We start from the raw sequence: 72,089 nt of genomic DNA on the forward strand, positions 1-72,089 counted from the left end.
TTTGCTTTAATTAAAATTAATCATTATGAGTGTTTTATTAATTAGTGTCTCATTAATCTCTCATAATGAATAATTTATTAAATGTTCATCATTTAATGTCCTCTTAATTAATCTAATAAATATGTATTTTTACATTAATAAATAATTTTAATAAAAATTATATCAATAGAAATTAGTGGTTAGTAGTGGAAGAAATAGTAGCTGGTAGAAGCGGTGGTGGTGGAGGCGATAATATCAGTGGTGGTGGAAAAATAATGCCGAAGAGTGGTTTGATGGTGGTGATGTTGGTGAATATTCGTGAACATTATTAGTTTTGTATATTTAACACAGGCAACATTGTATATTGAAAGATGTAGTTGGTCATCAAGATTGATAAAAACATATATCATATTTTGTGAAAAAATGTGTTTTGGCTGCAAAAATTTGTGATTAGCTAGATTATGAAAATTTGGCTATCACAGGTCGTCGGGGTTTCAATCTATTCAAAACTTTTTGGTCTAGAAATGTGAGATTTTCTCAAGAACCAATTTTTCGTTCATATTTGTTTAGACTTAGTAGAAATAGAATTTCGATTTCATCTTGATTCAAAAACGGGTTAAAATAAAATTGATTGCAATACAACAGAGTATATAACAATAAAAAATATAATTGTATAAATTAATTAACAACCTAAGTTTGTTCAATCAAAACTTTACGCATGATTTGTGTGATTTAAAATTAGAGGTACGACAAACGGCCAACGGGAGGACGCGGCGGTTGTGGTGGAGAAATAAATGGTATTAGATGGTTTTGTAGTGGTGGCGGTGGTTGGTGAGTAGCAATAGGCTATGTTAATTTTGTGTTGCTACAAAATGAGTAACATTATAAATTAGAAGTTGTGGTTGATGGTCTTATTAATAAAATAATCTCGGTTAAAGTACGTGAAAGATCAAAAAAAATAAAATAAACCAGAAAATGTCATGTTATATATTTAATTTTTTTGCTAGGAAAAGAAAGATTTCATTACTAATGAGAAATTACAGCTTGAGGGAGAAAATAGGGGTAGTTATTAGCATCCCATTCTCCTGAAATTTTCATAATTCTACTGTGTTTAGCAGCTATGTCTGCTAAACTATTAAGATCTCTCTTGAGATGAATAAATCCCAGAGGAAGTGAATCTTTAAGAATGAAAAGACAATCATCTAAAACTGAGCAGGAAGTCCAACTAGTTTGGCCTTTGTTGTTATTCAAATAATCCATAATGTTTTTGGCATCACTTATAATATAAAAGTTCTGAAAGTTATTCTTCTTAATCCAACTTGCAGCCTCCAAAATTGCTACACTTTCAGCTCCTTCAGAACATGTGCTACTTCTTGAGACTAATTTGCAGCCCTTGAATTCACCTGAAGAATTTATAGCCACCATCCCAACACCAGAGTCATTAGAATTATGGTCAAAAGAAGCATCACAATAGATAAGAAGACAATTCTGTGAAATAGAGCTAAGAAAACTAGAATCATTAACAGTAGCCACATTGGTGATATTTGGTACAGGAGCAGGAGTAAGTGCACTAATAGTTTCACCCACAATTCTTAAGGCATTTATAGCTGTAATCTGAGGATTTAAGTGTTTGTTATCAAACACTTTTGAGCACTTGTCTTTCCATATACACCAGGCAGTAGTTAGGACAGTAACTGATTTATCTTGCAGTGTTTTGGTAACAAGCCACTTAGAAATCCAGTTCTTAATACTTATATTGGAATCAGAATCCTGCAAAACAGAGTGATTAACAGCAGGAATATTTGACCAGACATTTTTAGCAAAAGAACAGTGAAGCAGCGTATGTTCGATGGTTTCAGAAGCACCAGAGTTACAAGATTTGCACCTATCATCATGATTGTGATTGAATCTAGCTAATTTGTTACCTGTATGTAAAATTTTCTCAAAACATTTCCAAATGAATAATTGTGTTCTGGGAAAAAATTGAGATTTCCAAAGAGCCTTATGAGTATCAAAATCAGGGTTGGGACTAGAATTATGAGACAGTTCATTATCTAGCAGTTTATAAACAGATTTAAAAGTTAAGATAACATTTCTATTGTAAGGACAAACTAAAGTGTCACCACCAGAAATTGGAATTCTCATACTGCAAATTTTCAGACTGTTTTCACTAGTAAAGAAGGACTCTATTAGCTCTGTTTTCCAAGTTTTAGATTTATGATTGATAAACTCAGCAACTTTGTGGTTGGGGTTTGGGTAACTAACACATAGAGGTTGGGAAGGATTTTGAATCCATTTGTCTGAAAAGGCATTAACTGTGCTACCATCTCTGATGTCCCAATGAGCATGCTGTTTTAGAATATCGATACCATTACAAATGCTAGACCAAACCCAAGACATAGACCAAGGTTTCTTGTAGTGGAGAGGGTGACAGTTCTTAAAGTACTTACACCAAAGAATTTGGACCCACAGATCATTAGGATAATGTATAAGGAGCCATGTTGTTTTAGTAAGAAGGGCTAAGTTCATCTTTTTCAGATTCCTAAAACCTAGACCACCCTGCAGTTTATGAGTACACATTTTCTCCCATTTTCTAAAATAGTATCCCTTGTGACCATTTTCCCCCCACCAAAAGTCTCTTTGAGACTTTTCTATTTTGTTAATAATATTATTAGGGAGAAGGAAGGAGTTCATATGATAGTTAGAAGAAGATTTTAAAGTGTGTTGGACAAGTATAGATCTACCTGATTGGGCTAGTTGTTTACCTTTCCAATTAGTCACTCTAGAATCATGGTGAGTGTTTATATGGGACATACTCTCAGTCCTATTTTTGGTGATATAGAGAGGTATACCTAGATATTTCTCATTGATTTATATCTTCCTAACATTCATAAATCTAATAAGACATACACAATGGTCAGGCTGCACATTCTTGCTGAAAAAACAAGCAGATTTCTCAAAGTTTATCATCTGCCCTGAGATACTAATAAAATCTCTAATCAGAGCCATAAGATTACTAGAATCAGCATGGGTAGACTTAGTGAAAATCAGGCAATCATCTGCAAAGAGCAGATGGGATATGCTATGAGCTTCCTTGGTGACTTTCAAACCATGAATAAGATTGGAAAGTTCAGCATGTTTGAGATATCTATAAAATGATTCCATGCACAATATAAACAGATAAGGAGACAGAGGGTCTCCTTGTCTTAATCCTCTGGTGCAGGGGGAACCATTCAAAACAATAGAGATATTAGTAGTACTTATATATTGAGAGATAAGTTGGCACCAATGATCTGAAAAGCCAAATTTCTTAAGAATTGCAATAAGAAAGGGCCATTCTACTTTATCAAAGGCCTTAGACATATCAAGTTTAAGGCCCATGATACCACATCTATCCCTTTTTGTTTTCATAGAATGAACTAGCTCATGGGCAATCACTATATTGTTTTGAATATTTATACCAGGTACTTAAGCAGCCTGGTAAGGAGATATTATTTTGCCTAGCAGTGGTTTCATTCTACTAACAAGGATCTTTGAGATAATTTTATAATTAGAATTGCAGAGAGAGATAGGCCTAAAGTCAGCGGGAGTAGTAGGTTTATTCACCTTAGGAATCAAAGAAATAAATGTGTGATTCATTTCTTTTAGAATATGTTTAGAGTCAAAGAAACTTTTGACAGTGTTTAAAACATCTTTCTCAAGCAAATTAAGATTTTGTTTGTAAAATCCAGGGGGGAACCCATCTGGACCAGGAGCAGTCCAAGGGGCCATCTGCTTAATAGTATTCCTAATCTCATCAAGAGTAATGAGACTCAAAAGCTTATCATTGTCCTCATTAGTGATACATCTGTCTATGCAATTCAAAAAATCAACATTCAAAATAGGATTTGTGGTAGTAGAGATACTTTTAAAATGAGAAACAAGAAGGTCTTCAAGAGAATCTCTATCCTCAGACCAAAGCCCATTTGCAAGTTTTAAAACACTAATATGATTGAAATGTCTTCTTCTATTAACATAGGTATGATAATAAGAAGTATTTCTATCATAATTTTTTATAAAATCAATCCTAGATTTTTGAGCATAAAAGGATTCTTGAGCTTTTTGAGCTAACTCAAGATTCTGTTCAACTTCTCTTATGACCTCATTGTTCTGAATAGAATAAGCATTACTATTCAGAAGCTTGAGTTGATCAGTTAGAATTAAAACTTTTTGATCAATATTACCATAATGGGAAATATTCCATTTTTTAAGCTCATATTTGACATTTCTAAGACAGTTGACCATTTTAAAAGCATGAGAACCTCTAACATTAGTTGTATAAGCATCTCTGATTACTTGTTGGTAAGTAGGGTCTTTGAACCAACATTTAAAGTATCTATAGGGTTTTTTTTATTGGTGATCACTGCAATTAGTGACAAGAAGGATGGGTAAATGGTCATAGCCTATTGCATCAATATGAAAAAGTTTTGAATGATTATAGTGATGCAACCAATGACCATTTACTAAAGCCCTGTCAAGTCTAGCTTTAACATTGTCAGTCCCAGATTTCCTATTAGTCCAAGTAAATTGAGCACCTATATAACCTAAGTCACTTAAGTCAGATCTATCAATGACTTCTTTTATCATAGAAACCCAGTGGTAGTTGGCCTAGTGTTGGTGGATCTTTCATGGGCAAACATTGTAATATTTAGATCACCAATTAATACCTATGAAAGATTAATGTCAGCACCAATACTGTCAATATGGTTCCATTGTGCTATTTTCTCATCATGGTATGTAGAACCATAGAGAAAAGTGGCAAAGAACTCAGGCTTACTAGGGTCATAAGAGATGGTTGTGTGTATCATCTTATTAGTAGACTGAACTATGTTTAAAGTGAAACCACTCTTCCACAAAAGGGCAGTGCCACCTGAGAGACCCAAATAAGGAAATATCCAATTGTTAGGATAGTTGAATCTCTTAAGATACCGTCTCATTTTTGTGGAGTCATTTTTGGATTCACACAAGAATATAACATCTGGATTTTGACTTTTAATTTGGTTCCATAAACTATTTCTGGTGTCAGGATTGCCAAATCCTTGACAATTCCACGACATAATTCTCATGATCGATATAAATAGATATCTACCCAGAATTAGTATGGAACTTAGCTAGTCTGTCGACTAGAATGCACTTGAAAGTAACACACCAACAATGGTTAAAGACCAAGCTGAGGCTAATAAAGCGAACAAAAGGGAGACAATAACTAGCACAAGAAATCACAAGCAGATGATTAAAAGTAGCAGAACACAAGTTTGGGGAATAAGAACTCTGATCAAAATTGTTGGGGGATTGAGGGTTTTCAAGCACAATATCACTACCAATTAAGCCTAATTTGATTTTATTCAAGCAATAACACAAATAATTGATAAAATTGCACAAAATAGAGAAATTAGGGTTCCGGGAAAAAACCTGGTTATGAGGTGCAGTATTTCCATAGTGATTCTGTGCATAAGTTCCATTGAGTTCAGCTCCTACGCTATCAAATGCCATAGAGTGATTATCATCAGCAAGATTATGTTGGAATTCCATTCTATTTTCAACAGGGAGGTCACCATAATCATTTAGGTCTTCCACTCCATTACCAGTATGTTGGAAGATGGGATTGACATGGGTGTTGATTGAATTGGTATTGAAGGGAATGGCTTGATTTTGGACACCTTCATCTCCGATTCTTTTGTTCTTCATCACTTATGCGTCTTCAAGTTCAAGATCTATGTTGTTATCTGATTGTGAAGGAGTTATCGAAGAGATACTCATATTAGATACACCCTCAGATGTTTCCGCCCCACTTTCTTGAATGTTAACATCCGCACTTGTGATATAGGCAGCCAGGAATTGTTTTCCTTCTTCTGTTCGACTCCATGCAACATACAATGCCAAAACGTGGGTTTAAGCCATATCCTCATGATGCAATCTTTGCAGAAATAATAGCAGGAACAAGCACAGTAGCAGCATAAAAAATGAGTCCGCCTAGTACTTTATCTTGATCGACTCGGTAAAAAACTACAAACAATCAGGCACAAAGTAAAATCAATATACAAACAATTACTTATTATCGGAAGGTGTCGTTATGCTAAGGGATGTACCCTAGGTATGCATAATTTTCTTCCTATTTCTTTGTTGTATTATACAATGAAGCTTCGCTAAGTTAGGAAGATAAAGACCGGTCCTGATTTTTCCTTCCAATTGGTAAATTCACGGTTTCTGTCAATCCCATGAATATACGTTTATTTTGAGAAAAATTCATTACATATTCTTTTATTCCCATATCAAAAGTCAAAATCAAAATGGAAAAATTTGATCAACTGAAAATAACAAACCTGCCTTCCCATAAAATTGACCAATTGATTTGTCGCTCACATTCAGTAGGATGAATGGGTTAGAAAACTCCAATTCCTTACTTTAGAGAAAACGAAAATCAGAACTAAAGTTGGGAAAGGAGATAGATTGCGGAGAGGAAAAAACTAAAATCTAAGAGTATAGTTCCGCTCAATATTGTTTCAATTTTCTCTCAATCTTCGTCCACCAAAACGTACATATGTGACCTTAAACTACTCTGAGATAACAATCCTTTTATATATATATATATATATATATATATATTGTTTCATGTATGATTTTTTGGAATTTCTAGCATTTTCTTGAATATCGTTTGTTGTATTGTATATTTAGCTGAAGCATACATTTTCAAAGATAACCTTATTGATTACAATAACCTCATAGTTGAAGGGGTGCCTATATTTTGTGGTTAGTCAGGTTGTGAAAATTTGGCTATCACATGTCGTCGGGTTTCATTTATTCACAACTTTTTTCTCTAGGTTTATACATTAGGGGAAATATAATTTTAATTTCATCTTGATAGATAAACTTAGAGAGAAACTTATAAGGTTATTCAGATTACACGTTATAATTTGACAATAGATTGGTATTTACAAAATAATCTTACATGTATACAAAAGCCTCTGTTCTCCGGGCTTATGTTTCAAAGTACAAAATAATTTTGACTAGAAGTTATTTTCAATAAATAGTCTAACATGATTATACGTAATTTATATAACACCCTTGCTATTATGGAAAGATAAAGAGTGGCCAAGATTTGTTTTGGGAAAAGCTAAATCAATAGTTATGGTGGTTTACATCATAATTGTATATCAATAATTTGTCATAATAAATATTTTATTAATCCTACATTATAAATATCTTATGATTATCTTCATAAATAAACTTTCATTAATCTTACATTATGAATATGTTTTTACATCATAAATATCTTATAATTATCTTTATAAATTAACTTTCACTTAATATTTTATTAATTTTTCATTATAAATGTCTTATAATTTTTAAACAGATTTTCCTTTAGTGGGAAAGAGTACGATGGAGAGTGGAACATATTACAAGAAATTGGATGGGAGCCTTACAACAAAATGGGCTCCAACCTGTTTTTGAATGACAACTTTAAGTTCCTAACCTAGGGAAAAGAAAATCTCTCACTTTAACATTCGCAACATTAAATATTCATCATTAAATAAATATAGTTTCATTACTAAATTTTTTTTTTAATTTTTTGAATGTTTTATGATTATCTTAATAGATGATTTTATTAAATAAATAATAAATTCGTTAATAATCATATCAGTGGGGTAGTATTTGCGGGTGGTGGTCCATGGAAGCTGGTGATGATGGTGATGAGGTAGTGGTGGTGGAAGTGCAGGTGGTCAGTGTGGTAATCAGGTTGTGGAGAATTCTTATTCTATGTCGTTAGGACACAAGTAAACTATTATGGAAGTTGTGATTGTTTTTTTTAATGTGAAAATGGAAGTTGTGGTTGATTTTTTTAATGTGAAAATAAGCTGGTTCTAATACAGAAGAAACAATTGTACAGGCTGACCGCAATTTTTCCTATAAACAACCTTAGAAGAATTCAAGGATGATAGGGTAATAATCTACTATTTGGATAGTAAAGGTTTTCACTTGGTTCCACTACATGTTTCACTCGGTGGTTTCTTCGAGACAGCTATTACAGTCAACCTAGCAATTTCTCAAAAAAAAAACATCAAAAAATATTGTCACTATATATATCCAACAAAAAATATTACAACGGTGGTTTTCAGTTGGTCCCACTACATGTTTCACTCGGTGGTTTCTTCGAGAGAGCTATTACGGTCAACCTAGCAATTTCTCAAAAAAAAACATCAAAAAATATTGTCACTATATATATCCAACAACAAAAATTACAACGGTTAAATATTGTCACCAGATTTCAAAGTCATAATTTTTTCAGTATTGAAGGTTGACAACTGAGAAACATAAGAATGAATTGATACCCAGGGGAGAAAATTAAACTCAGATTCATTCTCTGACACATAAATAAGACGTGTCTTGGATTGAGGTTGCTTTGTAGACCAGTGCATAATCCTGGCATTATTCTTCTCAGGAAAAATACGGCGAGCATCAGCAACGTTCAGTCCTTGCAAGATACTACGAGGAATAGGTGCATAATTCTTGAAGTGTTCCCAAATCAAGGTCTGGAGAAACATTTTGTTGGCGTAGCATTCAATCTTCATAAAGCCATTTGAAACACTGGAGTCTATAACCAAGGAGTCTAGGTTAGAGTACAAAGAACCTAAGAATAGACTACCTATGAGAAGTTGTTTACCTTGAGCCATCTTAATGGCAAAAAGGAATTACAAATGGCTTTAACAAAGTTCCAATGTCTTCAAACACGTCCCTGGACATCCATAAACACAACCTTAGAAGAATTCAAGGATGATAGGGTAATAATCTACTATTTGGATAGTAAAGGTTTTCAGTTGGTCCCGCTACTTGTTTCACTCGGTGGTTTCTTCGAGACAGCTATTACGTTCAACCTAGCAATTTCTCAAAAAAAAAACATCAAAAAATATTGTCACTATATATATCCAACAAAAAAAATTACAACGGTTAAAAATGACATATTCTTCTTTTACTCATTATGAAGACCGTGTCGTACGGCACGGGTGAAGTTCTTGTTGGACAATAAAAGATAAGAATTATACTCATGTTCAAATTATGTCGACATCTGGAACTTTTCTAATTAGCAAATCTTAATTCCAAACTCACACAAAACCGTAAAGTAATATGTGAATATGAAGGATCGGTTTTTCTCTTGGGACCGGTTCTACCATGACTTCTAACATAGGTTAAGATCGATTTTACCAAGTTTCCAAATATAGGTAGGGATCGGTTTTACCATGGCTCCCAATAATAGCTAGGATCAGTTCTACCAAGACTCCCAATATAGGTAAGGATCGGTTCTACCATGATTCCCAACAATAGCTAGGATCAGTTCTACCATGTATCTCAAAATAGGTAAGGATCGGTTATACCAAGATTCCCAACATAAGTCAAGATTGTAGCTACCGCATATCCCAAACTAGGTAAAGATCAATTCTACCAAGCTCTCAACATAAGTCAAGATCGGTTCTAACAAAGTTATACCTAGGTTCGAATTCGTCATCCGGTAGATCTTCAATGAAAACCGGACCAGAACGCCTATTAATTTCCTTTCTATTATGAAACAAGTATCGTATATGAACTTCTTTTAAACATATGTAATTGATAAGCACTTAAATACTACATTTTGTACCTATATTTATATTAGTTAGGACTTGATATTTTGGCTAATGATACTATTTTAGTGCTTTTGTAGAAAGTACAAGTGAAATCGACCATGCGTGGAATAAATAGCTAAATGGGAGCTCAAATGACATTTGCGGCAACAATCACCAAATCACTCACGGCAAGAGAGATTCAATGTGGTTGGCCTGGTATGCTGATACATCAGCACCTGCTTAAGTCATCTCAAGCCAGGAGTAGCTAAACAAAGAATTATCTTTATAAAGCCAAGCACCTGAGCTGAACTCAAGGACAAAGATGGGAGACGTGGCCAACTCTTTACCACATTTCTGTGTGGTATTTATTCCTTGTAACAACAATGGAATCTTCCGTTTTTGTCAAAGCAAGGAGATCTCATTTCTCATTGGAGAAGCTACTGCCATCTTTTCACTTTGTAATGGGAGATTGGGACTTCGCAGAGGAGTACAATGAATAGCAAATGGAGATGTCATTCCACATAAGGACTCAGTCCACGAAGATTACAGTGATGGTATAATTTGGGGTCTGTTGATCAAGACATAATGAAGAGAGCACAGGCATGAGCTGTGGTGTTGAGTGACAAGTTGTGTTGGCTGTACTGGTTATAAGATGGGTTTTGAACAGAAACTTCATTCTACGCAACAACAACAAAGATGGTGTTTGGGGTTTATATACAGCCTGAGATTGGATTTAAAGTGAAACTGTGACCAGCATGGAACGAGATATGAACGTAGCTGAATGAGGTGATCGGTGCAGTGGCCTGAGAGGAAAGAAACGAAGGAAGCAAACATATGCACTGGACTGTAAGCTGTTGACTCGGTGGAGAATGCCGACGCCGTGCCTCTGAAGAAAGAGGAAGAGCAATTGAGAAATGCATTCAAACTGAAATGGGTCCGTTGCTGGTTGGCTCGATTTCAGGTTTGGTGATTCTCTCGAGTTCGTTACAGCAACAGTGATGGTATCCGTGGAGTTGGTTGCAGGCGATGATGATCGTATGGGTTTATGCCAAAGCTCTGGAGCTAGAATGATTAACAAGTGGAGTCTGGAGACTTTCTTTATGATTTAACGTTGAGAAGATGAAGCTGTGCTTTGGAGTTGGTATAAGGTCCTGGTTTGTGTCGATGGTTGATAAGGCCATGCAGGCATGACAGAAGATTGGTTTTGTCGTTGATTCTATGGAAGCAAACAAATTGTCTGAGATGATGTGGCTGTATACAGAAGTTGGTGCTAAGACAGGAATGGAGTTTGTTATTGTTGGTTGAATCATATATTGGTGTTTACCGGAAGTTCACGAGAGTGGTGGATTTGGTCTACCAGTATCTATGTGGGGCCGGCTGGAGTTTTGTGAGGCTTCACGCCGAACAGAAACCGGAGAAGATAAAAAGGAGGCGACGGCCTGTTTGAGAGCTCAACAACAAGGGAAGAAGACGACGCCATTGGTTTAACCTTTCCTCTTTTGTTATTGTTTTTGATGGGTTTAAGAAACCCATAATCATGTCTTGTTAGATTTTTATAACTAGGATTTATGTTGAAATCACATTAAGTATAGGTCAATCGAATTGAGTTATTTGACAAAGACTGTTTTGATTTGAATAAATTAATCCCATGATTTTATATATATTGATTTAATGATAAAAATGACTTGTTGCTTCACCGATTTTATATAACCTTTGTGTGTAATTGTTAGGTTGATAAATACATTTTTTGTCTCATTATTTGATAATTTCATGCTTGGGTTAATATCTTTGATGGGTTATGCTTAGAAGAGCCATAAATTATTTGTGAATCAATATTTTAATTTCGTATAAATTTCTCGCTGGTGCAATTTGATGGTTCATGCTTAGATTTAGTATTTTGATGGACCATGCTTAGGGTATACCAGTGATATTTGCGATGCTAATACATATAATAGGTGATGTTGATAGAACGAATAATAAAGAATTCATGGATTATGTTTCATTTCAGTAACTGAATAGAAGTTGTGGTGGATACTATAAACCCTGGTTACCAATATTTCCTTTGGATTCATTCAATTGGTTTAGTTTATTTTCTTCATTTTTATTATTTTCTAAAAATCCAAAAACATCTTTATTGGTTAGACGATTAGAGATATTGATTAGAGTATTTCCACCGCTCCTCGTGGGAACGACCCGTACTTGCCTCTGTCTACTAGTTGGACACCGTGTGATTGCGGTTATCACAAATAGGATTCTCCCAGAATCCTATCAGTAATCAAACATAGTTTCCTAGGATAAAATCACACCTATATCTAATACACAATCAAGTAACGAGTTACATAGATTATGTCGATGCCACGTTTACGAAGTTCAAAAGATAAAAGTTATACTTCGTAATCAAATATTCATCCTTGACACTTTGATAATACTAAAATGACCAAGTCTAATACTAGAGTAATAAATATAACCTCGCATGTTATGTTTTCAATCTTAAACGATTTGAGAGCAACGATAAGAAAGGAAACAAGTCAAGTCAGTATCACAATAACGCAAGTGGAATGATGATGTCTTCGTTGTAGTCGATACGTCTTCATGATCTTCAGGTCTTTAGAGTAATACTTGTATGTCTCAACATTCCTAGACTTTATAGTCTAACCTAAACGAATTTAGTCTCTAGTACATTTAATCAAGCGACTCTAATTGAGTTTTGATACTAAAATACTACTACCAAACTTGACATACAAACGCTTGGTGGGTTCAAACGAGCAATGCTCTAACAATATAATTTTATTAAATTATATTAATTTAATCAAAAATTGCTTAAAAATAAATTAATTATAGTTTAATTAACTTATCAATTTTAAAGTTCAGAAAATGGAACGTGTGCGTTGTAGGCCATAGGCCTGTCAATATATGTCCGATATTCGAAATCCGTTTCCGAGTATTCGGGATCCTATAGGATTTTATCCGTTTTATCAGATATCAGATACGGATATTTATCGGATATTTCTTACTTAACCTATCGGAATCGGATTAGGCTCTATCCGTTTGGTTAATATCCGATATCCGATAGAACATGAATTTATTTGTGATTTACCCTAACCATTTTGTGATTTATTAGTGATTTACCCTAATATCCGATATCCGATATGAAATGTTTGGAAAATTGAACTTAAATTTCAATATGAATATGTTTTAAAGAGTTTTTAACATTTTTTTCAGAACATGATATTATCGGTTAAATATCCGATAGCTTAGCCTATCATAATCAATATCTGATTTTGATATCGTATAGGATATTATCGGATATCGAATATCTGATAGTGCTTAACCTGTCGGATATCGGATTTCTAAATATCTGACAGATATTCTTCCATTGACAGGCCTAGTAGGCCACCACCTTTATATCAATATTTTCGTAATAACGTTGTTGTGTTTTCTGTGATTTACATTGTAAAACCGGCGTCGTGGACCACTCTTTCTCGGACTGAAGAGGGTAGAGCTTGATAAAATGGACTTAAAATTTTTTGTATCCACCTCTTATTCTATAATATGCAAACCGTTCTTGATGCCCCGATAAATAACCTGGAATTAAATCTGGACCAACAACTACATTCGACGAAGTAAACTCTGCATCACGATTATGAGTAAATCGATATTTATAGCGGGTGTTGATATTCTTTTTCCCCTTATGCTATTTATGACGGCATTCACTGTGTTCAATTTCTTTTTACTAAGAATTGTAAACAAAAGTAGAATATTTTTTTTTTGAAAAATTAGGAAGAAGAGAGTGGAGTGGTGTGAGTGAAAACAGTTGAAAATAGAGGTATTTATAGTGAGTTAGAGTTGTAACCGTTGAGAATAAAAACGTTGGGTTTTTACCCGTTGGCTGTTCTTGTCATGCCACCAGTGGTTTACCATTTAACGCCCGCGGCTTACCCAAATTCGTCAGCGGCACAAATAGCAACACATGGTTATGTCCCAACCGCACGCTTCTTTTATCCCCTATTAACTTTGCCCATAGTAGAAATCCACCTTTGCCAAATAAGCTGGCTAATTTTTTTTTTTTATTTGTACATTACCATAGAATTGCCTTTACACAAATTTTCACATTTACAAAAATGCATGAGCTCGTTATAGATAACATGGATCATTTGGAGTCCAAATATGTGCACTTCTCTAAAATCGGGGTGCACATTTCATCCCATCCTATTGATCAAAATTACTTCTCTGATTTCCCATTTTTTTGTTTTTACTTTTTAAAGTCTGCACTCTATCTTTTTAACAAATATTTTCTAAGTTGTGATTATCTTTTTGATTTTCAATAACCCAAGTTTCGCTTTGGATAAAAGTGGCGATCTCGTACTCACAATGGGATTCAAATTGTTTTTATTAACCAAAATTTCAATCACCTCCCCTCTCTTTCTAAATTATGATTCAACATTCAAAACAAACCTTCTGGTTCATAAAAAAAAACGTCCCTGTAATGGTTACCCATCGAATACTCAGGTGCATCAGGATCATAATTTAAAACCATCATAAATCCCAAAAATCCAACCATGTTCTACTGATACAAGAACGTGAATTTTATCTTCACCGGCCTTAACGTGTGCCAATGAACATTGTGTTAGAAGATGTTTGTACATACATGATTGCAATGATTTGTTATGACTGGTTTCAAAATAGATAAGTTACATGTTGAATCCGTAGATCTATCATATCTTGATTTCTTTGACAAGTTCATAATATAAAAATTATGTTGAAACCAATTTTTTTTTTGTTTAATTCAATGACTGACACCCAAATCTTGTTTTTGATCAACCGTTAAATCCTATTTTTACTTTGTTTTGATTCAGCAACGGCAGTAATGGGTGTAGGAGATGAGAAAAGAGAAAGAGAGAAAAAAAAATGTCAATGGAGAAGATTTTAACTCGTCTTCTTTGATTAAATTAATTAAAGTAAAAATAAAAAGTAAAATTTCTGATAAAAAAAAAAGTAAAATAAGAAACTAGAAAAGAGGTGGTTCGGGAGAAAAAGGTATAATGATTTGAACGAATAACTAGGGACGGAATGTGCACCACGGTTTTAGAGTGTGCACAAATTTGGACTCGATCTTTTGAACTATAAAATCAATTAGAAGAACAAATACAATCATAAATCAATCATTCAAATGTTAAAAAAAAAATCGGACTTTTATTAGTATCTTTCTATATCATGATTGTGACTGGCAGAGACTAAGAAATATGCTTAGATTATACTAATACAATAATTTATTTGAATTATAATATTTTATGGGTACAACAGTTCAATCGGCTTTATTTGACTTAACTACTATATATGCATATTTCAGAATTTGATATATGCAAATTAGATATGATGGATACCAACAATTCCTTAATAAGATAAAAATCTTTAATTCAATTAATATTAGTCGGTCGCGCTCAGCATCAGTTAGTATCACCAGTTCCTATCCACATCAGTGAGTAGCAATATGATATAAATACAAATTATGGTGAACTATGGTTGCTACTTACACAAAACCCTCAGTTTATTTGTTTCGTCTATATAGATCACTAAGACATCGTATATAAATCAATATTACTTCGATATATGCGCTGATACACAAAGTAAAAGTCTAGTGAATGTTAGGTTATGTTCAAGTTTCTATACAAATTTGAAAATATAAATAATTATAGTCAAGATCAAGATCACGGTGCTAGATAACAAGATCCAAATCTCTTACAAAATAACATGTTAGCTTTATTACATAAGTTTTCCAGTGAACGTGATACATGGTCTCAGCATCCACGTGATAAATATAATTCGAGATTTGATAGTTTAAACTAGCAAGTGCGCTCATTGTCCTTCAGCGGTTGTTATTTTTCTACAATGTAAAGTTAATGACATTTTTATCAATATCCAATGTACGAATGTCTTATACTTCCTGCGTCCAATTTATTTGGGCGGACATGTGTGTTTGTACCAAAAATTACTTTTAGCATAAAACACGATCGGTTTGATGATGATCATGGAAAATAGGCTTAGTAAACGAACTGAAAAAAAATAATGGAGACTATAATTTAACGTGGTTCGGTATTACATCCACGGACGAATCCTCGTAGAATAGATATTTTATGATGTATTTGATACAATGGTTTTTCTCCGGGTTAGAAAGCATCGAAAGCGTTGGCTTTCTTAGTGTTTAGACATATGTATTTATATAGTCTATCTTATATCCTAATTTTGAGATAAACTTCATACGCAAGTAACTTGGTAAGCAAGACATAAGGAAACTTCTGGAACCTTCTTTTGGGTTAGCGGATGTTTTATAGAGGGTACAAACATCGTCCCCTCTTAACCTCAAACTTGTTGTGGGGTTAATAAGTTCATTTTTCCTTATGCATCGATTGCCAATGAAGTAACTTTCCCCCAAGCGTGAGTTGTTATTATTGTAGTAGAACGTATTGGGTTTCTCCAAAGAAGTATGAGATTGCGCATCTAATCAGGAAAACAAGGAGGAAATTACACAAAAGGGTCCGGAAAGAGAGAAAAATGAAGCTAACGGGGTGCGAACCCCTGTTTTTTACTTTAATAAAATCTTATCTAAGATGTCAGCCCCTCGCCCCATTGTTTGCAGAAATATTACAAAGACACTCCCAACTGTGATAACCTGTAATGAATCTTCCCACGTGTTAGACGAGACTTTTTTGTTACGTAGTGGACTTGTGATGCTTAATTAAGAGCTAGTTGAGACTTAAGGGAAATGTAGTGTGTTTGTGTATGTGGAAAGGCTTTATGCTCGCATCGTACAAGGCTACAATGCTCGCTGTTAGGGCATGTTGGCATGTTTCTTGTGTTGAGTAGAGGCTTTGAACCAATATTGGGTGTTGGGCTCATGGCTGAGACAATACTTTAAATTGGATAGATGCAAATCTTTGTACTCGCATGCAAGGAAAGATTTAATGTTTGCGATAAAAGCAAGACTTAAGTGCTCACATGCAACATGAAGCTTTAGTTTCTTGCGATGTGATGTAAGGCTAAACATTTAAAGGTCTAAGCAATCTTTATATGTTATAGCTTCATTGGATCATGTTGCCGACGAACCTCAGGAAACGAAACCAACGAACTTTGAACTCGATCATCCATACAATCGCAAATTTTGCTATCCACGAACTCCGAACTCGGTCATGTTGCTGCTCCAAATACAGATGAATATGTTTCAAACACATATTTTTTTCCTCTACATTGTAAGGAATTCAAATACGAAAATCAACAAGCCAAAAATCACTCGATTAGAACTTGATACGAATAAAATATCGAAAATACAAGATAGTGAGTCGAATCGGGCGAGTCAGATCGGTCTTGACTGACTAGAAATTTGATGTGGCATAATGATGTCATGGCGTTGTTGACTGGACCCTAACTACTGATATGGCAATAACCAGCGCTAACATGTTAGCTACTGACTAGACGGTAAAAGATGACATGACAGGTGATGAATCAGCAAAACTGCTGACTGGATTAGACCAATTCGGTTATGGTTGGACCACTGTTGAACCAGTTTCTCCAGATCTGGTGAACCATGTTAGATCGTCAACATGTGGCGATGTCTGATAAGTTGATCTTGTTTGAACCGTTTGGTGAACCGAAAACCAGAACCGGGATTGGACAGATCCCGTGGACGAGCAGTGATGAAAAAAATGCTTTGGAAACGGTTTCAGTAACACATATTTCTGTTATGACGCTTTATGCAACTGTTTCTGAGATACTTTCAGCGACTGTTTTTGCCACCCTATTTTCAGAACCCTATTTTTTCTGTTAGTGAACTTTGGAAAATGTTTATCAAGGTTTTGTCGTACCTTTCTCACTGAAAAACACTATTGTTTTTCACGAATCCCCTTAGTCGGCGCCAATCTTTGTACCAAAAATTACTTTTAGCACAAGACACGATTGATTTAATGATGATCATAGAAAATAGGGTTAAAAGACGAACTAATAATGAATAATGGAGATGAGAATTTAACTGCCTACATCCACGGACAAATTCATGTAGGGAGAGATATTTTATTAATATTTCGATATAATGATTTTTCTCCGGGTTAGAAAGCATAGAAAAGGTTAGGGTTTAGACCTATGTGTGTGTATAGTCTATCCTTAGAACCTAAGTGTAAACTTCATGTGCGAGTAACCGGGGAAACAAGACATAAGGAATCTTTTTTTGGGTTAGCAGAAGTGAAACCGGGCTATGCGGGCTTTGCGGTCGTTTTATTGAGGGTACAAACAATGAGATTTTTGCTTGTCCAACTGGATAAACGGAGTTCATATTATAATGTTTTGACATATATGCCCTTATTAATGTTCAATGGGTATCATCCAAAGTAGTTTAATGAGCTAGTTATCCGGCATAGGTGAACGATAAGGAAAATGATAGAAATTTATGAAACCTTGGTTTTTTTTCTTAATGTAAGATATTTGAATTTTTCTCCTATATAAGACGGAAGAATTACACAACAAATATTGTTGAAGAATCAACACCCCTTCACATATCCACTATGAAGGGATATCCAATGCATGAATATCTCATTTAATGTATGTTATATCTTCATTAATCGACAACGAATTGGCTAATAATCATATTTATTCATGGTTACTATAGTGGTGGGAGCAGTGGCATTAGTGGTACCAGAGGAGGCGTTTGCGTTAGTATGATGATGTACAATGATAGTATTTGATTGTTGTTCTAGTGGTGGTTGAGAAAATGACGTTAGTGGTAATAGTCAGTGATAGCATTTGGTTGTTGTGGTGTTGGTGGAGGAAGATGTGATTTATCAACTTAATTTAGTGTTACATTCTAATGAAAAAAGTAGTCGAATTATTGTAATTTTACGAAGTACCAACAAATAAACGATACACATAAAAACTAGCATAAATATTCTTAAGAACAAACGAATATATCATGCTCTAGTATATAATAAGGTATAAAGTTGCATATTTACATATTTCAAATACGGATACCTTCGTATCAGAATTCGTGTGTGGCCATTTTTTTGGATGAAAAAATAAGAGATTTTTAACAAAGTGTTCTCTTTGAAAACCTTATTAATAAAATGCACCTATTTTCTTCTACTTATACAAAATGTCCTTTTTTTTTTGATAAGAAAATAATTTTATTAATGAGTTGCGTTTTGGTCTCCGGATAGGAGATTACAAATTGCAGAATCAAAGTCACTAAAAAGTTCAGTTGATTTTCTAGTTTCTCTAGCTGACCTAGCAATAACATTTGCTACTTGGTTGTCATCTCGGATTACATAATCAAAAGTTCATAAAACAACATAGGAGCTTAAATGTTTTATCTCCTTTATTATATTCCTATTCTCCCACTGGATGAGTAGTGAATGACCGTTGATGGATTGTATTACGAGCTTTGCATCTGCCTCTATCTGGATCTTTGTATGATTCAAGATTTTTACCATAATAACGCTTCACGAATATCCATACACTCCACATCCTCTGGACTTAGTGCTCCATTTCCATAGGTTCCTTTGGTGCCAATACAGCTACTTGTAGAATTACGCAGCACAATACCAGTGCCAAATTGATTAGAATCTGAGTCAAAAGAGCCATATGTATTGTATTTCAATATGCTTTCTAATGGAGGTTTCCATCTGGATATATTAGAGTTAGTTAAAACAGCAGTATAAGATTCATGCATATGAGAAGCAAGATGGTAATGGATTTTACATATTGAAGAAAAAGGGTTAAGAGTAACTCCCTGAAAAACCACATCACAACGATCCTTCCATAATATCCATGCTCCAATCACCAGAGTATACAGCCATTTATCATCCTTAGTTTGAATGTACTGAGAAAACCAACTTGTTACCCATTCTGATACAGAACTGCAGTTTGCTCTGACTGTGTCTATATTGATATTAATACCCCTCCAGACTGTTCTGGCATGTCTGCATTCAAGAAGGATATGTCCAATTGTTTCTTCACTGTGGCCACAAATATCACAGTTAACTTCAAGACTGTTGTTGTAAATTGCTCTCTTGTATTTAGATGATTGAAGGCCTCTTATGCATTTCCATGCAAAGAGTTTAATCCTTTGTGGAGCTTTGCATCTCCAGGGTGTCTTCCATACTTTCCTCTCTATTGTCCGCCTTCTACCTAGACATCACTATCATTGTAAGACAACATTTTGTAAGTGCTTTTTACAGAGAAAACTCCATCTTTTGCAGGCATCCAAATCATGTTGTCTTCTTTGTTGCTGTCTATAAAGAGAGCTTGGATTTTAAGAGCAGTATCAGCATCAAATAAAAAACTAATTAGTTGAGTGTTCCACTGAGATGTTCCAAGAACCATTAACTCTTCCACAGTTTCATAAAACCTATAATGATCATTTTGAGGAGAAGGTGGATGAAGCATACCAATAATCCATCTGTCCCTCCAGATTTTTGTTTTTCTCCCATTATTGATTTCTATGAAGTAGTTATGCTGAACAATCTTTAGACCTTTTGAGATCCCATTCCAGACATAAGAGCGGTTTTTTGCTGTAATATTTTGATGAAGTAAATCTCCATTATTGAAGTATTTGCTTGATAGAGTTCTATCCATTAAAGTGTCAGATTCACTGCAAATTCTCCAGGGCAATTTGGTGAGGAGAGCCAAATTCAGCTTTTCCAGGTCCCTAAAAGCAAGTCCACCCATTTCAGTTGGCCTGCAAATACTCATCCATGTTGTAGGATTATGCCCCTTGCTAGAATGATGTCCCCCAAAGAATTTCCTCTCAATGGCAGTTAGCTGCCGAAGAAGATTAGAAGGTAATTTAAAAGTTCCCATTTGATATATGGGAACAGCATTGAGAACATGCTTAATCATTGTACCTCTTCCTGCCTGTGAAAGGGATATGGATGACCATGTGTTAAATTTTCTCTCAAAAATTTCTTTAATACTTTTGAAGGATTCTTGCTTTGAGTGCCCGATAATCAATGGTGACCCCAAGTACTTCTCTTTAGAGTTCATGCTTTTGACTCCCAGTATTTGCTTTATTGTGTTTGCTACCTCTGGTTTGGTTTTCTGGATGAAGTAAACTGCACTCTTCTCAAAAGTGATCACTTGACCTGATTGAGAGCTAAAATGTTGTAGAAGCTCCAATAAGTTATTGACTGTGGTGACATTGTCTTGAGTAAAGATCAAGCAATCATCTGCAAAAAGTAGATGATTAATGGCTGGTGCTAAGGAAACCACTTTAATTCCTTTAATTCTACTGTCTTGTTGAGCTTCTATGAGCTGTCCTGAAAGAAATTCCATTGCAAGAATAAATAGGTAAGGTGATAAGGGATCACCCTGCATAATGCCTCTTGTTGGTGTAAAAGCTTCACAAGGAGACCCATTAAGCATCACTGAAAGTTGTGTTATGTTGATGCATTGTTGTACAAGATCACAAAAATCATCATTAAAACCAAAATAAGAAAGAACTTCGATAAAGAAAGGACACTCCAACCTGTCAAAAGCCTTTGACATGTCTAACTTAGGTGCCATCCATCTATTATCACCACTTTTTTTCTTCATTGAGTGAATAATCTCCTGAGCAAGAACTGTATTATCACTGATGAGTCTCCCCGAAACATAAGCAGCCTGGTAAGGGGAGATGATTTTCTACATCACTGGATTCATAGACCAATTGTCCTATAATCACCTGCACTTATAAACTTCTTCTTCTTTGGGATTATAGAGATGTATGTCTTATTGATTTGCTTCAGTATATGTTTGGTTTCAAAGAATTTATTGACCACGTTGCAAACATCTTCTCCAACTGTTTCCCACAGACTTTTGTAGAAGTCAGCTTGAAACCCTTCTTGCCCTGAAGAGCTCCAATTTTCCATGCTTTTGAGAGTTGAAAATATATCTTCACTGCTTGGAATTCTAGTGAGTGTGACATTCTGTTCTGCAGTAATGATTGATGGTATAATGGAGTAAAAGTTATCATCAATAACTGGATTGTTGGTTGTACTGATGATTTTGAAATGGTGAGTCAAGTGCTGAGCTATTTGATCTCTAGTTTGAAGCCAATTGTTGTTATGGTCTTGAATGACATCTATGTTGTTCCTTACTCTTCTTTTGTTGACTTTTGTGTGAAAGAATTTGTTGTTGGTGTCCATATATTTAATAAATTGATCCCTTTCCTTTTGTTGATAGAATTCTGATTTGATTTTGTGCCACTTATTGAGATCATTGTTGACCCTGATGATTTCACCCTCAGTATTACTACTTTGAGGTATTTCTTGTAGCTGGTTGAGTTCCTTTTGAAGATTGTTCACCTTGTTGTTGATGTCACCAAAGTGCTCTTTATTCCATAAGGAGAGTTCCTTTCTAGTTCTTGACATTTAGTAACCAGCTAATACCCAGGAGAGCCAGTAACATTGGTCTGCCAAGCATTAGTAATGACAACGGAACAGGTTTCATCATTGAGCCAAGTGATAAAAAATTTAAAAGGCTTCCAATAATTGGGTATGGTAACATCAGTATCTAGCATAATTGGGCTATGATCACTTCCTATTTGGGTGAGGTGCAGTAATCTAGTTTTGGGGAATTTAAGATTCTATCCACCATTAACTAAAGTCATATCTATTCTAGATTTAATAGTCCCAGTTCCCAAATTATTGTTGCTCTAGGTATAATTCTTTCCTACAAAGCCTATATCCTCTAAGCCACTATTAGAAACAATGATATTCACCCACCCATCAGTAGAAGAAGTAGTGCCTGTGTCACTATCAATTAAGTGAAAGTTTAGGTCCCCTAGAACTACCCAAGGATTGCTATTATTTTCACTAATCTGCTGAATATAACCCCATTGTTCTTTCTTTTTAGAATAATTGGAAAATCCTTACATACAAGTTAGAAGAAACTCAGGTTTACTAGGATCAGATTGAACTATTGCATTAAACATATAGTAATGAGTATCCACAATGTCACACATGAAACCATTCTTCCATAATAAAACTAGGACTCCTGATAATCCTTCAGGTTCAATGTATCTTCAATTGGGGTATTGATATTGTTTTAAGAGTGGCTGACACTTGTTTCTACTTATTTTTGTTTCACACAAGAATATAATGACAGGGTTTTGAGCTCTGATAAGATCGCTTAAATGATTTCTAGTAGAAACATTTTTAAAACCCTGGACATTCCAAGATAGGATTTTCATGTTTGCAAGGATAAAAAAGATGCAGACAGTAAACAAACCATGAGAATTCTTAAGGAAATTGATATGCAAGGAAATTAAAATGTAACTAAAAAGGAAAAAACCAAGTAATTATAAAAATGATCAAAAATAGAATGAGCTAGTAAAGAAACAAATATGAGAAATGTGTATACCTGATTTTCACCATCAGCATTTACTATTTGGTTATCTCCAGTAATGACCCTGTGAGCTGCTGAGGAATCTGCATTAAGAGTCATTATATAAAATGTCCTTAATTAGATTTTTTTAATCCTTTTCTTTAAAAAAAGCCAACTGATGACATTTAGTGTATATATGCATTAATAATTTAACCAATAAAAAAAAACATTTAAGCCCCTTAACCTTTTTATTAGGGTCGAGTTGGAATACTGTGTCAGTAAAAACTCAACTCGTGACTCAGAGCACGTGCAAAACATGTGCAACCTTAAGTAATGGTGGGGTTACACGTGTTATCAAACTAAAAGAAACAAAATTGCGACCCTATTTCAATCCCTTTTCTAACGGTCTTCTTCATCATGTTCAACCTGTATATAAACCAGTGATGAACCCTGGGATCTTCATCACCCGAATTCTTCAAAAATTTGCAATTAAACGTAAAAACATGAGAGAAAATGTGATAGTTCTCCAACTAATAATAGTAGCAACAACAACTAAGTTAGACAGAAAATAAACATAAATGTATATTCAATTTGAATCTCTCCGAGATTTTGCAGAAGGATCAAAGATTCAAAATCCCTCCGAAGATTTTCTTAACGGATCTGAATCTCTCTATGGTCAGCTGGGACTCATCCTGGGGAGAGAGAAAAGGTTTTGTATGCCCAATTAATACCTCTGCGAGACTTTGAATCACTTGTCTTTGACCAGCGTATCTTGCAGAGATGTGCTAGGAATCAACTATGTGTCCATATGATGGTCCAACAAGACCAGTGTATCCCGAAAGGATGTTCTAGGAGTCTGTCGAAAGGGCTCGGAGGCAGAATAACAACCGTATCTCGCGGGGATGTCCTAGGAGTTATTCGGAAACCTCAGTAAGTCGAGTCAGAGCCTAGAGCAGACATGACCAGTGTATCTCGCGATGATGTACTAGGAATCAATCATTGATCTCAAATAGGGTGAGTCGTGCTTACAGGAGATATGCAAATCTCCGCTCTGGGTCGTAAGTCCGTCGGGGACGTATTTATGCATCTACAGAGCCTACATGACCAGCAGTATCTCATTGAGGATGTATACTAGGAATCATGGCATCACAATCAGCTGCGTCTCGCGAAGACATGCTGGAATTGCGTCCATTCTGGTTCATAAGTCTTCCGGGGATGTTTTACGCTCTACAGAACCTACGTGACAAGCAGTTATCGTCGAGGATGTGCGCTAGGAATCACAGCATCACGACCAGCAGTGTCTCGCGGGGACGTATACTAGAAATCGGGCTAAGGATGCCTTGAAGGCCAGGGGCTTAATCTCTCCGTGAGAATTGAATTCTTTCTATAAGGTTGAAATGACACTTTCGCCCCTTATCCAAATTTCACCATCTACAGGTAGATTTCTGATCACAAGAAGCAAAAAAAAATCAGACAAAATATATATTTTGCATGCTAAATTTGGGCGGTGATGAATTGTTGAGTTTCCGTGGTAGATTTAAGTTCGTTATGTATATTTTCTGTTGCAAGATTTTTGTTCATATTTGCTATTACAGTATGTCGGAGTAAATTTTTATTCACGACAAAATTCTTGAGTTAAGGTAGAAATTTGCATTACCAGAATTTATTTGGATAAATGAAAATTTTTGGCCGTATAGTTTTTGGATCACGGAGTAAAGTTTTTGTTAACAAGAAAAAATTTGGGTGGCCAAACAAACTTGAGTCACAAGGTGAATTTTTCTTTCATAAAATTTTGGAGTGATGGGAATATTAAGGCAAGTGATTTTGCTGGACGCGAAAACCAGGACCATACTGCTTGTGACTGATTTTGCTGTGTTAGTCGGTCTTGAAAAATTCTTTGAGTCAGTCTTTGAGTTTTTCCTTTGTGTAACAAAAGGGAAAAATATACACATATATTGAGGCAAGTGGACGATTATGGATTTCAATAGCAATTTCTAGATCACGATGTGTTCTTGAGTGTTAATTAAATTTATGTAAATTATCTGGTCAGTGTTGCAGTATTTAATCAATTGGTGTTTTTGCGAGATCTAATTGGGTTTTTTCCCTATTCTTTGCTGCGGATTTCTTGATTTTTGTTTTGAAACTGAAGTGTTGAAAATAGGCTTTAGTTTTCAGAATCTCTTCTCTAGTGGTATCATCATCAACATCAGTAATAAAGCAATATCTCCAGCAACTGAACCAAGATCTTCGGTAACAAATCGAATCACCATGGAAGCAGCTTCATCAAAAACCGAGATAGCGGATACCAAGACACCGGAAACCAAGACACCAGTAGTAACTTCAGACACAAAGACACCGATTCAGAGACTGATTCAGACCGATTCAGATCTTTTCTTACCGATTCAAACCGATCCATTAAATCTCTGTTACTTATTAGTTAGTTTAGTTAAACACAAGTTAAAATACCCTGAGAAATGGTTGGATCATTTGATGATCCCTACACTGCTGCAATATGCATGTCTGTGTAGTTTGTTTTTGTTCCTAACAAAACAGTTAAGGCCATTTAACCTAGTTATATTGTTACACTGTTCTTGGAGTTATGGAATGGTAGAGTTAGTAGTAAAGATGGAATCCTATGATCAGAATTTGTGGAGTCCGGAAAATGCTGGAATATTGATGTATGATGCTCTGTTAATCTGTAAAATCTCTTGTAATCGTTCTGATTTTAGATCGGAGGTATTAATGAATTTATGAGCCTTTCCTCTTTTTCGAAAAAAAAAAGTTGCAGTATTTAAGAAAGTCTGCTCAATCTTTATTGGTAAATATTGGTAATAAAATGTAAATTATATTTGAAGAAGGATCTCTTCACATTCTTATTATCACACTATCTCACATATTGGACGTTATTTTTGCGACTAAAAACCAAACCATAACGGATTTGAAGCTAATATTTTGAGGATATGTTCTTCTTACTAGGATCAACATTCCTACCAAAAATGAACTCATTCCGAAATATAAAACCGCACCATCTACCGATATTAATTTCGATGTCCAGGAATCCACAGATTTTCAACGGCTCATTTTCATAGTAGTTGACGATGGCGTTATACGTCTCGGAATACACACATTTTTGATAGGAAAGTACAGCTATGTAATAGTATTATATCCCCAAAATGTTAGCTTCAAATCCGTTATGTTTTTTGTTTTAATTCGTAAAAATGACGTCTAACGTGTGAGATGGTGTGATAATAAAAGTGTGAGGGGATCCCTCCTCATTATATTCCAGTAAGAAATTGTATCTAAAAAGGATAGGTTAAATTGCATCCGTTGAAACGGACGTCTCGCCCTTTACGCACTACTTTGGTGCGCAGGTGAAGGGACAGTAGAGATGTCAAAAGATGAGACAATGGCACACACCCTCTACGTTTTCCATTGAAAGAGACGAGGGAGGGAATGCTGCTGGTCCCCTTCCTATTTTTTGTGTGATAGAGTCCCCATCCTATGAGTATGAGTCGACTCTTTTAATTCTTACCATAGTAGCAAAGAAGAATTTTCCATTTTACTACATATACGGAATTCTGTAATAATAGACGTATGAATCGTCAATTCTCCCATGTGAAGGAAAGAGAGAGACACTACAACATTTAATAGAGTACTATTTTCCGATCCAAAATCAAAATTTAAGGGATATACCACCGGGGCGAGTTTCATAAATAGATACACTGTGGATGTGTAACGTTTAATCATTGTATGTCCTCAAAGTTAAAATATGTGTTGATCTCGGTCGGTTACCTCCTCAGCCAGACTAAATCTATGCTTCAAAAAAAAAAAATCCAGACTAAATCCTTAGTTGCATTACAGTTAATTTTCCTCGTTTAATTGGGCCCCCAAAAACAATTAGGGGCTCACCCATTTTGTTTGCACCCCAAATTTTTCAGTGGTGTATTAAAATTTTGTGAAAGTACTATTTTAATTTTTACTAAAAATAAATTTTAAAAACCTATTAACCCTTAATCCTAAGCCCCAATTCATTTCTAGTTCTAAACAAAAAAAATCACTCCCTCCCCTCTCACACTCTCGACTCTTCTCTTCTTCTCCATTAACGACTCCAAGAAAAAGAAAAAAAAAATCTTCACCTGAAAATTTTCAGTTACAATAAAAGGGTCGTCAATTCGACAAGTCTAAACCCTAACGGTTTTTCATATGCATGTAGAGACCATAAAAAATCATTACAGTATATGATGATCAAGATAACGACCATATTTCTGGTTTTCATATTTTTTTACCCTAGATTAGAATCGTTAACATAATATAAAAACCTATGACGATCCTCTATGAACGATCTTTTTTTAAACGTCAACGACACCAAGTGAAAAACAAACAGCCTCTCTGTCCCAAAATCTTTCAGAGTCGTCTTGGTATAAATACATAAAATAACGATTCTTTCTGACCCGAGTTAAGAGTCGTCAAGGTATATCATATTACCCTGACGATTTTTCATAACCTGGAAAAGTTGCAAGTTTGAGTCGTCATTTTGGTGTCAATGACTTTATAGAGTCGTTGGGGTATACATCTCTCGGCATTAGCGATTCTTTCTCTATGTTGTGACATATATCCAATCCATGGGAGAATTTAAGATAATCTTACCATCAACACAAATTACACAATCATCATTGTTGCCTGAACCTTCCCCAACATCATTTCCCCTACTTGAATTACTTATTTCTAAAAACCCTAATTTTTCCTTTAAAACCTCCTCTTCTTCTTCTCAACTCACAAAAAAAAAAAAATAATCTAAAATCTGATTTAATCTAACATAATCTAACTATACTAATTAACTTAACTTAATTACGTTTTAATACCAACCATTCAGGGCAGTTTAGCCATTTAAAAATATTTTGGCTAAGGGGTGACTCGATTTAGGTTTCAGAGACCTTTTTTGTCCTCTACTGGGAGGCCCCTAATTGTTTTTTGGGGCCCCCAATTATATCAGTTTTTTTTTTTGGTCAATCAACAATTTGAATTTATTCAAATCAAAATGTGATTACATGATCGCTTACAAGAATAACAAAAACATCAAAGTACAAGATAATAAGAACCCTAATACAAATGAAGATATAAATTACAAGTACATCGTGAAGAGAAAGAGCCATATACCGTAAAGATACCCAATTTTTGTAAATGTAGTAGGGAAGGATGATGGTATAATCTGGAATCGATTCCGACCAGTTAATCTGATTTTCTTCTTCTTCAATAAGAGATACTCCTATAAAAAAGGAGTTATTTGCCCAAAATCTTGTAACTCTAAACGAACATGGATGCCCTAAATCATTTGGATTAAATATGGATTCTAAGAAATACCGTGTTAGATTGTCGATGTTCTTGAATCGAGAATAGCAAGTCACGAACCAGCGATCAAGGTTTGAATAAATCGCTCTCAAAGCAAAGAGAAACTCACCCCAAATGGCGAAGAAAAATCGCTCCAAATAGCGAAGAAATATGTCACATGACATTAAAAAGCAAAAAAAAAACTACTTTTATTTGATTAAAAATTAAAAAAAAATGAAATTTTGCTCAGATCTGATCCAAAAGGACCAAATCTGAGCAAGAGATTAATGGACGCTAAGGCTAAGTCCTATGGGCTAGATATCTAGCTGTTAGATTGGTCATCCACGTCAGCTAGGGCAACCTCCTAAGTCCTATGGGCTAGATATCTAGCATCTAGATTGGTCATCCACGTCTTCTGGGACCACTATAGAACGTTGTTTGGTTCACCGCTGAGCGCTGTTTGGTTTAGCGTTTTAAATCTCAGCCGTTAGATCATAAAATTTATCTCCCAGCGCTGAACCGTTCAGCGTTAAAAACACTTTTTGAGCGTTGAACCATTCAGCGTTTCAATCTCGCTGCTAGTTGAACTGCGAGCACTTGCTAGGAGAGAGAAATATCCAATGCTAGTGTTAACTTTTTTCCCATATTTTTTTCATAATTTAAAACACTTTTTGACCAATTTAACAGTTAAATCTAACCCATAGAAATTAGCCTAAGATTTTTTTTCTTAGAAAGAAAAGGAAATGAGAGGAGAGAAAGGAGAACGGACTTTCCAGTTTAATTTTGTATCAAAGTAAAGTGATTAGGCAATAATATCAACAACCGGTTCAACACTTGTCAACACTCAATTGTATTACTCCATTTGTCACTTTTGCAGAAACAAAGATAATATTTAACGACACAGGAAAAAAGCTTAAATCCCACTGAACCACCTGAACTAAACGAAGAAAGCGAGTTATAGGTTTTCCGTTGCCCAATTCCGTGAAACATTTTTTGTAAGCCGAACCATGTGGCGTGTGTCCGAATGGGGCACATTTTTCAAATGCCAATTTGTACTCTTTCTTTTTGATCATCCATGTACGTTAATTGATTGCGATGCTCAAAATTAAATTTAAAAGCCAGATTCAACTTATACGGAGATCTCTAGGCTCTACACTGGAGTATTGTTCACCTATGTAGACATAGGCGGTACTGTAGGCGTCCGCCTCCCTTTAATATCCCATGAGGCATGTGATGGTGTGATCATCATCGACCCATCCGTTAGTGGCTCTTTTTTTTTTGAAGCATTTAGTGAATCAGTTGGAGTGATATCGTTATAGAGAGCTTTGAAAATTCAGAATAGAATATAGTGTAATATATTATTAAGATCAAGGTTAAATTTGAAATAAAAATTGCAAAAGATTCAGAAATCAAAATGGGTGACCTTATGGATGAATATTGTACTTCTTTTCACTTATGTTTGTGAACATATTACAACAGTTCTTCAACCAAAGTCAAAAGGTTTCTATGTTCATGACATTTAAATATTTATTTTTATTATAAAGATAAAATGAATAAACTAATCATCTGGGGGAGTGTCGTTTTAGTTTTGATTATCTTAGACTTAGAGTACCAAAAATGTGCAGACAGTCTGTTGCAATCTAGCACACTTGTGTACTATAAAGAAAACATTGATTTGTAGCAGTGCTACGAGTAAACCAGTCCCTTGTGCATGTGATCGTTAATAAATCAATATTATCATATATTCATATGGTGATCCATATCATATAACGTAGTTATTATATCATATCATGCTGTTAAATGGGAATGCCAGCTTAAAAAGGGATGAGGGAGTTGAATCCAAAATCCTTAGCCTGTGTTTAGACTTTCACATAAGACAATAACATTTTCCGGCGATCGTACTGGGAAGCGTATAGTGAATCTGAAATTTTTCGATTCGTCTCTTTCTGGTTTATGACATTTTGATAACTGCAACTCGGGCAGACTTTCAGGGAATTCCGGAAATAACTCTTCGAAGCATTCTCTTTTCTAAATTTATAACTGGTTTTAATCTACTAATGTTGATGTCTAAGGCGAGCATTCATCCACCAAACCAGTGTCAAGGAAAAGATACATCTGCATGGTTTATGTTTGGAAGCCTAACGATGTTTGAAAATAACATACGCAGAACTACTGGTTAACTCATATTGTGGTATTATAACTACGTGTACCGCGAATGGTTGGATCAGAAACAAAAGAAATATTTTACGTAAACACATCAGAGCCAAAAGGAAGATTTTACGTAAATACGTCACTATATTGCTAGCTGATTTGAGGTCTACCACTAGAAGACAAAACTGGTCATCTTGAAGTCATTTCAAAAATCTTTAACCAATTGTTTTTAATTAATGGCTAGTTTGCTCCTAATTGATTAACGTTAATTAATAAGTTAGTGGAAATTAATTGGTATTTGAATTTGCTTATAGTTTTAGACTTCACATCGTTCATCGATTGAAGACGAAGATCTACCGAGGAGAGTTTGGAGGATCTTCATCAACAAAACGTATGTGGAGACTAAAACTTATCTATCACTCAGAAGTATTCTATTCTATCTCCTATTGAGACTAAGTCGTATAGCTATATATACTTTTACATTATACATATTTGATATTTCAAGCTGAGTTTAACTCACTTATATCTTTCTCGAAATATGTGTTGGAAGCTTTTTGCTTTATCTACGTTCATCATTGTTCTTGAAGAGTTTAGTTGGAAACTAAATAATAAGTCAAAAGGTGATCATGTGAACATCTTACATGATTTGTGTGAGACAGTCATTTGATGTCGACTCGGAATGTTTCGTATTGATCATTCGATCACTTAAAAAATTACTTATAAGCTAATAGTTTGTGTGAGACAGCTATTGTCGTCTTCTAAGGATGTTTCAATGATTGAAATGGGAGTTTAGAACAATTAACCATTGTTTGGATATAGCACAGTATGCATACCAGTATGCAAACTGTTGTGTATGATTCAGGTCCGAAAAACAAGTTTGTATACCAGTATGTGAACGATTTTAACTGTTAAAGTCTGGGAACCAAGTATACATACCAGTATGCGAACGGTTCAACCTGAGTTAGGTACGGAACGACAGTATGCGTACCCGTTTGCGAACTGTCGGAAAAGACCAAAGTCCGGAATTTAAGTTTGCGTACCCATTTGCAAACTGAGTTGGTTTAAGTTCTAAAATCGGTTAAGTATGATTTCATACTCATGAACAAATATATTAATAAATTAAGGAATGCAATCTTTGCAAACCGTGGCTTAATGTTCATGAATTGATTCTTGAATAAGTACTTTGTACAATCATGAATCAAATTCCGATTTTGTTTCAATTGTGTCTTGTATACTTCTATGAGAATATAAACAATTGAACAACTCTATGAGTAACACAATTAGATTCATTTGATCTAGAAGTGTTAGATGAATGTGGTTAACACAAAAATGTTCATATGGCTAACTTCGGTTAACTGTTATTGAGCCAACTCAATATACACGTTTAGGTATGGTTATACCCATATCTAAATGAAGGTATGTTTCATTTGTGTGTAACAAGCTAAGACCATCTAACAGTGGAGAGATATTGCTTTGGTTTTAAGCAAACTTAGCTTGAATCTTAAATCAGGTTTTTATCTAACGGTGAATATTGATTGCTTTGTTTTAAAGCTATCAAACCCTGATTTGAAGACTATATAAGGGAGAACTCTAGCAACTGGAAAACATAATCTCCATACCTTCCGTGTGATACTAGTTGCGACTAGAGTCGATTCTCCTTTAACCTAGGTTTTTCCTAAAACCATTATAGGTTAACGACTTAAAGGCTTCATTGGGATTCCGAAGCCAGGCCCAACGATTTTCTCTATAGTTGCTTGTTATGAGCTTACTTGTTCTATCGTATTGAGTACTATCTTCTCTAAGATTGGCTCGAATTTATCTCCGATAGGTAAGATAAAAAAAAGTAATCACAAAGCTCTTCGTCTCATTCTTTGTGATTCCACAATAACTTGTTCCACTACCATATAGTTAAGTTATTGTGAGGTGATTGATATTTCAAGGCTGTTCTTTGGGAATATATGACCAGATTATCAATTGGTTCCTGTTCACCTTGATTTATCAAAAGACGGAACAAAAACTTCATAGGTACTTCTGTGGGAGACATATTTTTGGTCAACAGTTCATGAAAGATATAGAGTTGAATTGTGTTTCCTGTGGAAATGTATCCACAATTTTTTGCCTGTTAGGAAAAAATTAGGTCAATTCATGAAAGATATAGAGTTGAACTGTGCTTTATGTAATCATGAGTGTGAATCTCTTAAGCATCTTTTCTTCGAGCGCCCATATGCAAAGACAGTATCCATGTTACCTCATCTAGTAGGTTTAAACCATAATAATGATGCTAATTTATCTTTTGCAAATATGTATGTTGTTGGATTGCAGGGGCAAATTTAAATATTGACATAGAAATAGGAAGGAAATATGCATTAGGGTTTTCCAATCCAAATCTACCACAGGTATTCAGCTATCCCTAGCAGTACAAAGACATCTAGCTTTTTGGTCCACATTGAAATCACATTCTGGTGAAAACATGGGCCAAGAAGTCAACAGTTCCTCTAACTCATCTAGACAGGCAATTCACATAGGCCAAGGATGGACAAAACCACCTCCAAATCAATTTAAACTAAATTTTGATGCTTCATGGACTAATGCTTTAAACTCTGCTGGTTATGGTTCAATCAATTGTGCTGATACATGAACTACTAGTCAAGCCAGAGCTGGAACTTTACAAGCTTCATCTGCAGAAGAAACAGAAGCTCTGAGTATGCTGGAAGCATCAAAGTGGGCTAAGAGTATGAACTTAAAGGACTTTTGGGTGGAAGGTGATTGTCAGAGACTGATACTCTATGCTCAAGGCAAAACAAGCAATATTTGTTGGAGGAACAAGGAACTAATAGAAGAAGTAATAAAAATCTTGCATTCATGTCATCATTTTTTGGGTCTCACTTACATGAATAGAAGATGCAATGCAATAGTCGATACCCTGGCAAAAGAAGTAGGGAAAAGACAAATTCACAAGCAACGTTGGTTGCAAATGCCAGTTTTTCTTCTTTCTTTTCTATCTTCTAATTTAAATTTCTCAAACGCTTTTTCTTTATCTAATGTTGTAATCAGGGAGAACAACGTGTTGGTAGAAGCCAATATCTCAAGTCACCCAAATGAGATAAGGGAAACCAACACTTTGGAAAATCATATGTACAGTAAAAACTCCATATATTAACAACTTTGGGACTTTATAAAATTATTAATATATGGAGTTTATTAATATAGGGAGGTATAGCAAAAAAATGTTTTTTTTTATTATTTTTGCTAATTCAAAGTATGTAAATAATAATGGGTATGGATGTCTTCCTTAATCATCCAAATGAGCAACAAGTCGTATATGCTTTAACCGAAGAAGAAATAGTCGGTGGAATTAGACAAGAAGCGGAGGGAGTTAATCCTGATGATGATAGTGCGGAGATACCAAAAGTTTCATGCCGAGAAGCTTTAAACATGCTCGACAAGTTGGAAATGTTTTGGCTTCAACAAGAAGGTCCACATAGTAATGAGGTCTTGCGCATCCGCAAATCAAAAGATGCGATGACGATCCAAAAAGTTACATCATTTTCTCAAACAACTATAGATAATTATTTTATTTCATCTTAAATTTTGATGTAACAAGATCTATAAGTTTCCAATAATATTGATTATATTAATATATGGAGATAAATTACTTATGACGGGAGTAGAAAAATCTATTAATATTAAAATATGAAGGTTATTACTATTTATAACTGGCCCAAATTGGGACTACATTTTTTATTAATATATGGAATATCATTATATGGAGTTTTTAGTGTACAATTTTTCTTATCAATCCACTTAATCTTCAGAAAAAATAAAAAATAGTTAGTCTACCATTTGAAACTTTGGAGAAGAATCTAAATGTTAGTAATTCTAACTAAAGAAATAATTTTTCTCAATCTAAAAAAAAACTAATCTTAGCAGTTTGAAAATTGCACATTAATGAGTTTTGGACCAATGTATATGAATACCATTTCTCTCTCCTCTCTGCAAATCAGCGATAATTATGAGTCAACTCGGTTCAAAAATCCCGAAAAGTTTTCTTCTCCTATCTGTATACTGCTAGTGTTTCATCAATCTTCAATGTGTCAAATCACCAGTGCTACTATCTACTAAATACGAAATCTGCTTCTAAAATTATTGAATATTAATCCTTTCCTTATGTCTGGATAACTTTTTATCTGTTTCTCTCTCCCTGGTTTTGCAGTGTTGTTGAATTATCATGGCGTTTGCCGATTTGGTGGTGGTTATTGCTTTTTTTGTCATTGTTGTTCTGCTCGTTGCGGCTCAATCAAAAATCATGGAGTTTGCCTTATCAGTTGATCAATTATATTTGGAGAACATAAGAATCAGCCAGTTCTAGTATATCTTACAGAAACTCAGTCTGATCTATTAGCTTTAGGTTAGTTCACCGTTTTGAAAATTAAAAAATTCAAAAACGGTTTCAAAGTCAGTTTCCTTATTTTAGTTGTGTTGACCATATCAATACCAAATCTTACCCAATTTTTTCAAGCAGAAAAATTAGCAGAAAAATACTCAGAAGATTACCATTCTTGGAATGAATATATTTTCCATCAATACCCATACCATAACAAAATACAATAGTATTATTTAAACCCTAGCTATAGAGAAATCTTCTTGCTCAATACCTTTTCTGAAAATCAGTTTCTCTTATCAATGGAGGCCAACATATCTAAGGCAACCAAAGAAGTCTCAAATCTCTCTCAGAAACTTAAAGAGACTAACCTGGAGAAGAGTGTGGCTGAATCAGATGTGATTCTTCATAACAATGAACTCTATCAAGAGGAAGCAACTGAAGGGGACATGGGAATAATACTGGTGGGAAAAATCATAATTGAAGGAAGAAAAAAATATCATGCTCACCTGGGACTTTATACCTGAAGGAGAAGTTAAGGTTTTTGAACTGGAACCTAACTTCATAGTGTTTACATTCAAAGATTGGGACACACTTGACAAGGTTTTTCAAACAATACCATGGAGTTTTGATGGTCATCTTATAGTGCTGAATGATTACTGCTCAACAATGATTTATAAGGAACTGGACTGGGAAACACAAGAGTTTTGGATTCAACTAAAACATCTGCTGCTAGAACACATGAATCAGAAAGTTGATCATGATATGGGAGAAGTCATGGGGGAAGTCAGAGCAATAGAACCAAAAACAGGTCTTCCACCAACTGGAGAATTTTTCAATGTGTGTGTCAGAATCAATCTTTCAACTCCGTTGAGAAGGGGAGCTTTGGCAGTGAAAGCTGCTGGTTCGAAAAGATGTATTAGGTTTTTCTATGAAAAACAACCTCATAAATTTTGTAAGGAATGCTATATTTTGAATCACTACAAAGATAATTATGTTGTTATGGCGGCAAAGATGGTGGATATCCACAATGAGCCACTGAAGTTTGGTAATTTGAAGAGAGGGATAAGAAACTCATCTGGAAGAATAAGGAACACATTACCTACTTCAAACCCGAATAGCAGGAAAATCATAAAGCCCACTATATTTGTTCCTCCAAAGGATGGAATCATGGTAAAGGGATTAATTAAGATGAATAAGGATATTGAAGATGATGTTGAGGAAGATGTGGAAAATAGTGAAGGAGCTAGATCAGGAAAAAGACAAATAAGCAACTCTACTCCTAGTTCTCTACCTCATGTGACTGGTTCAAGTTCTCTAAGTTATACAATTGATCAACAAAAAATTTCCACAAAAATGACACTGGCCACCAAATATAGTAGGCAAGTTTTTGTTGAGATTGAACACACTGCATCATCAAATGGAGAGACACATGTATACTCCTACTTCTTTACACTCTACACCTTACATAATCTTTCTCCTATTTTGTAATTTCAATTCCTTTGCTTTCAATCTTTTGATATAAATTCTGTTTTACATTACATTTCCCTAGAAATGAAAATTCTTTCGTGGAGTGTTTACGGTTTGGGAACAAATATACTAGAGGTCACCTTAAAGAATTAGTGAGATCAGATAACCCAGATATCATTTTCCTGATTGAAACTAAGAACTATTCAGCCAAAATGAAATCCTATATTTATAGATACAACTACCCAAAATCTTATTTTGTGGATCCTATAGGTCAATCTGGTGGGCTCTGTCTTATGTGGAAAGATGGTATCGATATTAAAGTTCAAAGTAGTTACATGAATATTATTAACTGCATTGTTGATATTGATGCCTGAACCAATGGCACCTTAATGTCATTCATTTATGGTTCTCTTGATGCTGATACTAAATATGCTCAATGGGATTATTTGAACAAAGTTTCTGCTTCCCTTAACATACCGTGGTGTGTTTTAGGAGATTTGAATTTCATTATAAATAGAGAAGACAAAGAGGGAGGTAACCCAGTCACTCGAGCTCAACTTGATAAGGCTAACTTGATTCTTGGTAATGCAGGTCTTCATTCTCTGGATTTTATAGGTAACACTTTCACTTGGACAAATAGGAGAAATGGTCAAGAACTCATTTTGGAAAGATTACATGGAGCTCTAACTTGTATAAATTGGATTAATATATTTCCTAATGCTATTGTTTATCACATGATACCCAATGCTAGTGATCACTGTCATATTCTCCTATGCACTTCTAGAAATGAGACTTCAACCCAAAAACCATTTAGATTTAATAGAACTTGGTTTAGGGATGCCTCTTGTAAAACTCTTATTGAGAGTAACTGGAAGTATAATGGTAGTGGGTCTTCTCCTTATAGACATACTAAAACTCTTTTTGCAACTAAACAACTTCTAAGGAATTGGAACTACAATCATTTTGATCATATACCAACCCAAATTGTTAAAGTGGAAAACCATATTAACAATATGCTTGTTAATGGCCATCATATGAATTCTCCTAATGTTGCTGAATTGAGTAAGGAATTGAACAGGTGGTATGACAGGGAGGACTACTGGAAACAAAGAGGTAAAGAGGATGCTTTCAGGTTTGGTGACAGGAACACAACATATTTTAATAATAAAGCAAACTTTAAAAGAAGAATTAATATTGATTGTATTCAGAATGATCTTGGTATATGGCTCACTGATAGGAATGAGATTGCATATAATCTGAAGGCACATTTCCTAAAAATGAGTAGATCTTCTATTCCTCCAGATGCCAGTAACTATCTTCAATACATTAATCCTTGTGTGACTGATGAGGATAACAGAATGCTGACTAGAATACCCTCTCATGAGGAGGTTAAGCATATTGTCTTTGGAATGCAACCATGGACTACTCCAGGACCAGATGGGTTCCCACCTGGATTTTACCAAGAAATGTGGGAAACAGTAGGTAATGAGACTGTAAGTATGGTGTAATCTTTTTTCCAGTCTAAGTTTATGGTGAAACAAATGAACCACAATTTTACAGCCTTGATTCCTAAGTATGATTTCCCTAAAAATGCTGCTGGTTTTAGACCTATAAGTCTCTGTAATGTAGCTTATAAGATTATTTATAAGCTTCTAGCAACTAAACTTAAGGGTCTCCTTGATAAGATTATTTATCCTTACCAAACAACATTCTTATCTGGCAAGCTTATTACAGACAATATTGTCATTGCCCATGAGTTGATTCACTCAATGAAAAAATGTAAACCTATAAATGGGTGGAGGGATATGAAGCCTGAAATGTCTAAAGCTTTTGATAGAATATAATGGCTATTTTTGTTAGCTACTTTAAAAAGACTAGGTGTTGAGCTCGTGCTTTGCACGGGCCTAAATATTTCGTAGAAGTATGTCTTGATGCTAGTATATTTATGAGATTCAAAATTTAAACCATCAAATTGAAAAAAACAGGCAACAAAAATCGTAAAATACTAAAGATAATAATATTAAAAGTATTGCATTTGTTGCTCAAATCGGTTATCCCATATGTAAGTAGTTTTTTTTATCAAAGTATTATATTGCATAATTTTGGTTTTTCATTTATTTTTTTCTGATGTGAAAATATATTTAGTTCTCCATCAGGATTAAAGTCAGGTAACTTTTTGTAATCCTATGGGAAAAGAAAAAGTTCCTTGCTTTTTCATACTTCGCAATGTAGGGAGTCTTTTTAGAACACACGTGAAAAAAGAAAAGACTTACATAAGATTTAAGTAATGTGTCGTATGTCATCTATGAATTGAAAGGACCCAATAATCAACTCTACAATCAGTTGTTAGAATCAATAGGTGTTCAAATCGTTCATTTGAATAAATTGAAACCCTTCTTATTGGATAATCTAGCTCTAATCTGTGGCGAACTTGTTTTTCGGACTACCAACGCATGGGACACTGCCTCTCTTTGATTTTCACTTTACCATTGAATAAAATTTATTGAAGGGTACAATTTTAAAGAGGCGAAGCAAAAGTGAGTAGCTCATAGTAATATGATGCACAACTTGTGTACTTATGTCAACCCGGATCACCAAGAATCCATTCAGTGATAATAGAGAGCAATGACTAACTGGTACACGATTAAGAGAGCAAAGCTTTCAGATTATAACCAACATGTCAACAGAGATTGAAATAATTTACAAATTGCCTCAATGAGATATTTTTTGTGAAAGAGGAAACCTAATAATTCACACGTCAAAGCTGCTTACATGTATCCACAAAAATTCACTAAATTAAACTTAATGTCGTCTGAATGAGTGCACTTATAAATCTAGGAGATAGATTTATAAGTGCAATTGATTCCAACTACTACAACAACCTTTTCACATAAATTAGAAATCAAGGTACACTTGTTCAAAGAATCTCCACTAACTATATTCATCCCATTCTTGGAATTGAAAGCAAACCAAACTGGAATCTTTATATAATCTTCATTAAGAAGCTCGCAAAAGCCTGCAAGACACAACTCACAGGTCTAAGCCCCTGTAAACTCAAAAAAATAGAAGTACCATATATATATATATATATATATATATATATATGCCAATATCACAATCTGCATAATCTTTTGCTTCACGTAGCAGCACTTTTGAACTCCTCGGACCTGCTTGTTTGTTCAGATATATATATATACAAATCTCAGTCACAATGACTTGCAAATCATGTGAGCATCAAATAAAAAAGAAGGAATAAGTTCGGATTTCCTTTCGTTTTTTATGTATGTAAGAAAGCTCTAACCTAAAAACTTAAAAAACCGAAAAATATGGTTGAAAGAAATTAGATGATATGTATTGGATCTTTGGCTCAACATTTTTAAAATGGAAGTGACTGCAGTTGGTCCATCTAATAAATAATCCAGAGAGGAAATCGTGCGATCTCATCTGAATACTGGCCTTTTCGGAAGTTTCATTTCTAGAAGTATTAAAAAAACAGTATGTGACCCTTATTTTATTGCTTCCAAAAGCAGTGTAAATTAGATGTAGAAATATTACCTGAGTTCAAGCTTGTCAGAGCCTAATCCTAAGAAAAAACCTCTTACATATGATCTACTTGGCAACTAAAATACTCTTTGTTCTCACTGGCACCCAATACTTCAAGTTGTTGAACTGTTAGTATGGAAGTTTGAAGTATAATTTGACGCCCAAACCAAAACAACAAACATCTATATAATCAAAACCAACCTTGATAAGCTGTCCCTCACCTTTTGTGCAACAAAATCAGAGTCCAGACCACTGCATAATATGGTAAAGTTAGCACCAGGAATTCCAGTTGAAAATATTATATTGTACATGCTTTAATTAATGACACATCATTTGATTTTATTCTACCTCCTTTAGTTTGATAGAGCTGAAACAACCATTACCATAATGAAGAGTTGGCAAGGAGAAAAGAAGCTTATAATCATTATGGTGAAACATGGACATGGAGGTATCAGTGAACCTCCTGGAAATGTTGGTCAGAGAAAGTTTTTTAAATTTTAGTTGAAACTAAACAGATTGATAATCCATCCCATCCAAAAATATTGGTTGACCAACATATATGTATGATATATGTATCTTACTATGCTTCAGCACAACCTTCACTGGATCAATAATACATTGTTCCCTACTGCTAATCTCGATGATGGTCTGAAACACTTCAAAGAAAGTTGGATACATTACTATACCTGCCATTTTAACTCCATTAAAAGTTTCTAACAGTTCTAAGTAGTGACCAAAAGATGACACCACTACGTAACCTATGGCTTTCCATCGCTGTATATGGAAAATATAAATAATGTCATTGAGAGTCCGTGTGCTGATAAACCCTTAATCTGCAAAATCTAAATACAACAATAAAAATTCTAAAATCAAAACAAAAAAAGAGAAAATGAGCAAACCCTAATTTATATTTTTGTAATTTTCAATAAAACATAAAAAGAAAACTGAGTTTACCTGGTATGCCTGTTAATCACAACATAGAAAAGAATTTACCAAAACTATTATTGTTATTAGTACGAAACTGTTTGTTAGTTCATACCAGTTTGAACTGATAAACCCTTTATCTGAAAAATCAAAATACAACCGTAAAAATTGACTGCATAAGCAATATAGGTTATCAGAGTCCAGGGTTTGGTGAAAAACCGCTAGACATATCCATGTTGATCCTGAAATCTTTATATTTCCTCTTTGATTCTTTCTCGCCTATCTCTGCACGTCCATATATTGTCACCTGCAATATCAACAACGAAGAGAAATAAATCAATAGCAATCAACAACTTACAATTAGGGTTTACAAAGAAAAAGAAGCACGGAAAGGAAAGGAAAGAAGGCGAAAAAATAAAAAGAGGAAGAGATAATTATGGAATAAAGAAAGATAGATCGCGAGTACATCAAAAAGAGAAACGTGGTGTGGGGGTGAAAGTTGGTGGTGTGAAAAAGCGAATGATCCCTATTGGTCAAAATATTCTCGGTGGGGCCGGAAGCTCTAGAATTCGAGCTTGATACAATTTTTAACCACAAAAAAGTATTTTCTCCTGAAACTATATATATAAGTACATCAAAAAGAGAGACGTGGCGTGGGGGTGAAAGTTGGTGGTGTGAAAAAGCGAATGATCCCTATTGGTCCAAACATTCTCGGTGGGGCCAGAAGCTCTATAATTTGAGCTTGATACATCTTTTAACCACAACAGAGTATTTTCTCCTGAACTATATATATAATTAGGATTTTGTGATGATTGGTGCAAGATGATTGACCAATGCCTTAGCACTGTGTCCACTTTCTATCATGCTAAATGGCTCACATGGTGAGGTCTTTACTCCTCAAAGAGGATTGAGACAAAGAGATCCTATTTCTCCCTATCTTTTTATTATTTGTATGGACTCTTTTTCTATAGCTCTTATGGAAGCTGAAAGAGATAATAAAATTTCAAGGAATGAAAGCTAATAAGTTTTTTCCTGCTGTGTCTCACCTCTTCTTTGCAGATGACTGCCTCCTCTTTACTAGGGCTAATGCTAAGGGAGCTAGAAATCTAGCTACTATTATAGATCAGTTCAACCTTTTTTTCTGGACATGCTATCAACTATGACAAATCAGGTATGTCTTTTAGTCCCAAAGTGCCTAATAGTGTTAAGACTGAAATCTCAAACATCCTAAGCATCAAGAAACTTGCACTTAATGACAAATATTTAGGAGTTCCACTTTTGATCCAGCAAAATAAGACCCAAACCTTTAATGAGCTTATGGACAGATATGATGGCAAGCTTGATCGTTGACAATCAAAATTCCTAAGCCAACCTGAAAGAATTGTTCTAGTTCAATCAGTTATTAGTACTCTATCCTCTCACCACATGTATGTGTTCCCAATGCCTAAAACCCTTACAAACAAGATGGATTCTATTCAAAGTAAATTCTGGTGGAACAAAAAATAAAATACTAAGGGAGTCTACATAAAAAAATGGAACAACATAGCTCTGCCTAAATGTTGAGGAGGTCCAGGTATCAGACAGTCTGCTATTATGAATGAAGTTCTCTTAACTAAATTAGCTTGGAGGATGGTCACCTGCAAGGATGCTTTGTGGGTCAAACTTCTTGAAGGTAAGTACTTCCATAACTCTAATCCTTTACATAGTGAATTTTCTGAAAATGGGTCTTGGATTTAGAGAGGCATAACTAAAGGTTTAGTTCATGTGAAAAATTTCAGTTGCTGGGAAATAGGAGATGGGAAAGATGTTTCTATTTGGAGAGATAAGTGAGTGCCATGGCATGAGAATTTGCTAGATAGCACTAGGTTCTCTTCAAACATGTCCACAGTCAGTCAGTTGTTAGATGCCAACAATAAAAACTGGAATGTTGATACTCCTGAGACCCTTTTTGATCAACAAACTATTAAGAATATAATTGGTATTAGGCTACCTGTGATAGGTAATGATATCCTTAGATGGTTCCCATAAAATAGTGGGAAATTTAATGTGAAATCCTCCTATAAAGTGATTTTGAATAATACTCTTGTTGGCTCAACAAGAAATAGATATTTGAATTGGTCCCTATTATGGAAAACTGATCTTCCACCAAGAGTGCAACACTTCATCTGGAAGTGTCTTAGTGGGATTCTCCCTACCAATGAAAATATGTCTATATATGTTAATCATGCAAATGTGAACTGTCCTTATGTAATAGTTCTGTGGAAACTATGCAACATCTTCTTGTTGAGTGTGTTGTTGTTAGGAATGTTTGGACGGCTAGTGATCCTTTCCTAGCTAATTTAATTAATAATTGTTTGATATTGATGAATGGTTGTCCAATAAGTTCAAACTCAACAGTCAGAAAATGAAATGCAGATGATCTCAAATGCCATCGGAAGGTTTGTATAATTTTATGGCACATATGGAAGAATAGGTGTTCTATTGTCCCATGTTAATGTAGCTAGCCTATCTAACAGAATTCAATCCTATTACTTTGATTGGATGATTTGTACTGCAGGGATTAACCTGAGAAGAAATAAGCAGAATATACCTTACAAGGAAAAATGTAATCCTCCAATTGAGGATTATATAAAACTTAATTTTGATGCAGCATTTGATCAGTTAACAAAAAAATCTGGTTTAAGACTAATACTCAGGAACAATGCAGGCGAGCAACATGGAGTTGGATGCAAGCCAGATAGAACATTAGATGCAGAACAAGCTGGAGCACTTGCAGCATATGAAGGAATCATTTGAGCACATACTATGGGTAGCAGGAACTTGCATATCGAAAGGGACTGTCAGACTGTAATCTCTGCCATAAATGGATGAAGGGATGCTGTAAAGTGGACGACGAAGATCATCATTGCTGATATTATGGGCTTTTAAATAGTAGTTTCAATAATTGGGTATGCACTTATACACCCAGAAAAGCCAATAATGTGGCTCATTCTTTAGCTAAGTACTCTAAAAGTTTAGTTCAATCTGTTAGATGGGGGAATCATGAGCAAAGTCCATAATGGATTACTGCAAAAATCCAGAAGGATATGACCTCTGTTAATTAATCCTTTTATCAATGAAGATATTTTCGTATTAAAAAAAAAAAAATTAATGAGTTAAATGCAACAAATTTGCTTCTAACCACCTACAACCAGGGGTGTTCAACGGACGGACGTTTGCGGAATAGGGGTCACCCACGTCCAATCCGTCAAAATTGAGGATTTGGAAAATCCAACCGTGTCCGGCCCAATCACCCGCGGATGTGAATCCGCGGATCAGCGGGTAATACAGACCGGATACGGATTAACAGCGGATTTAGCCTGGAAAAAAAAATCAACATTCAAAATTTCTGTCCAAATTAATTAAGCTTACATAGATTATGATGATCTATCTTATCATGTTGAAGCGAGGTGATATGTGCGAGAAAGAACAACATGCAGATCAAGATACTTAGTGGCGGGCGCGATTATTATGGTCTATCTTACCTATTTGACGTTCCATTCGTTATTGTTGATTTATAAACAATCTTCGTTCAATTACTGTCGATGCACAAAATGAAACTGCATAGATTCAATCTAATGCAACTATAGGAGAAGTTTACTATAACGTTGCAGCTAAAAACCAAACACTTAGGTTTCCTGCAGGTGTTTGCCCGATTGTTGGTGTTGGTGGCCACTTTAGTGGAGGTGGTTACGGTACCCTGTTAAGATCATAGGGCCTTGCAGCTGATCAAAGTCATTGATGCACGTATTATACAAACTGAAACTATAACTATCAATATTATCCTTAGTAATTTTATTAAATTTCATTACTATCCTATGGTGCGGACAAATCCGCGGATTTACAAAACCAACCGCAACCAAACCGTCAAACCTTGCGGATTTGAGAACTTATCCGTGTCCGGCCCATAGACTCTTGCGAATTGGTTTTCACCCGCAAATTTATGGACAGTTGCGGATAAAATGCGCGGTTCCCGATTTTATGCACACCCCTACCTACAACATTGGAGTTGCAATGGTGCATACTCTCCATTCGAGGCCCATATATCACACAAAACTCAAACAGACTCTCCAGCTCAATCTGCCCATCCAATTGAGACACTGAGAGTCTGAGACGTCAAGGCCTCATATCCTCCAACCTTTTCTCCAGCTTCACTAGTACGAGTAGCAGCAGATTGAGAGGAAGGGAAGGGGAAGCAGGAAGTGCTCATCATGAATGTAGCAGCAGCAGCAAAAACACTCTTCAATTACCCATCCTCACCATCATCATCATCAAAGTCAGCTAGTATTTCACTATTTTCGTCTTACTCTTCAACATCTTTTTCGTCCTCTCTTTGCCGTCCAGCCACTTTCTTTCTTCGAAACCTTAACCTCATTTCTCATTCTTCTCCTCCTCACTTAACATCATCATTAGTAATTGAACAAAAATCCAGCACCACTGAATCCAATACTACTTCCACAACTAGTACTTCTACTGTAGAAGAAGTAGATAAACAAGAAAAAGAAGAAACAAGTTCATCTTCAAAATCTGTATCTCGTCGTCTCATTCTTCTTCGCCATGCTCAAAGTTCTTGGAAAGACCGTTCTTTACGAGGCAAGTAATTTAGATTGGATCTGAGCCCTCTTGCTGTTCATATCCATTCAAAATTTAATTAGCTTTAGACACAAAAATGTGCAAAATTTACTTTTATGCTATGTAGACTAGTTAACTCGTTATATTTAGTAATGTTAATTCTTATCAATTAGATCACAATCGGCCTCTGAGTGATGACGGGCGCGTTGATGCTATCACTGTTTCGAACAAACTTCAACAGTTGGGTTGGTTACCTCAGCTTATTTTATCTAGGTAATTAGTAGATTCACTACATATTATTCAGCTAAAATTCATTATCAGCTGCTTGTTTGTGTTGAAAACCATTCGAAATTGATGACTGTATTGGTGCAGCGATGCCACTCGGACACGGGAAACACTCAAAATTATGCAGGAGCAAGTCAAAAGTTTTTTAGAAGCTGAGGTGCACTTCATCTCGAGCTTCTATTCTATAGCAGCAATGGATGGACAGACTGCTGATCACCTTCAACAAGCTATATGTCAATATTCGAAGGACGAGATATTCACGGTGATGTCAGTCTCTTAATCTCAGGATATGCTAATCAATTATTACTTGTTTTTTGCACCAAACTCTATAATCATAGGTTTTAAAGTATATATGGCCCTTTTGACTAATCGAACTCGCTTCCCCAACAGAGAACAGAATGCAGTAGTATTGTAGAACTTTCTCAATTTAACCCGATGAGTTAGTTGGGAATTTATTCAGGTAAATGTAGATCGTTATTAGGCATCAGGTTCCTCGCATATCCAATTGATGGTTTCAGCCAAGTTGACTTGATCCACATGAGTGTAAATTTCCAATCACACTGAATAGCTAGAATTTGTTGCTTCACTGAGGAATTACATCCTAGACTCCAACGAAAAGGCCGTCCTATAAGTTTGCTTATAATACTACCAGTTGCTTATAATACTGCCAGTATCAGTGGAGAAAAGGGCCCCAGTAAATTGAAGAATCACGCTTACTATTAGGTCTGCAGTATTGCACGCATAAGCTCTAGATTGTCAATAATGTCTTTAAGAGGTAAGTTGTCCCCATGGATATGCCTGCCTGCCTTGGCCAAAAGATGTGAAGCCTTCATCTTTGTTTTTGTTAATAAGATAAGTAGAGCGTCTTGGTAAAGCAAATGTACTGCTGCAGGTGTATGGGACATAACAGAGGATGGGAGGAGGCAGCTTCAATGCTTTCTGGTACCGCAATAGAATTGAAAACATGCAATGCTGCTTTGCTTGAAGCTCCTGGGAAATCATGGGAAGAGGTTTGCAATTTCCTTCCTATCTCTTACCCTAATGTAAAGAAGTGTGCATTTAATTTCAAGTATAAACGGTCTCTGGTATCCAAAAAATAGGTTGAAAAATCATTCAGTTTTCCTTCTTTCGTAAGGTGTAACTCGTACTACCATGAAGACTCATACTATTCTTATGGTGTGCAGGCATTTGCTTTGGCTGGACTTGGTGGGTGGAATCTTCATGGCATTGTAAAACCCAGCTAAATTGTCCCCAGATGTTGGCAGTACAAGTAATGATCAAGTCCAATCTTTCTGGCACAAGGTTTTCTTCTAACCTGTTTGCATTTCTTTCTTTTATTGTTGCTGTTGTTAAAAACATAGTATAAAACTGAAACATTATATAGTACAACGCATTTGTGTTTCTCTAGTATAAAGTACTCATCATGGTCATATGTGCATTTCAGGTACTACTCATGAAAAATCTCTCCCATCTTAGGCTTGAGGTACAAGCACCTGGAAAGTAAACAGGACAGCGTCTTCTCAAGGTTTTTTGGAGGAACTACTCTCGGACTGTCTTTAGTGGATGTTTTAAAAAACTATTACAGCCCAACCAATGTTATTCCCCTAACTTTCTACTGTATACTTTTTGATCTGTGAATGAGCGTTAAGAGAATAACTACAAGATTAATCCAACTACAAGGGGAAGGTTTCATTACTTGCTGACCTTCTCCAGCCATCCAAGTGAAATTTAACCCATGCCCCAAGTAAGGAAGCCTTAGAATGCAAGAGCAAAGGGGAAACCAAAATCTAACAACAGAAGTTGGAGAACCAAGAAGCCTAGAAATTTATTAGTTGGGGTCGGAGGGCAGTTTAACACATGCCCCTAGTAAGGAAGCCTTGGACAGAATGCAAGAGCAAAGGGGAAACCAAAATCTAACAACAAAGCCAAGAACAACCAGAAAACAGAGATCTGAAAGGTTCGAGAACATTTATAGGATAAATAAAGTCATTGTCTACACCCCGCCCCACCAGATATATATACCACTGCTAAAACTAACTTAAGAAAAAGATAACAAGGCATGAAGATGGAGAAAGATAAAACGAAGTTCTTAACATAGAGGTGATACTTTTCCCATCCCTTTTCTAGTTATTTTTTATTTACTGGATAGGACATTGGACATTAGACTTGGCGGATTGATATTATTTCATCCCATAGCATATTTCTGGGTCCAGGATCTGGCAGTCGTCTCGTACTTGGCTCTGTCACTCTTGTACATGTGCGCAATCTCAGGAACCAAAGGATCGTCAGGATTTGGATCAGTAAGCAGTGAGCAAATGGACAACAGCACCTGCAAGAGAGAAGTTACCGTCAACACTGAACTTATTCCTCCAAATAGTTTCATCATAGGATAACAGAAAACACATGCCAAACATTATTATGGTTCACCACATAGAGACACTTGATTGTGGTTCACCACATAGAGACACTTGATTGAAAAGCAAAAGATTACCTTGGACACAGTAAGGGCTGGACTCCACTGTTCCTTGAGAATGTCTAGGCAGATACTCCCGTTGCTATTGATGTTTGGATGGAAAACTTTGGTTTTGAAAGCAACCTGATACATGGATTAAACAATTCTGCAGGTTAATACCATTGAGCAATACTGACACATAATAAGGCAGAATAGAATGAATCAACAAATTGGTTAACCCATTGACAGCATAATTGTCACAACAGCATTACCTTTGGTGGCTTGAAAGGGTAATCTGGTGGGAAGTGAATGGTGATGAGAAACACACCACCAGCAAAAGGGCTGTCTGATGGTCCCATTATGGTGGCTTGCCAATGAAACATATCCTCAGCTACAGGACCTAATAATCAAACAAAAATTCACACCATAAAATTACTGCCTTCATAAACCAGTACACGGTAAGTGTTGACTCCCTCAACTTATAAATCTTTACAAGCTGTGCAACCCATAACCGTAATATAATTAACCTTTTTCACAAAGAATATAATCAAAAAGCTAAACAATGACGGATAAAACTCACCAGCACTGCAGGAAGTGGGTGGATCTCTTTCGAGGTCTTTCAATTCCTTTTGAATTCTCTTTGATGCCATCGTGCTACCACTCTTAATTGATTTAATCTGCAAACATAGATTATTATATTATATATCTTCAAACCTCAATTGAAAACAAACAATCTTTATGGTACCCCGACCAAAATCAGGTATAAATATGTCAGTGTTGTTTTTTTTATATACAAATCATGAATCATGACTACATATCAAATAAAACAAACCCTAACATACATCATGCAAAACCAAAATTAAATCATCAAACTCTAGGAACGGATTTATCAATTGAAGGACTTAAAAAGTTAAAAACCCTAGAATCATGAAAATAATAATTTGACTGCAAAGTAAAACCCTAAAAATCAAAGAGTAATATTTTTTTTATTGAGATTTATTGAGAAATAGTTGTACCTGCAGATGAAGATTCCGATCGAGGGTAGGTGGGGATTATCAGGGCTCGCCTGCTATTTTCACTCTTGTGTGATTTTCACAGAAGGTGGATATGAAGTTATTGCAAACCAAACAGCAGTATTTATAGATTTGATTTCTTTGATGGGTATTTATAGATTGTAACGAAACAGTTTCGTTCTAGAAAAGGGTTTCCATAACTTAGCGTGGAAAGGACGTCGGTCTGAGGGAATCCCTAAAAGGGAAGATAAAAAGCCCATTGGTAATTTTGGGCCTAAAGCACTTTGCCTGGCTACGTGGATTTGGGATGTATTGGATTTGGCCCCAACCGTATCCAACTCAATACAACGGAACTATGATTTTGGGCATACCAAAATCTTTCAAGGCATACTGAATGAAGACAAAAAAGGTTGTGAAATAGCAAAATCAGATAACCCCTAAACCCAAAATTTTTTAATGGCAAATCTGCCCTTTACGTATTGGTGTTAATAATCTTGATTAGTGATTAAATATTTTGTTTAGTGATTAAAATAATTTTCAGAATTATAAGAGTTGTTTAGATGAAAAATTTGAGGAAAAAAAAATCAAAGTTTTGGTTTCGTTAAGAAGGAGAGAAAGAGAAGGAGAAAGTGAGAAAATTCTAATTCTTGATTCAATGGAGGATGAGGAGGGTCATCATTCATCTAAAAAACCTAGGAAAATACATATCAACTACAATAATGATCCAGAAATGGCTGATTTCTTAGATTATGAGAATGATTTTACACCCACTCAAACTCAAGCTCAAACTCAAACACAAACTCAAGATGATGATTTTTATGAGCCAAATCCTGATGATGAAGACATTGATGAGGAACCCAATGCTTCTAATACACAGGTACACTTATATCCTATACTTAATCTCACTTCTATAGCTCTCAATTATCAAAAGTTAGGTTTTTTGAATCATGGTTCGGCGAAACAGGTTGAGGTTCGGCTCACATCTATGAGCGGAATCTACCAATTGATGAACGGTTCGGCTTACTGAATCTGTTTACTGCATGCGCCGAACCTATAATTTCCAATTCCAACCCTTTTGCTAGACACTAGTTCGGCTTATATGAAAGTTTCATAGTAAGCCGAACAACATCCTGAATAGCCCGGAATAGAATCATTACTAATTCGGCTTACATATCCAAAATCGTATGTGCCGAACATAATTTTTTTATTTTTGGGTTAAAATATTGTTCGTGGTTCGGCACATATTGAGGATATCGTATAAGCCGAAACCTGTAAATGTTTATAGTTCGGCACATAATGTGATTATCGAATGCGCCGAACCTTGTTATTATATTCCCTTTCTAGTGTTTAACCTTGTGATATTCTTTGTAGATCGTGCTTGGACCCATGGAAAATCAACCTGATCCAGTAGACATAATTCACGAGGATACCAAGGATCACTAAAACATGAAATTGAGGAACATCAACCTGATCGTGCTTGAGGAACACCAATACTGGATTACACCAATAATGATTTTTAAGGCTCGGCTTATAACTCAAATTATAGAAAAAACCGAACCTGAAGGACCATTAAAAACAAAGTTCAGCACCTAAAAGCAAAGGTGTTTGCAACACCATAAAAGTGTACTTAAAACTTAAGAGTGTACCATAAAAGTGTACATAAAAGGGAATTTAACCACGACCCCTCTTCTTAGTTGCACGACCACCTCTTCTTCCACCTTGGTCTCCATCTTCCGACGCATCATTACCGGGTTGGACGGTAGCACCACCTTGGCTTGTACCTTCACCAACTTGTCGAGACCTCTTAGTGGTAGGCCTTTGTTCGGGTTCCTCGGGTCCTTGTCCTTTGTTTATGATTGCATCCCACTTGTTGATGAGGTATTTTTGTTCTTCCACGGTCATTGGTGTTTTGCAACCAAGTTTGGCCTTCATTTTTTTCAACATCTCCCTACTCGCGGCAACCTATTTTTTCATTTGTCAACAACTTATAACCATGAGGTTGAAGACATTTTTACCATAACTAATATATGAAAATAGTATAAAGTGAAGTCATTCTTACCATAATATTGAAAGCCTTGACTACATCTTCGGAAGTAGACTTGTTGGTGATCTTGATTGGCTTTGCCTTCCCCTTATCAGCTATCTTTTGCCTTTCCTTATTGATAATGAAGGGATGAGAAATTTGGTTATACCAATCCATATAGCCCGGATCCTCTTCACATGGATCATCAAGTAAAGGTGTTAACTTGGACGCATCTAATGTGTGATTGTCTAAATTATTCCAAAACTCAACGGTGGGATCAGGATCATACTTTGGTTCCCAAGATGAAGTGGTGCTTTTAGTTCCCTTACCACTCTTTGGTAACAACCTGAATTTCTCGTCAAACAAAGGAACCTTTTGGACGCATCCTAATGGACGGAGTACTCGCCTAGGATCGTATATAACATAACCACCGGGATACCACAATGGCCCATGATACATACCTACCGACATATCCTCATCTTCAACAACTTCATCTTCTTCATCTTCCTTCTCATATGGTTGAAAAGTGACATCATCAACACCAAGACGTTCTAACGTCTCTCTCAAACTTGCCACCAACTTCTTTTTGTTCCTTTTCTTGGAGTCCTCGTACGCGTACCGTGCTGCAGTTGGCTCAGTATCAACATAATCGACATCTTTCTCAAATACTTTGGCCAAGTTCAAAATTTGGAAATGGTCATATATCCACACCTACATCCAAAGAACCACATTAAAAAATCAAAGGAATTGAATTGATAGAAACAAGTTTTACTTGGAAACATCAAAGTAAGACTAAAGTTTGCAAACTCAGAGAACTGTTCGGCTTATATGGATCAAGTATTATAAGCCGAACCAAGTAAGTAAAAACTTCGGCTTAAAAGATTTTATGGTTATAAGCCGAACCATACTCTGAACTCCCAAAAGTTACCTGGAGCAAAGTGAAGTTCCCTACGATGTTTGTACTTTTCAACCTAGACGCGGTGGCAAGTTGGTCCAGTAGGTAAGCGAGCGTAGCCGTTCCCCAAGCAAACTTGTTACAAGTTTCAAGATTCTTTACCAATTGGAGATAATTATCATTTACCTTGTTTCCGGTAGTGTCGGGAAAGATGTCTCTACCAAGAGTATAAAGCAAGTAGGCAGTTCCGGTTTGCTTCACTTTGACGAGATCCATTATCAACAAACCTTGTGTGACTCTTTCCTTTGTGTTCTCAAACTCCCTTTTCAAGTTAGTCAACTTGATCTTCTTATTCTTCTTATTTCTGCCACCTGGTATGCAAACGGTATCGACATCTTTAACTGATCGACAAAACTCCAACTCAGTTTTCTGTGAACCCCAACCAAGGCATTCCAGGTACAAATTGTATAGCTCATCCCAACTCATGTCATAAAAACCAGCATCCACAATTACACCCCTTGCTTTAAGGCCTGTAATCTTACTAGCCTCATCAGGAGTGATTGCCATCTCTCCAAAAGGTAATTGAAATGTGTAAGTTTCTGTACAAAAGCGCTCGGTAAATGCAGAGGCCGACACACTATCATATTCCTTATGTCCATAATTGATGATAGGCCATAAAGCACTGCGTTGTACGTAAGCAATCACCTTAGGAACCTCTTCATCAAGACTCCATTCCGCTGCCCTCTGGTGTCTCAATACTCGGACTGCACGGTTGTGATCAGGAGTCTCATAAATTTTCTTCACACAAGAATCGGCATAACCAATCAACACATTTCCTCCATCTTCCGGAAGACCATGAGGCAAACCATCTGATCGAGGTGTAATTACGTCATCTTCATCAGGAATGTGTAAACCAGTGATCTGTCGATCATCATCGTTCTTCTCTTTCTCGGGTTCTGCCACCTTCTTACCTTTCTTGTCTTTCTTGGGTTTTCCTTGGGGTTGTGTTTCTTGATGAACTTCTTGATTATCATCAACTTCTTCATCTTCAGCTATTCCTTCTTCTTGTCTTTCAATTCTTACTTGTTCAGCTTCTTCTTCTAAAATTCCTCCTCTAGCTCCCGCTCCCAATTTTTTCTTACCTCCTCCTCTAGGATCGGGAGTTTTAGAAGTAGAAGGTGTTACCTCCATCTTCTTCCTCTTTGTAGCTGCATTGGTCCTGACACAAGTATGAAAGTTATAAGACTAATTCGAACAACAAAGAGATTTGGAAAGCCAAAAACTTGTAAGAAAATAAGAAGGCTCGGCTTACCCTAAATAACACATATGAGCCGAATCATGTCTTGAAATTTTTATTAGCTTACACAGAGAGTGGATCGGCTCATACCACAAAACAATTATAAGCCGATCTTATATATTCGGCTCACAACCGATACCGTCGAATAAGCCGAGTCTATGGTTATGAACTCAAACATGTATTCGGCGCAACATGATATCATATAAATAAGCCGATCCTATACACTTGTAAAATTTATGAAATTTTAACAATGATATTCGGCGCAACCCTAATACTATCGAATAAGCCGAATCTAGACTTATGAATTGAAACCTTTATTCGGCGCAAAACTAATACAACCATACAAGCCGATCCTAAGCACATGCAAAAATTCTGAAATTCAAACAACAATTATTCGGCACAAAGCTAATACTACCATACAAGCCGATCCTACGCACATGCAAAATTTCTGAAATTCACAAAACATATTCGGCACAAAACTAACACCATCGAATAAGCCGATCCTAAATATAAGTCTCTGTGTCACTAAGTTCGGCTCAAAACGGATTTCAGATATACGCCGAGCCGTTCATATGCACTTTCAGGGTTCAGTTTCAAGAACAGCTCGGCGCACATCTAAGATTTGTTTTGCGCCGAACCATACCCTGTAACCGCCGCAGAAACATGATTTTGACAAATTAACTCAATCAAACCAATCAAAAACATCAAATACGAGATGGGTTTGTAAAACTAACCTTCTTATTCTCATTTCTGGAGTTGGTTCTTCTTCAATCTCTTCTTCTTCAATGGGTTGTTCAATCGCTCGATTAGAACGAGATACTGGCTTACGGCGAACCATTATATAGATGAGTTTAATCGTCGACTAAATTTTCACGAATCGACGATTAAATTTCGGCGATGATACGATGAAAAAAAAAAGAAGGAGAAGGTGGGTTCGGTTGTGGAGGATGAGGAGGAATAAGAAGGGGTTGAAACTGATTTTAGGTTTATGATTATAGATTTTTGTATTAAGGTTAGAGATAGATTAGTAATTTATAGGATTTAAGGGCATATAGGTAATTAAACCACCCATAGGGTACCCCTTATAAGATCACCCAAGTTAGGACTAGTCCTTTGTATGCCTTGAAAGTTTTTGGTATGCCCAATATCATGGTTCATACAACCAATGTAGCCAAGCAAGGTGCTCTAGGCCAAAAATTACCAATGGGCTTTTTATCTAGAGGATCAGCGGGAGATATGGTTTAGCTAGAAGTCCAAAAAAGTTCTAAAACGAGTAAATTGCTACCTACTCATCGAGATCACATGGTTTCGCAATAACCACTTGAAACTAGAATTTAGGACATGTTACAATTCTGAAATTCAAAACCACGTGAAACTGAAATTTAAGGCATAAAAACCGAATCGAAAATCATAACTGAAGAACTCCAATGATTCTTCACAAATTTGAAGAAACCAAAACACTAAAGAAATCATCAACAAAAATCCATCCCAAAACTGATTTCTTTTGAAATCCGAAAAAATCATCCAAAAAAAAAAGTTACGGCTAGAAGAGTTAACTGAATAATAAGTGAATAAGTAATTGAATAACAAAGAATTCCTGAACCTGCGGCAAAGAAGAAAAAGCCTTATGTGGGAAAAGAAGAATAAGACTTATGTTACACACCAAAAGCAAGTAGAACCCTACAATAAAGGTACTAATTCTATTCTGACTTTACTAATACAATCAAAATATGTTTGATTTCATTTCTAATTTTACTATTTTCTTGATACCAATTTTATCGTCTTCTATCATCATACAACACATATCCATGTGTATTGTATAATGTGTCTGCCTATAAGTTGTTTTTACCAAGTAGATGTTGATGTGTACCCATTGTTGTGTATGATCCCAACAGTCCATATTTATATTTATTATATAATGTATATATTTGTAAGTTGTTTTATGTTAGTACACTAACAGTAACTTGTACCTTAACGACACTCGTTGCAACATTTATCTAATAACATGGTGAGTCCTGAATTCAACTGAAATCACCTATAACATCGTGTTCTAACAATGTTTAATAAAAAAGAAAAAAATGGGTAATGTAACATTTACCAAATTTAATTATCGCCTCTAGTAGTTTTTGATGTATACTCCCTATCATTCGAAATTAAAATATGAAAAATTAGAATTAAAAAAGGTGGGCATTTATCCTATGCAAAAGATATTAAAACAAATAAATATTATGACGACAATTCAGCTCAAAATTTATGTGAGCTGTTATTTCCTTCCGCTCACATTACTGATTTTTTCAAAACTAACAACTCGCCTCAAATTTTCATTAATCCCCACTACATAGTTGGTTTACACTCCACGTAAGTCAATGAAACTGTTCTAAATTTCAAGTGATGCAGATCAACAAAATGGATCTTGAATCAATTCTTTGATTCCCATCTCATGTCTACAGAAAAAATTGGAGAGGGCGATTCAGATTTGTGATGCGTAGTTGAGGAGAAAACATGAAAATCCTTTATGTAACCATGATTGTTTGTTGGGTCCAAGAGTGTAGCTCAGTGGTATCCCATCAACTCCAATATGCAGGAAGTTAAGGGTTCAATCCCCGCTGCCTTAAAGGTTTGTAATAAATTAGTTGTATAGTGGGTTTGGCGGTGTTGGGTCTGGCAGTGGGGCCAGTCCAACTAGCTGGGTTCAGATAGGGGCCTGGGTCCGGCTTTCACGTATCAAGAAAAATAAAATAAAATAAATAAAATAAAAAACATGATTGTTTGCACGTGTTTATCAATTGAACGTGTGACTCATAGAAATAAAAATGGTGGTTGTGATTCTTCGAACCAAACGTCTTCATATCACGAAGGTAATTTCGAAACAATTTTGTGCTTTGATTTGTTTCACCTCTAGGCATGCTATAGGTTTTTGTTCTTTATAAATGATTTGTATTTTTATTATTACTATTATTTAATTTGCTTCCTGATGCATGATTTAAGTAAAAAAATAATTGATTATCATGAATTTTCTCTATAATTGGTCTTTTTGTGCACAATTCTTCAATAACAGGAGGATCATTTACCTTTCATTTAATTTTTTTAGATTTAATTGAAATTGTGTGATTCCCGATTTTGAAGATTTTTTAGTAATTTATTTTATTTATAGATGTAGAATATAATATAAAATATAAAATAATTAGATAATTAAAACGAATAGTCTTAATTATTTTTTAAAACTTAATTTAATTTTCATTTATGATCCTATTTGCGAGGGAACCCACACAAAGCACATTCAAAATGGAATAGGTTACAATCCTTTCATATGTCGAATATCTTGGTTGCAATGAGACTGGGATGGCCGGATGTAATGATTGTCTCTCAAAATATTATCCGTCTGTTCGAAGCTAAAAACTCATGCTGTTTTGTATTATAAATATGGATATGTATTTATTGTTGTGTATGAATTAATGTCATATTGATATATATATACTCATTGTTGTGTCCACCGGTGCATATTGATATGTACTTGTGGAAAACTGATTTGTGATGCTTGAATACCAAATACTATGATGTTTTTTTTTTTGACAAACTATACATATTGGTTTGTACTAATAGAAAAAAGTATTTGTTCATTTTAAATCATTATCATTTTTTTAGTAATATTTTTTCTCGTCTATAAATTTCCATTTATTTATTTCTTTGTTAAGCTCGTAGTCGAGATTACCAGCTTGCTTCACTGTGTCAAATATATGAAGTGTAGATATGACACAACTTCTGCTAAATCTAGCCCTCTAAAGGCTAAGATTGTTAAGGTTGAGTTTAACTTGGATCTCGAATGAAGTGAAATCAACATATTAAAATCTCTTGTTCTGAAAGATTTGACCCAGACAAGTACATTTCAATCTCAAGTCTCTAAAAGCTGGAGGACAACAAGCTCATTTAAAGTAAGATTGAATTCTTAAACTCTAAGCTTGCGCATGCCAATAATTAACTTATTGTTGTTGAAGGTCAACCTATTCCAGTTCCTCTGGGACCAATTCCTCTTCTTATGAAGAATTCAGGTACTTTTGTTTCTTTCTTTTAGTGTGCTTTTACGCATTTATTTTGCTTCTATTTTCTAATACATATCTGTTACTTTTCTTATTATGTCCTAGCTCTACTCTTCAGGTGGAAATTAGAACTGGAACGACAGTTATAACCGGGGTTGAGAAAACCATGGATGGAGCTGATGATCAAACATCAATCGGTGGAGTTTAAAGATATTATTTTCCTTCATTTTTTTTATTATTTTTATTGTTCTGTAACCTTCAACTCCTCTTTATTAATGGAAAACACTTCTTTAATTTGTGTTGTTTATTTATCCTTTATATTGTCATCTTCGCACTCTTCTAATTCTTTATTCCTTTTATGCTTCTTAGAGAAACTTTAAGGTTTATGAGGATTCTAAGCTCGACTTTGTGACCAACATAATGATCGTACAATGTCTTTTACTTGGCGTGAAATTTGTCTAAGTAACATTTTGACTTAATCCCTTTTGTAAGATTTGTCTTAAAAGGTATTCTTTTTTGTCCTCGATAATTTCTGGACTTAGTTTTTAGGGATATCATTTTCCCCCTTTTTATTTGTCTTAAATGATCTTAACTTTCTGTGAGTTTAATTACTTCATTTTGAATATATTTTGACCTTTTGGGATTCGACCCGTTCCTATCTGGTGGTTAGTTTGGACATTACCTGAGTTTGGTAGACACTTGGACATATCATACTGCCTGCAATAAAGTGTTCTCGACATTTGTTACCAGTGGTAGGTATTAACTTTTTGCTGTTTAAACTTACCTGTTTCAGGTGTCACCAATATTGTTCTTATTTATAAACTTTTTATTCTAGGGATTTTTCCCTTTTCCAGGTTAGTAAGTATTTCAACTTCGTTTTAGTCAGTTTAACTTTTGAATTTTTTGGATGCTCTTTTTAGTAGCTCTTTTTTGATGTGTTCACTCTTGTCGTTTTATTTTATTAATTGCAGCGGGAATGTTAGCTTCATCGCCTTTAGTGGTGCCGTTAATAGGTCTTATTTTCGAGGTTACGTGGCCAGGTACCATTTCGTGTTGTTTAGATACCGATATGGAGCTTCATTGAGTTGGTCTTAATGACTGCATGCTCTCTTATCAGGATAGGTATTTTTGCTCCTAAGCTACCTTGGCATAGTCTTGATTATGACCTGGTCGACCAATATATGTTTTACATCGTTTGTTTTTATTGACCAACTCTTTGAAAGATAAACTTTGAGCATAAGATATTTTCAGAGACTTTATTTCATCCGAAGTTATATTGATAACAATAAGAAAAAAATTACAAGATGGCATTTTTCTCAGGTTTTTATAGAGTGTTCTTTCTGATAACAGTTGGGTGGGTTGTCTTTTAAGCTTCACTTTACAATATGAGATTTTCGGCTTAAAGGAAACTGTAAATTCGTACACTGTACTCAAAATATTTTACATATGGCATATGTTGCATGGGTAGCTCAACTCTTCACGAAGTTGGTTTTTCAGCTTGTACGACCCTCTTCCCATCTTTTCAGATATGACGTAGGGTCCTTCCCATGATGCAACTATTTTTCCCTGCTTATATTCAGACCTACTAGGCAAAACCTCTCTCAGTACTAGATCTCCCAGTTGCAAGTCTCTTGGCTTGACATTTTTCTGGTTTTCTTCATGCATCTCTAATGGTATTAATGTTCTTTCTCTTTCCAGATCAACTTCCTCTATAGGTTTAAGGATAGCTTTGTCAATCTTACATGAGACGGCTGACAATGTTCTTGTGATTGGAAATTTCAATTCTGTAGGTAAGACAACTTTCATGCCAAATGGTAGAGAAAATATGGACTCAAGGGTTGGGGACCTTTTGGTTGACCCGTAAGCCTATATCACCTCATGTAGTATGTTTGCCCATATTTTCTTAGCAGTATCTTTTTTTTTTTACTGTTTGATGGCAGAGTCTTATTCGGGATTTGTACTTGTCAATTTCCGTCCTGGAAGTATGGCACCCTAAACCTATTTGTATTCAATGATTAGCAATTGTCCATATCCATATTTTTGTGTTCTTTAAGATCTTCAGCTTTGGACATCATAAACAATGTTATCGATAAAACTTAGAGAGACTTATAAAAGTACAAATTTGTTATATATTCGCTTCTCTGCTTAACTATGCTAGTCGTCCAGACTTGAATTGCAGTCCATTGTCGGCTACTAGTGCCATTGGAATTTCAAAAATGCAGATGATGTGTTTCCAAATATACTTTTGATATCTTTTTTCTGCAATTATCACCAAGGATTTGTCCTCAACCCATTTTTGAAAATAGTATGTGGCAACCAATAGGTATTTCTTTCCCCCTGGAGATTGTGAATTTCAATGCATGTATCAGTTCAAATTAAACTTCAAAGCTTGAACATTTATATCATTTGCTCATATTTCTCACTATGCTTTTAAATAAGCCATGAGTTTGAGATTTTTACCGTAGTAAATGGACCCATAATGTCCAACGCCCCCTTTACGAATGGCGAAGGAACCAAAACATTGTGCCGGGTTTCTGCTGGTGCATATATCTTGTTGTCATATTTGTATATTTCATATTCTCATAGTGTAAATTATCAATGTTTCAAATGTTATGACCTTTTAAGGGCATATTCTCATTCCTGACTTTCAAAGTCATATATGTATTTCACACTTATTGAGTCATATGCTTGCATTTCATGCTTTTCAGTCATGCTTGCATTTCTGACTTCTAGAGTCATGCTTGCGTTTATGACTTCTGCACTCATGCTTGCATTTCTGTCTTCATTCATATAGTTTAGATTTACTTTTGCGAATTTTAAGATTCATTCAATCGGTGGTCTTTTGGTCATATCTTTGATACTTGTCGCATCTCTTTTTGATTTTCTCAGCAGCTTCTTTCATGTGTGACCAAAAGTATCCTTGAGATCTGGATTTGTTAGTTTCCTGCATGATTTACTCAGTCTTCAAGGTGTATTTCATTTGGGATTTGGGCTTCTGGCTCTTCTGTTGCACATTTCCAGAGTGGTCCTAAGTAGGTATTTATGTACATGTCGCAGCCTACAAGTTGATACCTTGCTGCTTTTGTTTTAACTTTTCTTGCCTCTTGTGGGTCAGTTGGTACTACCTTGGACTCCAGATTACTGATATATCTTTCATCAAGAAACCTTCTGTTTTAGTCATCAAATTTGAAATTTGTACTTTGACATGATCCGTGTCAGGTTCATGAATAACTGATTTCTCAAGGATTTTAATCTTGATTGTTCTCTTATGACAAGATACAAGTAATACTGAACCCAAAAATGCCAATACATCTGCATGTCTCATCTGGTTTCTCTGTATCTGTCTGATAATCACTTAATCGAAGCTAGTTATTAGCTTAACCTTTTATTTATGTTTTGCGTGAAGGCGTCCCTTGTTTCAGACTGACCTCCCACCCAGTTAGTTGTAAACTTAGAGTCACTGTAGAGGATGAACTCATTATTTGTTGACTTTTGCAGAGAGAAGTCCTTGGAGTAATGCTTCATACTCTGCTTGATTGTTGGTTGAGCTGAAATCCAACGCATATGAGAATCCGATGAAGATATTTTTCGGAGAGATTATCGCTACTCCAGCCCCACCTTATTTTCTGTTTGATGCTTCATTTACGAAAAATTTCCGTACTCCAGGTGTATCAAGTGATAAATCACCATAGTATGGTATGAACCCAGGTTCTGGTAGCACTCCATGTTGTTCTTCACTGAACTATATATCAAAGCTTGGATCCTCAACGGAGATATCAGCTAAGAATTGAGCTGCAACTTGTGCTTTGATCGCTTTTAGGGTTTTATAACGCATGCTGAATTGATTCAAGTGGACTCCACACTTCGCAATTCTCCCAGTTTTGGTCTCATTAGAAAGGACATTTTCAACTGAATATTCAGTGATTACTGTAATTTCCAACTCAGGAAGTATGGTCTTAATTTTCTCGATGAGAAGTATATGACGAATATCATGAATTTAGTGTTGTGAGTGACTTTCTTATGAAATAAGTAAGTTTCTCCTTGTTGTCTTCTACTCTAAGTTACACTCTACTGCAATTTGAGTGATGACGATGTAGAGATAGAGCTCTTCGCCTGGCACTGGAGAAGAAAAAATTGGAGGTGAATACAAGTAAACTGTCAAAAGCTACATGACATGTTTTGCTCCACTGGAAGTCTTGCTGCTTCAGAAGTAGGTTGAAGAATGGTGTGCACTTATATGAAAGTCTTGAGATAAACTTGTTTAGTGCATCCAATTTTTCTGTTAACTGTTGTATCTCTTTATTACAGGTTGGAGGTTTCATTTCCATAACTGCTATGATTTTTCGTTGATCATTTTCTATCCATTCGAGTGACCATGAAGCCCAGAAATTTGTAGGTTAAGGTTTTAGATTTAGATTTAGCTTTTTTTTTTTGCTAGATTAATTTTTTTATTAGCTTTTACTTTTGGTGTTTTTATTTTTGTTGCCCAGATTTTGCTTGAATCTGAAGATGGAAAGTTTAACTTGCCTATAAAAGAGCAGAAAATCCAATAAGTTTTTTTTCTTTTTTGTTAGTTTTTTTTTTCTTTATTTCCTTTTGGACTTGTATATTTTATTTGCTTGCTTGTTTATTTTTAGTATTGTGTTTAGTATATACTAAATTTGGAACGCGTAATTGGGGATATGGAAACTAATTGGGGGATATGAATTACTTCTTCCAACCAAAGGTGTCTGCTAAGGGGTGTTCTTTGGGGCGAAAATACTAAAACACCCTTAGATTAATTAAAAAATATTATGAAAAGACTGTTATACCCTCCCACTAAATTAAAAACTTAAAATCAAAACCAAAAAACCAAAATCAGTTATCCCTCATTTGATTTGTGCCGACATACTCGATACTTAGGGTTAGGTTTTGAATATTTGTTTTCTTCCATCTTCCTCTCCTCTTCTTCATCGTTCTTTATATACTCTACGGTTAATCGTTGAACCAAAAATTTCTTCGTCGATTAAAACCAACCCATAAGAATGCCTCCACGAAACAAATCAGATGCCCAATCGAAATCAAAATCGATTGCTCAACAGAAATTAAAGAAAAGGCTTGCTTTGATTGCTCAAGAGCAAGAAAACGAAGAACAAGAGTTGTCGGACGATCAACTACTCAGAAATATGGCTTCTGTGAGAAGGTAAGTCATTTAAATATGGTTAATCAGTGTTTCAATCGATTTGTAGCAATGAGTTTAGGTCGAAATCGCGAAACCCTAAGTGAAACAGTTGAGTTTCAGAAATTCCGGGACTCATTTTAGTATGAAGACCACACCGGAAACTAGTACCGGCAGTCAATCTAGGATGAAGACCACACCGGTATCCCGTTCTGGCGTTCAATTTAGGTTGAAGACCGCACCGGAATTTAGTTTCAGCATTGAATTTATGATGAACACCATTTCTGAACCTAATACCGGCATTTACTTGAACTTTTACGAGTACGCCGGTAGCAAGCTTCTAGTCAACAGAAAACCATATGATTTTGTTAGTTATTCCGGCGTACATTGTATGTTACATTCCATGCCGGTACTAGAGATTTTGTATCCATAAACTTTAGAACTACTACCGGCATCCTGGACAATTTTATTTCAATGCCGGTACTCCGTTCCGTCATTTATTTTTATTTTACGTAGCTACCGGTACTTGAGTTTTCTTATCCAGGAATTTCCTATAGTAAACCGGCATCCTAGAAACTTATTTATCAATGCCGACAGCTTCTCCCGACATGTAATCGTTTTGATATACTATGCCGGTATTGTATCCCGGCATGTTCGATACTTTTTTTTTCAGTATGCCAGTATTTATGATTCTATGCCGTAATGTGGTTTATCTATGCCGGTATTAGAAATTAAATTTATTTGTCTTATATTTATTTCGTGTTTCTTTTGAAATAGATCTAAAGCAAAGGAAGCTAAAGCAAAGGAGGCTAACAAAGGAAAATCTAAAGATGCTGTCACTAAGAAAAAAAGGAAGGATGGTCTTGATACTCCTGAATCTATGCCTCCTCGAGGGAAAAACAAAAAGCGTTTGGGTGCTAATACAAGAGGGGAAATTTGGGAGACTGGTCATGATCGTAGTAAAACCGGAGCTGTTGAGGAGGAAGATGAGCAAGAGGAAAGTGATGAGGAAGATAATGAGATTGAACCAACTCAATTAGCAATCCAAAGCCAAGGAGTAGTGGAACAAGGTGGTCCAAGTCAACAACCCACACAAGGCAAGGGGAAAGGCAAAGGCAAAGGAAAAGTAAAAGTTAAAGGTTCGCACCTTCCTCATGTTGATGACATGATGCCCAACCTTGATCATGGTAGAATTTGGGGCGCAACTTCTTATGATCTGGGGTATCTATTTGGCTACAAGCACTCGTGGGCTCGTACTATATATCAAACCTATGTAAGAGTTTCTATCTTGTGCATATGTATTGTTTTGTATTTATGCATAATCTCTTAATCATATTATCTCTTAATTGTAGGATCATACGAAGGTTGTGCGTGTTTGCCGAAACCAAGCCGCGGCTCATTGGGATTTGTCTAAAGAGCATGAAGATGTTCAAGCAATAGTTAAGGATTCTGATCTATATCCTTTGGTTGAAAATTATGTGAAACCCCAACGAAGACATGTCTGGACAAATACACACATCACCCGGTTTGCCGTAGTTTATCTCTTTTTCCATTTGTTTAATCATATGTTTTATTTCCCATTGCGAGACGTTGAATTCTATTCCTTGGAGAAATTTACCATATCGAAAATGTGATGTCATACTTTCCATTGAGGTTTTATCAAAATCCTTCTTGAACCTATCGATATCATCCTTAAAGTATTGTTCAAATGCCTCGGTGACCGTAACCACGTTTCCTTGGACGGACTGGATGAGATCTTTAAATCTCCTATGAGCTGACTACTAGTTGCTTCATTCCCGTGGTGTCTATACCGATTTGTCCATGCACACACAAATTTTTCCTTGAACTTATCCAACAATTTATCCCGATGATATGAGACGTCACTTGGATACACTTCGTTATATTTTGCAATAAACATGTTCAATCTATTTTCTTATATATCCTCGGTAAAATACCAATAAACTTTCTCCCAATCCTTTAGAAATTCCAACCACTTTTTATGATTTTCATCATATTCTTTGTCCACTCGCTCTTTAATATTTCATCTTCCATCTTCTTCTTCTTCGGGTGATAGTTTCTTATTGCGAACATCTTCCTCTAGTTGAGCAACCATTTTCTTCTTAATATCCGCCTTAGAGGGTTCAAACAAAGCATGACAATGTTTTGTCACATTTTGACGTATATGATACGTACATAGGAAATTTTGTGCATCCGGAAATACATCGGATATAACACTCATTAGTGCGTCATCTTGATCGGTTATGATGACCCTCAGAAATTGATTTTCCGGGAACAATAATTTCAATTTTCGTAATGCCCAACAATAATTGTAATCCCTCTCGTTTTCCATTAAACACCAAGCCAATGTAAATGACACCTTGTCCGATGTTTGCCCCACGATGTTGAACAACGACATGTTGTATTTGTTTATCTTGTAGGTGCAATCCATCATAAGAAAACCACAACATGTATGAGCCAATTGTGAAAGCAAAGGATGTGCAGTGAATATTTGAAGGGGTTTGTTGTCCGGTCCTCTTTTAATGATACGCGTGTGGTTGTGATCCCAAACTATCTTCTCAAATTCTTGCATAACGGCCCTCCATTCCCATTCCACCCTTCTAATGTTTGCTTGTGCGGCATAGATTGTACTTAGAGAAGAAACGTTCTGATCATCCTTTTCCTTGAAGCCTCTGAGAATCACTCTTGGTTTGATACATGCTTTGGTCATTATCTTTACATCCTCTAATTCATGAGGTTTTAACTTCGCAACTAGGGAGTGACCAACAAAATCTTTCGGATCCCGGTGGTTATGACGGCCAAACCACACCGCACAATCCCATTCCTTTTTTTTGTCTCTTAAATAGAATACAAGCTTGAAGGGGAAATTATCCTTCCTCGTATAAGTCTTGTATACCCTATTGGTCTTCTTTGGATATACATAACCCTTTCTCTTATGGCTATTCTTCTCCTTGTATTGCCCACTTCTCTCGCAAACCATCTCAAAACGATTATCTGAACGTTGGGTATTCCTCACCAACACACACATGTTCTTAAGAGCCGTCTCTTTTACCCAAGCAATCGCTTCCTGTGGAGATTTTATTCCCTACATAAGGACAACAATGGAATATTATAAAGTTCATTACAAGCAATCCCCACATAAAATTCTAAAAACTAGGTGAAAAGTATTGTTTGGTAACATACCGGAGGAATTTTATAGTATTCGGATATATCCGGACCAAGCGGTTTGGAATTTGTTGGATCAATGTATGTCACAATCTAAGGAATGAATGAAAAGAAAATTGAATTAGTTCAATTTTTTTTAAAGTACTATGCCGGGTACTATTTCCGGCATGCTCGACGGCAGTTCGGCAAAAACGACCTAAGACGGAAATTAGTGCCGGCAGTCTCGAAAAATGTTCCGGCTTTCCGGAAATGCACTTGAAAAAGAGAACCTAATTTTAAAAAGTACCGGCATTGTATTTTCTTGAACATTGATGCCGGAATCAGTAATACCGACATTCTCTTTACACAAGGTCCGACGCCGGAAACCAGAGCCGGCATTCCAGATACTTCTAAAACAACGCCGGTACCAAAGTGACTAACTTTTGGATGTTTTTCTAGTGGTATCGGCATTCTAGATATGAAAGATTCCAAGCCGGTATCTCGTGCTGGCTTGGTCCGTAATTTTTTACCACGCCGGTAATAGGTTCCGGCGTGCTCGATAATTTGTATAAGACGCCGGTATTTAAGTTCGTAACTCTCTAACTCCTGGATGTTTTATTGGTGGTACCGGAATGGAAAGTTAGGTGGGAACCATGCCGGTTTTGATATTCCATGGAATATTCGGTGGTAGGTAAAAAGTTAACTTCGTGCCGGCATGGTTTTTTTGGTTGAAGACCACGCCGGAAATTGTTTCAGAATTGGGGAAATCTATTGCCGGCATGGAAATAGTATGAATACTGTGTCGGTTCTGGTGGTGCCGGCGCGGTATTCATACTACGGGTATGCCGACACCAAGCTTTTTCAGATAAAAAATGGTTGTTTCAAAAAAAAAAAAAAAAAAAATTCGACCCTTAGCAGTATTACCTGTGTGTTGGGGTTGCTTGTATGTTGAACATGTTTACTTTCTTGGGTTGGTTCTTCAAAAAAAACTTGATGCTCACGAAAATTATGATCCAAGGGTGTTGGTTCATCATATAATTTCAATTATGAGTTGTTATCATTAACCGAAGATTGAATATATGATTGTTGTTGTAGTTGAGTTAAATATTCAGCAGGTGCAATTCTCTCCTCACAATCATCTTCCATTTTCACAAAAAAAATTCCAACCAAAAATATTTTTCCCTCCTTCTACTCTCACCTCCCTCACACAAATTCAAATAAAAATACACACTAATCTATCCCCAAATACTTAAGATTTTACTAATTATTATTAACCACTAAATCTGATTATTGAGGGCTAGATTAGGAATTAAAAAAATAATTACATAAGGGGTGACCCAGATTTGATATTTGGATCCCTATTTTGTCATATAGCTATATCCCTCAATTAGTTTTGATATCCCCCAATCGCGCGTTCTAAATTTGTGCCCGTGCTATACATCGGGTATTTCTTTTTAAATGATGTATTTTTTATTTGGTGTGGCGGGCATACATTAAATAGGTGGAGAAAATATAGAAAATATGTGCGAGTTTTAGTTATTTATTTCTTTTATTCTGGTAGAAAATATGTGTTTTTTTTTGTTCCTTTATGTATTAATTTGGAAAAAATAGTCATAATATGGTAGGTACTCGGTTTCCGAATTGAATTTGGACCTCCATTAAATTCCAAACGTAGAAAATTAAGTTTTCGTTATGAGTTTGTAATTTTAAACCAATCATATGTTTCTAAGTATCCTCACCAAAATTCGCATTTCACAAAAGTCATAAAAAACTTATTTTGGCCAATAGGAAGCGAGAGTTTTCTCACCGTTCAACGTGGGAACTTTGTTTGTCTAGGCCTTTAAGTCTTTAGATATAAAAAAAAAATATACACGTTTGTCAGACTACCAAATTTAGGAAAACTTGTGGATTAGTAAGTTGAACTCGTGTTTTGGGCCTTATGGGAGTTACCAGCTGAAATTCCATAAACTTCAACCTTGTACCTTTGACCAGTCTTTTTCAAAGGATAAAGAGCCCGAGTTGTACAAGTGTGTGAAGAAATGAATGATACATGGTCCGTGTGGCAGCAAGTGCATGCGGGATGGAAAGTGCAAGAGAGGGTTTCCGAAACAGTTCTCGGAATGTACCGTGCAAGGCAAGGATGCAGACCCAGTTTATCAGAGGAAAGATGATGGAAATACTATAACAATGAGTAAGAAATTCATAGCAGATAACAGATTTGTGGTTCCTTACAATCCTCGGCTTCTTCAGAAATACGATTGCCACGTCAATGTAGAAGTTTGTTCCAGTGTACAAAGTGTGAAGTATATTTACAAGTACGTCTACAAGGGCCCATATTGTATTTCATTTCGAGTGCAGCGGGTGCACCCAAAATCCGAGAGTGACGAGGTAACACGTTATATCAACGCAAGATGGGTGTGTGCTCAAGATGCAATGTGGAGTATATACGGGTTTGCGATGAAAGATGTGTCCAGCAGTTGAACGATTGCATTTTCATCTCCCCAAACAAAACAGTGTCATGTTATACGAGTATCAAACAATCAATGAAGTCTTGGAAAATGAAAATAATGCCAAAACGATGTTGACTGAGTACTTTGTTACAAATGCCTGTGATCCTATGGATAGGAAGTGGTTGTATCGGGAGTTTCCCGAACATTATAAATGAGATAAAGTAATTATGAAATGGCAGAGAAGAAGAACCAAACATAGGGTCATTGGTAGGGTATATTTTGTACCCCCTATTGCAGCTGAAAGGTTTTTTCTGAGGCTCATACTTATGCATGTTAGGGGTGCCACTTCATATGAAGATTTGTTGACAATTGACGGAAAATAATGTCGAACATTTAAAGGTGCAGCCGAGGCACAAGGGCTGTTGGAGAATGATAATAGTTCGAGGGCATGTATGGCCGAAGCAACAACAAACAAGATGCCATCTGCTTTGAGAACTCTTTTTGGTAGGATACTGGTTTTTTACAACTCGGTGGACACTAGAAAGCTGTGGGAGGAGTTCTTCAACGACATGGTCGAAGATTATGCAAGTTCAAGTGATACATGCTCCGCATACTTATCAGATCGTCTTCTTAGAGAGTTGGGTCAGATGCTTCATCAACATGGCAAGCGTCTAAAATATTATGACTTCCAGCAATTATGGGCATATTGGATGATAATTTACAGGTGTCTGATTTGATCGAAGAGGAGGTATCTATTCCGGTTTCCGAAGAAGATATGATGAATGTGGAAAAGTTAAATGAAGATCAGTCCAAGGCTTATGATGTAATTATGGGTGTCGTCCGCAGAAAAGAAAGCAGGGTCTTCTTTGTTGATGGTCCAGGAGGTACCGGGAAGACTTTTCTCTACCGTGCTATTTTGTCGACTGTTAGAAGAAATGGTGGCATCGCCATAGCAACAACTACGTCTGGAGTAGCAGCTACTATGTTACGTGGCGGAAGAACTGCACACTCAAGATTCAAGCTTCCATTTTCCCCAGCAACAACATCTACATGTGACATCGCTAAAAATGACAAGTTGGCTGATCTTCTCCTTCAAGCTACTGTGATCATGTGGGATGAAGCTACCATGGCACATCGGTATTCTGTTGAGGCACTCGATACGACTATGAGAGATATAACGGGTAACGAGAAGTCGTTTGGTGGTAAGATTTTTATCATGGGAGGTGATTTCCGTTAAGTTCTGCCAGTTGTACCAAAAGCTTCAACGGGGTAAATGGTCGATTTGTGTCTTACAAGGTCGTCTCTATGGAGACATGTAGAGGTTCTTCGTTTGAAGAAGAATATGCGTGCAGTGGGCGATACGTCTTATTTTGATTTCTTGATGCGAGTTGGTGATGTAAATGAACCTTCTTTGGAAAATAACATGATAAAGATGCCAGATGATATGGTGATACCCTGGAATGGTGAAGATTCGATGTCCCAACTGATAGATGTTACCTTTACCGACTTGGAAGATAATTCCAAGGATCAAGATTACTTGCTTAACCGGGCACTAATTACACCACTGAATGAGCATGTCGACAAGTTAAATGATCGAGTTGTTAGCATGTTTCCCGGAGAAGAGCATACGTATTATTCATTTGATTATGTGGAAGATGATTTCCAAAACCTCTATCTTCAAGAACACTTGAACGGAATAGCCCCGGGTGGTTTACCTCCTCATGAATTGAAACTGAAGCTAGGAGCACCCATTATGCTACTAAGGAATGTTAGTGCCAAAAATGGTTTATGCAATGGTATTAGGCTTATCATAAAGAAGTTCTTTCCAAATTGTATCCATGCAGTGATCCTCAGTGGGAATGCAGCGAGTAAACGAGTATTCCTCCATAGGATGCTAATGAGCCCGCCAGAGAATCTTGAGTTTCCGTTTAAGATGATTCGCAAGAAATTCCCAGTACGTATGTGCTTTGCATTCACCATCAACAAAGCACAAGGACAAACAATTGAAAACACTGGTATTTATCTTCCCGATCATGTCTTCAGTCATGGACAATTATATGTTGGGATTTCAAGAGGTGTTTCCAGCAACAACACTAAAGTGTTAATCAAGAAAGGAAGAATTTCTGATAAAGTTGGAACGTTCACCAAGAATGTTGTGTACAAGGAAGTTCTTATATCATCCTTGCTTAGGTAAACATAAATAAATGTCTTAATATCTTACGGATTGATATTGTCCACAAAGTTTTTAATTGTTGTGTTTTTTTCACTTATTTTTTTTTCTTTTCCTCTATTATTTTAGTTCTGGTTTCATCTAACACATTAGTATCTATATTGTATATGAATCTCACTCACTGAAATGTAAGTTGCATCTATTCTAATTGATTGTAAGAGATGGAACTATGATCAATAATTTTTATTTTGAAGGCGGATTTTTCCGCCGTAGTGTTTTTATCTGTTATACCCTATGTTTTGTAACGGAATGAAAGGCCGGCATGTGCATCGCACATGCGTCTTTGCTAGTCGTAAATTAAGTTTTTCTTCTGAGTTTGTAATTTTAAACCAATCATATGTTTCTAAGTATCCTCACCAAAATTCGCATTTCACAAAAGCCATAAAAGACTTATTTCGGCCAATAGGAAGCGAGAGTTTTCTCACCGTTCAACGTGGGAGCTTTATTTGTCTAGGCCTTTAAGTCTTTAGATATATATAAAAAAAAATACACGTTTGTCAGACTACCGAATTTAGGAAAACTCGTGGATTAGTAAGTTGAACTCGTGTTGTGGGCCTTATGGGAGTTACCAGCTGAAATTCCATAAACCTCAACCTTGTACCTTTGACCAGTCTTTGATTGTAGGTATATTTTGTTGTGGTAACCCAAGCTTACCTAAAACAGTGAACCCCAATAATTGCACGTGCACAAATTTTTGTTGAATTCTTGTATGCATACAAGAGACACTCTAGGTCGTTTTGTTAGTGAAAAACCTAGTAGTTCTATTTCAAGAAACAAGGATCTTGGAGCCTCTAATTTAAAGATCCCCGATTTTAGTGAGGAAAGTACCTGTAAAATACCCCGATATTCGACAGTGGTTGACCGAATGGAATATAAGTAATGATTTGTCCTTTCCTAACGCCGAGGCCTTTTCAGCACAATTGGCTCCAGAGTTGGCAGAAAACTCTGCAGTTAAGCATGCTCAAGCGGGAGTAATCCAGGGATGGGTGACCATCCGGAAAGTTTCTGCTGGATTACCGCAGCGATACCCGTTGAAAACCCCACACTGTCGGATAACCGCAGCGGCTAAGTGGGAACAATATCGGTGGAGGGACGGGTCATTACAAATAGTATCAAAGCCGACGATGGGTCACCTGTCGAGGGTGGGAAGGTACGCTGGACGGGGTTGGTCCAGGTGCTTCTCATGAGGGACAGGGAACGTCGGAGATCTGGGCTTGTACATATTCCGGAGCCGAGGACGGCTCCAATTTAAGGTGGTGGTATTTTAATGCCCCGCCATTCGGCAGTGGTTGGCCGAATGGAATATAAGTAATGATTTGTTCTTTCCTAACACCGAGGCCTTTTCAGCACAATTGGATCTAGAGTTGGCAGAAAACTCTGCAGTTAAGCGTGCTCGGGTGGGAGTAATCCAGGGATGGGTGACTATCCGGGAAGTTTCTGCTGGATTACCGCAGCGATACCCGTTGAAAACCCTACACTGCCGGATAACCGCAATGGCTAAGTGGGAACAGTATCGGTGGAGGGACGGGTCATTACAGTACCCCTGGTACTCCAATTGTGTCAGCAATGGCAACTGTGAGAGATTACATGTACCCAACTAGGTCCAACCGATCATCATGCATAAGGTTACCTGCCACTACGACTAATTTTGAGTTGAAATATGAAGAATATTTAGATGATCTTTGTATTCCTAGGAAAGATGATGAGAACCCATACTTTCA

General features: G+C 35.8%; 4 protein-coding genes across 5 annotated transcripts; 2 read left to right on the forward strand and 2 right to left on the reverse strand.

Annotated features, from left to right (window-relative positions):
- Window positions 1–19,080: 19,080 nt before the first annotated feature.
- Window positions 19,081–22,003, reverse strand: LOC113291010. Its single transcript, XM_026540592.1, has 3 exons — window positions 21,410–22,003; window positions 19,833–21,254; window positions 19,081–19,476 (listed from the first exon to the last, which is right to left on the reverse strand). Exons 1-3 carry the CDS (start codon window positions 22,001–22,003, stop codon window positions 19,081–19,083), a joined length of 2,412 nt encoding a protein of 803 aa, XP_026396377.1.
- Window positions 22,004–44,897: 22,894 nt separating this feature from the next.
- LOC113288275 (uncharacterized protein At3g52155, chloroplastic) lies at window positions 44,898–47,343 on the forward strand. 2 transcript variants are annotated; one of them, XR_003330551.1, is made up of 6 exons: window positions 44,899–45,387; window positions 45,540–45,639; window positions 45,739–45,918; window positions 46,544–46,661; window positions 46,836–46,953; window positions 47,096–47,343. XR_003330551.1 is itself a non-coding variant. In XM_026537264.1 (5 exons), exons 1-5 carry the CDS (start codon window positions 45,006–45,008, stop codon window positions 46,893–46,895), a joined length of 840 nt encoding a protein of 279 aa, XP_026393049.1. In that variant the 5' UTR covers window positions 44,898–45,005; the 3' UTR covers window positions 46,896–46,955. The 2 variants fall into 2 exon arrangements, 1 of the variants encoding a protein (XP_026393049.1); XM_026537264.1 differs by lacking the exon at window positions 47,096–47,343 and having other exon boundaries at window positions 44,898–45,387; window positions 46,836–46,955.
- Window positions 47,344–47,596: 253 nt separating this feature from the next.
- LOC113288276 (ubiquitin-conjugating enzyme E2-17 kDa-like) lies at window positions 47,597–49,277 on the reverse strand. Its single transcript, XM_026537265.1, has 5 exons — window positions 49,120–49,277; window positions 48,684–48,780; window positions 48,376–48,503; window positions 48,143–48,247; window positions 47,597–47,980 (listed from the first exon to the last, which is right to left on the reverse strand). The coding sequence occupies exons 2-5, from the start codon at window positions 48,751–48,753 to the stop codon at window positions 47,837–47,839; spliced, it is 447 nt and encodes a 148-aa protein (XP_026393050.1). The 5' UTR covers window positions 48,754–48,780; window positions 49,120–49,277; the 3' UTR covers window positions 47,597–47,836.
- Window positions 49,278–69,411: 20,134 nt separating this feature from the next.
- LOC113291011 lies at window positions 69,412–70,332 on the forward strand. The gene has a single exon (XM_026540593.1). The coding sequence runs from the start codon at window positions 69,412–69,414 to the stop codon at window positions 70,330–70,332; it is 921 nt and encodes a 306-aa protein (XP_026396378.1).
- The last annotated feature ends 1,757 nt before the right edge of the window (window positions 70,333–72,089 follow it).

This window comes from Papaver somniferum, chromosome 6 (genome assembly GCF_003573695.1).
Source record: "Papaver somniferum cultivar HN1 chromosome 6, ASM357369v1, whole genome shotgun sequence".
Taxonomy (NCBI): Eukaryota; Viridiplantae; Streptophyta; class Magnoliopsida; order Ranunculales; family Papaveraceae; genus Papaver; species Papaver somniferum.

Coding starts and splice junctions, on each gene's coding strand:
- LOC113291011 (XM_026540593.1), top strand. CDS start 69,412: ATGGTCGATTTGTGTCTTACAAGGTCGTCTCTATGGAGACATGTAGAG.
- LOC113288276 (XM_026537265.1), bottom strand. CDS start 48,753: ATGGCATCAAAGAGAATTCAAAAGGAATTGAAAGACCTCGAAAGAGAT. Junction 48,504..48,683: donor ACCCACTTCCTGCAGTGCTG/GTGAGTTTTATC, acceptor TTTGATTATTAG/GTCCTGTAGCTGAGGATATG. Junction 48,248..48,375: donor ACCCTTTCAAGCCACCAAAG/GTAATGCTGTTG, acceptor TCCATGTATCAG/GTTGCTTTCAAAACCAAAGT.
- LOC113291010 (XM_026540592.1), bottom strand. CDS start 22,003: ATGTCAAGAACTAGAAAGGAACTCTCCTTATGGAATAAAGAGCACTTT. Junction 21,255..21,409: donor GAGAAGATGTTTGCAACGTG/GTCAATAAATTC, acceptor TCCCCTTACCAG/GCTGCTTATGTTTCGGGGAG. Junction 19,477..19,832: donor CAAAAGATGGAGTTTTCTCT/GTAAAAAGCACT, acceptor TGGTTTTCTCAG/TACATTCAAACTAAGGATGA.
- LOC113288275 (XM_026537264.1), top strand. CDS start 45,006: ATGAATGTAGCAGCAGCAGCAAAAACACTCTTCAATTACCCATCCTCA. Junction 45,388..45,539: donor GAAAGACCGTTCTTTACGAG/GCAAGTAATTTA, acceptor CTTATCAATTAG/ATCACAATCGGCCTCTGAGT. Junction 46,662..46,835: donor CTGGGAAATCATGGGAAGAG/GTTTGCAATTTC, acceptor TATGGTGTGCAG/GCATTTGCTTTGGCTGGACT.